The following is a 62,605-nucleotide window of genomic DNA, read 5'->3' on the forward strand; positions in this document are numbered from 1 at the left end:
TTCTGCCTCCATCTCAAACTGTGCCTTCCACCAGAGCATCCCCGGCGAACATCCCAGCGCCTCCGGAGCATCAGTCCGTGTGGGAGCCATGGACAGCGGCACCTCTGCTTCAGGAGGGGCCCTCACACACCTCAGGCTGTTCTTTGCTAAACCACAGGGCAGAGCGATGCAGAAAGCTTTAGAGCCCCGTGGAGCACCTGAGCCACAGCTTCTCCACCTCTACTTCTTACCCTGGCCTGGCCCAGGACATCTCCCAGGGGATTTGGGAGACTGGATTTGGGATTTTGTCTGACCCGGGGAAGCAGCAACGAGCCTGCTGTGGGTGTATTGTGCCTTGCCTTTCTGTAGGCTGTTATGACTGGGCTCTTTCCCTAAAAAAAGCTATTTCTGTAAATATATTTCAGGATAAGTCTGGCACGATCCCTTTTTTTTTGGGAATGTGCAGCTATGAGCAGAGTTCAACTGCAGGCAGCAAAGGGAATCTGCAGGAAGTTTCTCCCCCTCCTACAACAACTTCCTCTGATAGCCCTGCTCTGGTTCTCTGGCAGAAACACCTGCTATTTTTAGATGTAATATTTGCTGATAAAAACACTCCACTGTGAGGGTACAGTCCCATAACAGGCTTGAGCTGAACAACTTAGCTGCTACAGAAAGGGAGAAGTTTTCCTTTCTTTCTTTCTTTCTTTCTTTCTTTCTTTCTTTCTTTCTTTCTTTCTTTCTTTCTTTCTTTCTTTCTTTCTTTCTTTCTTTCTTTCTTTCTTTCTTTCTTTCTTTCTTTCTTTCTTTCTTTCTTTCTTTCTTTCTTTCTTTCTTTCTTTCTTTCTTTCTTTCTTTCTTTCTTTCTTTCTTTCTTTCTTTCTTTCTTTCTTTCTTTCTTTCTTTCTTTCTTTCTTTCTTTCTTTCTTTCTTTCTTTCTTTCTTTCTTTCTTTCTTTCTTTCTTTCTTTCTTTCTCTCTCTCTCTCTTTCTCTCTTTCTCTCTTTCTCTCTTTCTCTCTTTCTCTCTTTCTCTCTTTCTTTCTCTCTTTCTCTCTCTCTTTCTCTCTTTCTTTCTTTCTCTTTCTCTCTTTCTGTCTTTCTTTCTATTTTTCTTTCTTTCCTTTCTTTTCTTTCCCCTCCCTCCCTCCCTTCCTCCCTGACTCCTTCTACCCCATCCCTCCTGATTTCCCTCCCTCCTCCTGCCGTGTGCTCCCATCTGTGCAGTGCAGCTCCATTTCCCCACCCTGATTCCAAGATAAAATGATTCAGTTCATTAACTTGGCCATTTGAGCCAGTTCAAGGCGCTCACGATGCAGCCAGGCCAGTGTGGGAGATGGAACAAAATAAGCTCTGGGAGGGGTGGAGGGAACCCTGCCCCTTGCACCCAGGCTGAGCTCCTGTCAGCCAAAGCCCTGCTGTACCAGGAAACCACAACCAAATGGAGACAGGATGGAAACAAACAGAATTATGGCATGGGCACAGCAGATCTGCCAGCTGCTTTCCTGTGTGTAGTGGGTTGATGTTGGCCAAGTGCCAATGCACTCATGAAAATCGTCTCCTCTGACCCTTTGTCCTCCTCACCAAAAAAACAAGATATTTCAAACTACCAGACTATGCAAAGAGCTTGTATGGGCTCAGGGGCACTGGACAAGTCATTGGAGGAGAGATGTAACAAGAAAATTTCACCAAACTCTCTCCTTTCACTGCCTTTGTGTTGTCTTGGTCCTCAAAGTACCTGAGGGCAGCAAGCAAATAATACCTGGAGAATTCTTCAGAGTACTGAGAAAGGTCAAAAGACATTGGCTGCTACCACAAAATGCTTCCTCCAAACTGCCCAGGTACGCCCAGAGAGGAATTTCCTTCAAAGAAGCAGCTGGGTTTGCTGGTGAGATGGACTTGATTATTTTCCAGCAAATCCTTTTGGCCCTTGGAGTGTGGAGGTGGATCAGGGAGAGCCCTGATCCACTGGGATAAGATCCACTGATCAGGCTGGGAGAGGAGGTGTGAGACAGGAGAGCCAGGATTACACTCACAGGGGCAGACACTGAAAGCAGAAGAAAAGAGGTTTTTCTTCTTTTCATGGTGAATAGGGATGCCACGTCCCCATGGCCACAGCACAGTGACACTGCCCAATTGCCCACATTTGGGAAAAGCACAGGGATCAGCACAGAGAGAGGGCAAGGGATGGGGTTCACCTTGAAAAAACACCTACATGGTTTTACAGCTCTCCTGCCAGGCTGATATTGCTACAGTCTCTGCTGGCATCTTCTCTTCTAGGCCAGGTTAGCACATATCCTGAACAAAACTTGGAATTCCTGCCTAGCAAGGGGGGCTGGAGGGCTGTGGGGAAGCAGAACAGGGAGAAAACGAGTGATTTGCACCGAGATAAGGAGAGTGTTAACAATGGGGAAAAAAAAAAAAAAAAAAAAAAAAAAAGAAAAAAAAAAGTCAAGAGGTTGTTCTGGAGGAGGCAGAAGTGAAGTTGCAGCTGTGGGCACCAGATGTTACTTGTGCACTGAGGCATGAAGGAGAGGAGGCCACAAACACACCAGTGCTCACCACTGAGTGCAGAATATTCCTCTTTCTGTCCCCTGCCAGGGCACTCCACCCTCACTGCCAGCTAAGAGGTCTTTCTGCCTCATGTGTGAGCGAGGAGATGGAGCAAGTGCAGCCTGGTGAACCCTTCATCTGAACCAACAAGGCTATCCCTAAATTCTTACCCTGATTCTGCTCAGCTCCAGTCCACCTTGATGTTTGGAAATTCCCTGCTCTCTGTGTCTCCCGTGTAAAGAGGGGAGGATGGCATTTTTGTCTAGTGGGCAAGGAGAGAGGGCTTTTTACAAACAGGAACTGCCATAATGATGGCCTTGAGCCCAGACTGCACAGCAGCTTGCTGGATGAAAGTTCTAATCACATCAAATATTGTGTTGAACTTAAAAGCCCTGCAACTTTATTAATTTTCCTGGTTTACAATTGTAAAGCTCTCTCAGACAGCAACAGATAATAAATGGGCAGTGTTCCTAATCAGGGGTTGGATCTCAAAGCCTGTCCAAGGAGAAGCTTCCCTAAGACACACACATCCCTCAGCCACGCTCTGCAGTGTCTGCACTGCTGCTTCTCCAAGCTCTGACTCAGCATCTCCTCTCCTCTTCCCTGCCACAGCTCCAACCCCAGGGGCTGGCCCTGGTGCCAGACTGCTCCAGTGCACCTCCAGCCTGCCCTCACAGCACTGGCAGGGCCAGGGCTCAGCTGAGGGTGGCCTGGGGGACACAGAGAGGGTCTGTCCCCATGTGCTTGGTGGCAGAGTCCTTCACAGCAGGGCACGCTGTCCCAAGAGATGAAACAAAGCCAGTCCTCCCCCAGACCCATATGGAAGATACAGCTCCAAAGACCTCACCATTCTCTCTGCTGTGCTGTGCTGCCTTTCCTGGGGTTGCTATAATTAAGGATCTTATCAAAGACCTGCTTATATAACCATGGTGATTAGAGAAGTACAGGCATGCAAGTAGATTAGATGAGGTTACCAGCTACAGATCTGTTCTAATGTACACAGGCTGCCTTCTCAGATCAATTTTTTGACATTACATCTTAAATTGGTTCTCTCTCCTCACAGTTATGCCTTGCTCAGAGAGGTGTCAAGCAGAGAACTGGTAAAATTGTTCAAAGGGCTTGCTGGCTGTGGGTCAGTAATTATCCCTCCATATGCACTGTTAGCAAAATCCCTTTAACCTGAAAAACCAAGTCCTGTGCACTGGTGTGGAACCCCAGGAACCTCTTTAGCACATAGTTCTAGGCACTGGCAAAAAGAAAGTGCCATTTTCCAGTGAATGCTTTAAGTACTTCATGTACTGACCCCTCCTAGATGTGTTTCTGTGTTTGTTTTAATCTTTTTTTTTCCCTGTATCCAAGCACTGCTTTCTTTTGCTTCACAATTATTTTTTTTTCTGCCTTTCCTCCTAGCTCTGCCTCTCTTAAAGCTGCTTCCCACCTCATTTTTTCCTCTCAGCCCTTTTATCTCCAAACCAGATCTGGGTGTTTGTCACCATTTTGTCCTGGGTTGAGAGTTGTCCCAGTGATGACAATGAGCCGTAAGGAGGCAGAGCAAAACAGAGGACAGGCTGGGCTGTGGCAGCATTTAACCCAAAAGATCTCAGCAGTTTGGGGCAGGGAGTAACCTGCAGTAAATCACCACCCTGAGATTTATAGATAAGTATATAAAAAAAAAAAAACCGTGAAAAAAGACTGGCTGCTGTTACCACGCCAGGCAGAGATCCCTTCCCCTGACTCACACCACCACACAACCCAGCATGTTTCAAATATTGAAAATGTGTTTTGATTCCCCAGGAAAAATGTATTTTGACATATTTCAGCTGAAGGCTGGACCAAAACATTGCAGCAAGGATCAGTGCAAGTTTGTTGGAAGGAGGAGGTAACAGCAGGCAGCGGATGAGCTTTACATCCCTAAAGAGCACAGACACAACACGGCAGGACATGGAGCAGTGCCAGGAGGATTGTCCCTGTCCCGAGACAGGTCACAGCTCAAGCCAAATCAGGAACTGCAGGAGGTGTCGGGCTGGACGGGGCTTGGAGTGGAACCTGGTCTGGTGGAAGGTGTCCCTGCCCATGGCAGGGGCTTGGAACGAGGTGGTTTCTGAAGTCCCTTCCACCCCAAACCATTCCATGATTCTGTGAACGGTCCAACTGGAGCTGTGAGCTCTATAGAGTGTATTTGTTACTGCTTCAGGGAATTCTAAAATATCAGAGATGATTTTTTTTTCCTTGTCTCACACTGAGTGCCCACTCTTGTTTTCTTGAATCAGCAGAGTAAGTTTATTTCCTGTTGTGGTTTTCAGCGATGTACAGTACTGGAATCTTCCACATGCATTGCCACTCCATTGCAAAAATTCCAGTTCTCTGGGTTCAGATGTACAGCTTTTGGCCCGTAATTCCAAGAAACCTCCCCAAACAACGACCAGAAAGAATTGGGATCTACTCTCCACTCTGCTTTAAACTCAAAAGCATGTTTCACCTTTTTTATGTATGTATTTATTTATTTATTTAAGCCCCTTCAGAACGTGCACCGCCCTTCCCACCTCCTTTGACCGAATCCCTTCATTCCAGCACTTGGAAGCCTCACCGCCCGGACAGCTCCGTCCCCTCAGCCCCTGCCGGGGGCGGGACTCGAACCCGCGGCCTTGCGGTCCCGCTCCCGTCCCGCAGCGCGACGCGCCCGGCCCCGCCCCGCCGCCCCTGCGCGCGCGCCGCGGCGACCCCGCGTGGTGCTCCCGCCCCGCCTCCCCCGCCCCCTCTCCCTTCCCTCAGCGCTTCCGGCGCGGTCGCTGTGACGCGGCGGCAGCGCCGGGGCGGTCCGGCGGGCGGGCGGGCGGTGGGAGATGGCGGAGTACCTGGCCTCCATCTTCGGCACCGAGAAGGACAAGTGAGTGGCCCCATTCCCCCGCTTCCCGTGCCGCTCCCGCGGCTCCGGTATCCCCGGGAGGGAGGAGGGAAGCTCGAGGGGAGGCCGGAGGCCCGTAGCGGGTTGCGCGGGGACGCGGCCTGTTCCGATCGCGGCGGTCAGCCCTGCCTCCCTTCTCCCTGCCCCTCCTTCCCTGCGGGGGGACCCCCGGCCCGTTTCGCCCATTTCTTCCACTCCCGCCTCGGGGGCGCCGCCCGGGACCACGTCCCCCGCCTTTCCCATCCCGCTGGAATGCGGCGGGAAGAGGGAAGCGAGAGGCGGCCGCGCGCCCCGTTCCCCTCCCCCTCCCCCCCGCCTCAGGCCCTTCCCCTCCCCCCCCTCCCGGGAGCGCGCGCGCCCGGCGGCGCGTGGGTCTCGCGCGTTCCCGCGCGCGCGCCCGGCGGCCCCGCCCACGCGCTTCCCCTTCCCCCCCTCCCCCCCCCCCTCCCGGGCTGGGGCCGTTCTCGGGCACTCCCTCCCCTCCCCCCTTCTTCCTCTTCCTTCTCTTCCTCCTCTCCCACCCCTTCCCTGCCTTCCCCTCCCTCGGCCGCCATGAGGGTGTGCCCGCGCCTCGTGGCGCCCTGCCGCCCTCCCCCGCCCTCCCCCCTTCCCCCCGCGGCTGCGCCTTCCTGTCGGGGCCGCTGGGTGCCGGAGCTTCCCGCCGCCTCTTGCCAGAAAGCGCCTCCTCCTCCTCCTGTTCCCCTTTTGTTCGTGTCCCTGAGCCTCGCAGCAGCCTGAGAGCTCCCGCTCTGCTGCAAGGACAGCGACTGGTTATTTCTCCCCCCTCCCCAGGGTGCGGAGGATTTCCCCGACTGCTGCATCCTGATCCTACAGGCTTCTGCCTGCAGCCTTCCACGCGTCCGGGAACGCCTCTAGTTTCTCTGGTTGTTGGAAGCACACACACAAAACCCTCCTAACGAAAATTTGGTCACCATCGGCCTGACCAAACCGGCGTGTTTTTCCACTCGTAAAAATGAAAAGGGGGCATCGATGTGCTGCTGGACTAAATTACTCTTGTCAGCCCCTGGCCGTGGGGCTTCTGCTCTGCTCTGTAGCGCTGCCATTCCAGGAAAGCAGTGTCGGCAGCCTCTCTTTTGAGCTCTGTTACTGTAGCATCCTTTCACACAAAGGAGATACATAGGAATTTAATGCACTACGGTTTCAGAGTTTTAATCAGGCATGAAATTCCTGTGCAGCTCTTGTTTTCTGTTAGAAAAAGCAAATGGAACCTTCCAGAAGGTGCTGAAGTTGGAGGCACTATTGGAAATTTTGTAGTTAGGTATTTCTTTTTGTTTCAGGTTAGAGTTCAGAAAAGACAGTAAGTATTTTATAATGCTAAGTGTTTGTTTTCAAAAACATAATGAAGAGTGAGCATGTTGCAATTTTACAGTAGAATGCTTTGCTAGAGATCAGATGTGCTTTAGTACTTTAATAATTCTCCCCTCCATGAGTTGATGTTGATTACACAGGATTGTGGAAAAGAATTGGTGTTAATTATGGGAATAATAATTTTTCTTCCAGGAGAATTCTGATATTTCACTTACCCATATATATAGCCCATAATAGTTTTCTTGCCCTTCAGAATTTTGCATTTCCCTGTCAAGGTAACTAAATTCCTTGTGGTTTTCTTTCATCATTCTGTGTGAATTACACCTTTTTGTGGTAGTTCTAGTAGCATTTCTAAACCTGGATCATTATCAAGGTGTCATGAGATGGATCATTCAAGAAAAAGCCTGTGGTTTAAAACAAGCAGCTTGCTCTTAAAATCATTAATTATATTCATGGAAATGCCTTAACTAAATGAATTTATTTTGCTTATGTGTATTCTTTCTGTAACGTGGTTTTCTCTTCCCTGAGTTATTTCGAGTGCTGTGTTGGTAGCAGCCTGAGTTACCTTTAGAGTATAATTTTAAAAAGTGCTTTATAAAAGATGAGAGAGGTGCAACTGTGTCAGTTTTACAGCAGATTTTATTGCCTGGACCCAGGGCTGCATCAACTCAGCCACAGAGCTCCCAGTACATTTTCAGACTTTTTTCCTCATTATTTTCCATCCCATCACTGAAACTGATGTAAAGACAAGACTGAAGAAGCAGAAGAGTAAAACAGAGATCACTTCTGTGTGGTGGATGATGAAACCACTTTGGGGGAAGCTGGTCAGATACTGGCTGTAAATTAGGGGTCAAAGGAAGGAATACGGACAGGTTTGTTGGAATGCTTTCCTGTACAGTTTTGATGTGGAGCTTTTCTCTGTGTTACTTCTCCACATCAAGATAAAGACATTTAGGGCATATGCCTTTTTTTTTGGCAAATTATTGTTTTCTGTGCCAGTGTGTAACTACCTTATTAATTTTTTTCTTGCAGAGTCAACTGCTCATTTTATTTCAAAATTGGAGCTTGTCGCCATGGAGACAGATGTTCTCGGTTGCACAATAAACCAACATTTAGCCAGGTTTGTTTCCCCTTTTTTCTCTTTCTTGTGGAAGTATATTCTGACTTCTTTAAAACATAGATTCTCAGATACAAGTGAATAATTACCAAACTCCAGATTAATTAGTTCAGTTTTAGCCCCAGTTTATCTGGGTCTTTGCTTTTTTGGGGGTATTCCATTTACTTCTCCCAGCATTTCTAATTATCTCCTGTCACCCTTAATGGCTGCAGGAAGCGATGCTGTTGTAAGCTTGCCTGTAGTAGAGACCAACCAGTGCTAACCTTCAGGTGAGTGTGCCTTCTCAGTGGTGTTCAGGCACTTAAACCAGCCCAGAGTTTTTAAATCCCAGACAATGGCAGCGCATCCCACCTGTCCCAAAGGTGGGAACTTCAATCTTTTATGATTATGGCAGAAGAAAACTAATTAATGAGTAAAAGAGACTCATCTGTCATTATATTTGCTCTCTGAGCCAGGCTCTTAAATTTCCAGAGTGACTTGCATACTTCCTTTGAAAAGGAGTGGTTTATTGAGAACAACTTGCCTGGTTGCTGAGGGTGAATTGTCAATTGGCATGACAGATTATTTAGCCTTTGGCTCAGTGAATATTGTTAAGAGACATGATGTGTGACTGCATATCTGCCAGAAATAAAAATAAATTGGAAAAGGTGCAGGGAGTGACAGGGTTTTCATGAGAAATCTGTTTTCCCTCTTTCTATCAATGCTGATTGTCAAGGCACACAGATGAATTTCTTTGGGAATTTTGTACATGGGCAGTAGTGCCTTTGAGAGTTACTGGATTTTTAACTACAGCAGTTTCACCTGCAGTGGTTTTAACTGCACAGAAAAAGTTCACATAACAGCAGAGTCTTCTGCAAGTTCATTTGATCTGCTTAGGAGCAGAGTTGATGGGAAATGTGGGCTGATGTTGGTTTGGGGAGGGGAGTACTGTCCATGTGACAGGTTCAGAGCTATGATCATCAGGTTAAACTGAGTGGGCAGGGGGACTTCTAGGGGAGAGTATCAGAGTTACTGGTGGATAGGGACTTCTGGTACTTGAGCAACAAAAACACCTCTTTACTTCTGGGTTTTAAAAATTTTTAATGCAGATAGTGTATTTCAAAAGAGTTTTGTCCATTTTCAAAACAATCCCAAGTTCCCGACCTACATGGAGCACAAGCTGATGTGCAGGTGGTTATTTAAAGACCTAAATTTGGGTCATTTGCTACGAAAAAATGTTTCTAAAGCAGACAGCTTCCACAGTCGTTGTCTTTTAAGTTAAAAAAACCCCAAAAACCTAACACAAAAACCCCCATGACCCTTATTTTGCCATGAAAAGTCTGTGTGCAGCTACAGCTCTGTGTGGGAGCAGCCTTTAGCTCTGCTTTGGGCTCTGGGTAGCAGTGCCAGCTGAAGTGGGTCAGCAGGGCACGTCCCATTCCTGCAGGGCTGTGTGGGATGCACAGCCCCGTGCCTGGCAGCTGTGCTGTGACACCTCCAGGTCCCCAGCAGTGTGGGCTCTGCTGAAACCTTCTGTTCGTGTGCAGGTTGACAATCAGCTGTGATAGAAAACAGAGCAGACATCTTGCTAATGGGAAGGTACCAGCACAGTGTTTTAACCTTGTGCAGCTCTGGCTGGTGCAGCTACTTTACAGAAGAGCTGTGTTAGGAAAGGTCACACAATCCAGGGTGATCAAATTACCCCCCAATCAGCAGAAACACCCTAACGAGGTGCCTGTTTCTGGCACTCTCCAGTTGTAGGCTAAAGCATAGGTAGTTTAAACCTGGGCCACGGAAGCACAAAGCTTTGGTTGGTATGGCTGGACCCCTAATGAAACAAGTGTGTGATTTTAAATGTGATGTTACAGTTGTATTTTTTTTACATGTTAAATGGGTAGTGTATGTAGGTGTGACGTTGCTGGTCCTGTGACTTCATTAAGCTCTGAATTCTTACTGTGACTAATAATAATAATGTCTAAGCTAAAGTTACTTGGGGATTGCCATTCATACTGACTAACATTGAGCTTGTATTTTAAGTAATCAAATCTCAATTTTTGAGCTGCTTACAGTGATATGGACATTTGGAATTTTTTTGTAATATTAGTTTACTAACTTAAACATGGTTTGTTTTTTCAGACAACTTGATTTTAAGAAGAACGGTACAAATGTAAGGTTTCAAGTCTGCCTGGGCTAATTCTTCAAGTAAAAAGCAGAAGGGCTAAAAGGATATTGTCCTTATTTGAAGGATCGGAAACATGTGAACCTATGATGCTATTATATTATTTAAACAGAAATTCCACCAAGAAAATCCTGATGCACAAAACAAGACGTAGCAGTTGCCTAAAGGCCGTATGGTCTGGTGTAGCACTTTGGACACTGTGGCATTATGTTTTACATGCTGTGCACATAACACTTATTTTTTTTCCCCCCTAGAGTTGCAGTAGTGAATCTGGTCTTGAAAGTTTAGGCATCTCCAGAATACCTCATGTGACATTTTAGGTTACTGGGCCTCACACCTCCCATTTTGAGGATAGCTGTTGAGACAAACGCAGCTCTTTCTTGGTGGTTAATTAAAACTGTTTTCATAATATGATGGTCTGTATGCAATTTTGGAAGATACTCTACAAATACAAAAGGAAATCTTAAGGATAAAATATTACTTTTAGCTGTTTGCAAACAAGTTGTCTCTTTGCAATTGTCTATTATATGCACAGCAGCCAGTAGAATTCCCCTTTTTATTTTTTTTCCCCGCAGACCATCTTGATTCAAAACATCTATCGTAACCCCCAAAACAGTGCACAGACGGCTGACGGCTCACACTGTAAGTCCCACAGTTGGAGAAATTTTTTTAAAGAATGGTGTTAAAGAGCCCACTCCTAATTATGAGAAAATAATGTTGGCTTCTGAGCTGCTGACATAAAGCTGTTGCAAACAGGACAAGTGACGGAACTCCTCTTGCGCACAGATCGAGAATTTGTGGAACGTGTGCAGTTCTGAATGCAGAAAGGACTGCACAAATTGGACTTGGTGCAGATTCCCCTTTGTGTTGCAAAGTGAAACTTGGTTACTTAGTGACACTGCATTCTTTTGAAAGGGTGAACTGCAGACGTTTCTCAAATTCTTGATTTAACACCAAAAAAAAAAAAACCCCAACCAAAATAGGTTTATATGTGATGTACGGTAAGTCCCAAAACTGGGTTTTCTTCATCTTAACTTTTTTAGGAAAATGGAGATTTCATGTTATGCTCTAATTATTGTATTACTTCCTTTCCTGGGATTTTGCTGCTAAGAAGCCATTCAGTAATACCAAATTGAAATTATTGTGCTTGTAATGTGAGTGCTGCATTTGGATACCAAGTATTTTCAGAGGTGTCTGAAATGATGCAAAGCCCCTCTATAGCAATATAGATGAATGGAGTGAAATTAAGAATACAATAATGGAGTATCATGAGATCTCTATTACTTTCCAGTGTTAGGTTAATATAGAAAGGTCACCAGCTAAGTGCAAGTTCTCCTGCTTGGGAGAGAATAACCACCTCTCTTTCAGCACAGACTCGGCTAAAGCGACCCTAAAGGAAACCAGTTTCTTGTTAAAATTATTTTCCATAATATAAAGTTGTTGCGTTTTGTATTTCAGACCATTGCCCTCTTGAACATTTACCGTAACCCTCAAAACTCTTCCCAGTCTGCTGACGGTTTGCGCTGTAAGTTCATACAAGTTCCTTCACTGGTTCCCTGGGCTTGATTGTCAGAGCTCAGTGTCGACTTAAGCTGGTCTGCCATTTTAGTTTAACAGATCAAACTGACCACGTTTTGTTACATGTGTTCAAAACACAAAAAAAAAAAAAAAAAACCAAAAAACTTTTTTTGTCCCACTACCTTCCTCCCTATTCCCAAAGCTATGAGGGGAATCTGAATACCAACTATTAAATCAAAAAGAGTTGAAATTGTACTTCCCCTGTGAAGCAGTGTTGGTTGCACTGCTTTCTTCCTGTCACCTCTCTCCCTGCCAGTTGCCTGCATCCTAGGAATGGTTTTCTGTATGTTTTGTGCTATCCATTAGGTTCCACTTGAAAAGAGCAGGACAGTGGCACATTGACTTCATCCAGAACAAATGTCCTGCTCTGTAAATGTTGAGAGAACTTGAACTGCAACTTTTCAGACTGCATGCATAAATTTGTCCTAGGTTAATGCAGCTTCCATTTAGGGAGTGCACTTTGGAAGAACACACCATGACTGACTAACCCCTTCTAGCAGCTGTCCTTTTTGGATGGGTGCATGCTTAAAATTCTTTCCATGCTTTGAAAATTCAAATTCCAATGCCATTTGGCGTATTTACCTAAAACAAGTATTTTTTTAAGTACTTTTGAGGAGGGGAAGGCATTTGGGTATGGTCATGAAGTAATTTAATGACTCCTCCTGAGATACAAATGGGCATAAGCAAACACACCTCCTCTGAGACTGGCAGCAGTTAATGCCCAGGATTGTTGATCGGCCATCAACTGATTTATCATTGTAATTGAACCATCAATATTAGAATAAGATTTAAAAAAAAGTTTTAGAACTAAATAAGGGTCGGTGTTCTTTTCTAACTAATATTTCTTGTTGAAGTGAGTATTGACTGTGTGGTAATAAAGCTTTGTTTGGCTATCTTTTTTTTTTTCTTTTTTTTTTTGACTGTTGTTTTATAGATTAGTTCAGATTAGTTACCAGCATTTGATTAGAAGTGCTTTGTGAATCAGCCACTAACTTGAAAGTCAACATTGTCTCTGTTGCTTCTAAAAGCAATAATGGCTCGATTATGTACTTTGTGTTTTAGTCACACAATCAAGCTGGAGATGTAAATGGGCTGTGTCATTTTGTCCAGATGCTTGACCAGTTCCAGTGGTTTGGAGGCTCTCTCCTTGCAGATGCTTAGTAGTTAATGCTGTTTCAGTAGGCCAAAACTTTTCCAGCTGGGTGTTCCCACTCTGTCCCTGAACTCTCAATGCGCTGGTAACTAATTTGCACAGAGTTACAGCAGTTTGGTCTGTGGAGCTGGTTAGATTTACAGCTGCAAGAGTCCTGCACAGATCCTCCAGTGTTGTAAATGCTGGTATCCAACTCCAGCTTGTTGTGACAAGCAAGTAGCTGTGTGCCAGAGCCTGACTGTACCTGTGGGGTAGAGCTGGAGCTCTGCAAGCAGTAGGTTTGCTGAAACTCCTGGCTCCTTGGTTTTTGATACTTCTCCCTACTTCAGGATTGCATGCGTTTTCAATGGATAACTTGGGTAGCTATTTAATGCCTTGTCGTTGTTGCTTAACTGTCTTCCTTTCTATTGCCGTCGTAGAGGATTAACCTTAGTTTGGAACAGCAGTAGCTTTCCTGAGTATTTTAATTAGTAATTAATTGGGCTTCTCATGGTTCAGATACCAGTAGCCCTGGAATATGGATGTTTGTAAAGCCTGTGCCTATGTATGCTTCCCACTTAAGAAGGTCATTGAAGTAGTCATTAACTAACTGTTGCCTGTGATCTCCTAATTCGACAAAAAAAAAGCTTTTAGCACTTGTACAACTGATTAAAAAGTAGTTATTCCCACTGAGGCTCAGAGAGCCCCTGTCTGATACCTTTAAAAACAAAACAAAAAAATCCTTAGGTGTTAGTAAGCTGTTATCAGTGGTGTTGGCAGAACCTTGGGAATATAGTTAAGTATTAAACTGCTTAGAATTACTGGTTTAATGTTTGATATTCCTTAATTTGCTATAACCATGGGGAGAAGAAATTTCTTCAAAGCAAACATGTCTATAATGCAGAAACATTGTTAGCCAAAACTATAAACCAAATGCCCCTTAGCCTCTAATGGAGGTGAGCTGGGTGGAAGAACAGGAACTGCAGTTCCAGAGAGTGTGGCTGGTTAATATTAGAGCCTTTGAAGAAAAACATAAAGTTTGTCCAAGTGGTAATACTAGCCAAAATTTTTTTCATAGCCTGAAAATGAATAAACTGAGCTTTATTGGCTCAGTTTCTTGTCTGTCACATTCTGTAAACCAAACCAGTCTGGTTTGTAATTTTAAACACCAGCATATTTTTCCAGCATAAAATGCAGGGTTTGTTGTAAAACTGCTCCGCTTGATCCTAATAAACCACTTAACTGCTGAAGAGCTAATCTAATGGCTTTAATGTATACAGCTTGTTTAAAGTGCTGTAGACCAGAAGAAATAAATGAAACTCATTTTTGTACTTTTAATGCTTTGAAAAATAAGCCACACGTATGTTGGGTTTTGTAGCAGCAGGCAAGCAGCACTTGTTCTTGAAGTCCAGCTTGTAGTATGAAAATAATCTGAATTTTAATATAAGGCTGGCTTGTCTTGCACTGAAAGGTATTCTGCAGGACTACAGAAAAATGAAGTGACACTCAAACTAGAAAACAGCTCTCTGTTGTAAAGCATTGAGGGCACTGAGAAGAGTGTCATTTCAATGACTATTTTCAGCAAATTGAAAAACAAATTCTGGGCTGTTTTACATTGTGAGCTCTCAAATTCTAGTGGATATGCTGTAGAAGTGGGCATAAATTTCTGCCTTTAGGAAGAGTAATACTAAACTAATAATATTTTAAGATATGGAAATATAACAAAGCACTTGCCTTCTGTTTAGGTAAAATTATTGGTAGTTAGAGAAGTGAGACTGTACATTAAATTTTAAGTGATACTTCAGAGTAATTCTTTTCCCCTTTAAATTTGTGGCATACAAGTTTGGCTCATATTAAAACTTGCTTTGATTTGATCATATCAATGTAATGTTTTGACAGATACTTTGGGGACTCAAAGCTCTTCACACATCCTTATTTTGCAATATTCCTGTTAGTTAGCTCCATGCTTTATGGTGTCTCTTATGCTCCAGACGGCCTCTCTAGATTGTTTTGTAGTTTGATCAAAATGCTCTTGCTCAGTGGCAGGCTCTAATCGATCTGACTCTTTGACTTTTGCAGGTGCTGTGAGCGATGTCGAGATGCAGGAACATTATGATGAGTTCTTTGAGGTATGTAAAGGTGCATTGAGTGTCACTGGATTTGTCACCACAAAGAAGTTAAATGGATGTAGTGGATAGCACAATTGGATGAATTCAGAAAAAAACCCCACTTACTTCCTCAAGTGTTCATATAAAGCATACAGCTTTGTATTAAATATTTCCTGGTGTAGCCAGTGGTTAGTTTGGCCTCAGTTTGACTGCTTGAAATAGACTTGCTTTAACATCAGCAGCTTAAGTGATGTCACATTTTGATTGTGTAATCTCCTTTTTTATAAATTCAAGGTATTCTTAATTATTTGTTTAGAAACGAAGTACCTGAAGCTAGCATCAAGGTTTCTAGAAATGTTGTGTTCTCAGTGCCTGCTGTGTATTCTGTAAATGCTGTGCGTGTTTTCCATAGGTTTTTATTGTATCTTGGTAGTGCTGTGCTTACAGATTGCCAAGCAATTTTTAAACCCGAAAATATAAAAAAAACCAAGTGATCTTGCTTTTTTCCAAGGAAAGTCTTTTTTATACTTACTTAGAGCTAGATGCAGTATTTCTGTACTTAGAAATAATGTGCTGCAAACTTCTGCTGGGTTGCTTTGTGCTTAGGAGGTGTTCACAGAAATGGAGGAGAAGTACGGCGAAGTGGAGGAGATGAACGTTTGTGATAACCTTGGAGATCACCTAGTTGGAAATGTATACGTAAAGGTAGGATGAAGAGATGTTCATGAAAGCAGGAGGGGTGGTATTTATTGATTGAGAATTTTAAAAGCTACTGTGTGATTGTAGATTTTATTTTTCAAGCGAAGCTCTTCAGTATATAAGCTACTCTCCAACTTCACAATTTAAAGTACAGTAAAAATGTTAAAGGAACCAAAAGAAATTTTAATAAATTTTGAGCTTTCTTGATAGATAAAATCTATGTAATTTTCAGAAACATTAACACTTTTTTTTCTTCTATATGAACAGTCACCACTGCTGGACTGTTGAGTTTGGTAGGATTAATTTGGGATCTGTCTTAGCATCGTGCTGCCCTTTAAAGCACATCAGTATGAGGGAGGTTTATATGCCACAGGTGCTTTAATTTTCTAACTTCCCAGTTAAACACAGTATCTGTGACCAAGTTGGATTTGGCAGTAGCTGAGTGGTTCAAGGTGCAAACTGGAACACTTAGGTTTAACTTTTAAAAGTCGTTGGTATCTCTTGAATAACAAGGACAAAGTTGTCACCTGCAGAAATTTTGCTATGTGTTCACAGTGGGAGGGAGGTGTGAAAGAGTTCCTTTGAATATTTTGGCTGTACATTTCCTCAGCTGGGAAGTATTTTCACACCTGAAATTCTTGACTGTGTAGGTCATAATCAGAAAAAAAAACTGTTTTAAAAAAATTAGCTGTGAAAAGGCATTTCAAATTTAAATTTTACAGTCATCATAAAACAGGATCTTAGTTTTGTAAATGCTCATTTAAATGAATGCAAGTTTTTATATAAATTTTTCTTAGATGTTTGAAAGAATGCACTACATCAGGACTGTTGGTGTTCCAGAAAGTATTTATAAGCATTCTCTTGGTTTAAGGCTGTACCAAGAAAACACAGTATCTTCTATTGACTATCTTTCCCACTTAAAAGACCAAACAGAGCCTAATGAAAAGGAAAATCAATGTTTTGATTAGCCCTTGAGTCCCAGCTAATGAAAAGCTGGCGTATTTACCCTTGATCTGATGGACTGTCCAAGAAATCTGAAATAGATTCTGCTTTCATTACTAACCTTGAGCCTCAGATACCACACAACTGATTTGACAAGAATCTTTCATCTGCTCTATTTCTTTATATTGTAAGGAAAATGTTGATTTCCCTTCTAGTTCCGCCGTGAAGAGGATGCAGAAAAGGCCGTGATCGACCTGAACAATCGCTGGTTCAACGGGCAGCCCATCCACGCCGAGCTCTCGCCCGTGACTGACTTCAGAGAGGCCTGCTGCCGTCAGTACGAGATGGGGTAAGCACGCCCTGCTTCCCTCACAGCCTGGGAGGGGTTGGCACAGCAGGGAGGGTGCTGGGCTGTGGGGTTTGTGTAGGAATAAACCCGCTTCAGGTACCAGCAGTGCAGGGGACCTGCAGGGAACCTCTTGACTTCTGCCCTCTTTTGGGGATTTTCTCCTAGAAGCGAGGCAGTGTCAGTAAACGATGCTTGTGATTCACTGTGTTTAATATTAGAGGTGTTGGGGTCTTAGCAGACAGTGTAGAGCTGGGAATTCTAACGGTGCCTCTTGGACTCTGTTTCAGCGAGTGTACACGAGGAGGTTTCTGCAACTTCATGCATTTGAAGCCCATTTCTCGGGAGTTAAGGCGCGAGTTGTATGGGCGGCGTCGTAAAAAGTGAGTTTGTTTTGAAACACTACTAAAACAAGTCATTTAAGGATCAGTTGCTGGAAAATCTGAAAGCAAATCTTTAACCTGTGCCAAGTCCTCTTGTTTTTTCTGATGCATTTCTGGCACATGCCAAAGAGCATCAGGCTGGCAACTGGCCAGTTTAGAGCAAAGGAATGAGGCCTAAAAATGTGATGCCTCTTGCTCTGCAATACTGTGGGTTCTGAAGGTTGGAGGGGAAGGCAGGGTTCAAGGAGAAAAAGACTCACTGATTTACTGAGTACAGAGGCCAGACCTGTTCAGATCCCCAAACTGTAAAGTGTACAGATGGACATTATTTGGGAGAAGTTGCTTTATGCTTCTTCTGTTTTATTCTCTTCTAAATGTGTTTGCTCATGGCTTCTGTTAAATGCAGGCTACCTGGCCAATGGGGCATTTTGGCAGCATCAGATTGGCAGTTTTCAGCATAATGTGCAGTCAAGCACATCTATAGATTATATACTCCTTTCTTGCTTTTAACTGTTAATGGTGAAATGTTGTATCCTGTATTCATTTCTTACTGTTAATACCACCCAGTCACCATATGGAGCTCACTTTTAGCTTCACAGTGTGTCCCTTCTTGATAGGAATTCCCAGTAGGAGAAAGAAGTAATTTTGCTTAATGGTTAAAAAAAAATCGATAAATACATTTCATTATATATTAAATTATTCACTTAGTGAGGTACCTTGCAGAAAGGCTTTTACACTGCTGTTACTGTGATGGTTCACTTGGAACTGGATTCAATCTGCTTGCATTTAAGACTTTGCTATTTGGGATGGGCATATAAAATTTTTGATTTTGCTTTTAAATAGAGTGTGATTTTTGTAGATTTCTGTCAATCACAGAAGGAGCCTAGGATTGTGAATATGTTTTTCCTATAAACATCTTTAATTGGCAGTGTTTCAGAATCTGATGAATTTAACTTTGAAAAACAGATGGTGTTGCTTAGCCACATGTATTTATGGCTAAGTAAATTTTTCAGATCCTTGAATGCTTTCTGAAAAAGACCAAGTGTGCTTTTTTTATTAACCTTTTGGTCAGTGTTACAAATCTGAACTCTCAGATTCAGTAACGCTGAGCAGTAGCTGTGATAGCAGTATGTTCTGGGTGGGTTTAGCTCCCTTCCTGCATTTGTAAACCTCAGAGGCAGGGAAGATGATTTGCCAGCACTGATGTCCTGGGGATAGAAATCATGTAGAGGAAACAACAACAACAGAGAATTGGATTGTAATTGCTAATTATGCAATTGGTTTAATATGAGTGGACTTGAAAGCAGCTGTAGGTTTTTGGTGTGTGTTGCTAAGAGCTATTCCTGTCTGCCAAAGCAGGTGTCCCCTCCTCCTGCTTTAGTAACAGCAGTGTACCCATGCCTTTCCTGGGGTTTGCACATCCATTGGAACAGGTGACTGCAGGCAGCAGCCAATTCTTGGACCTGTTTGTGCTGAGTCCCCAGTGTGAAATTTGGGCAGATTGTAAACACATTGGGGATTGCAGCCCAAGTGCCAATTAACCAATCCTCCTAATGACACGCTGCCTTCCTTCTCCCTCACCACTGCCACCGTTAATTACGCGTTCCTCTGTGCGGTACTGCAAGTCAGTCCCTGCCTGCATGAAACAATAACGTGTCCAAACTCTCTTTGAAGGCATCGATCCAGGTCGAGGTCCCGCGAGCGCCGCTCGAGATCCAGAGACCGCGGCCGCGGCGGCGGCGGAGGCGGCGGCCGCGAGCGGGACAGGAGGCGGTCAAGAGACCGCGAACGGTCCGGTCGATTCTGAGCCATGCCATTTTTACTGTATGTCTGCTAGAAAGTGTTGTAGTTTGACCAAACAAGTTCATAATGACATTTTTTTTAAAGATGGGCTTCTGAATAAAAAATTTGTAGTGATACAGTATTCTTTGTGTAACTTGTTTCTTGTGGGGGGAGTCTTTTTAACTGTCATTCCTCTATCTTGACAAATACCTGGATTAAGTCTGCCTGAGGGAAGGAAAGGTGGTAAATGTATTGGAGGAGCGCCAGTTTTGGTTTGGGTTTTTTTTTTTATTTTATTCGGGTATAATTTGAACTGTTGATGAAAATGTGTGTGTATATAATATAAAATATTATATACATAGTAAAAATAATATACTGCTTAAGAAACAGTTACTCACATAAGTTTCCCTTTTCTGCTATGCTGTCTGCTTATTTAGGTTAGTTTAGGCACATTTAAGAGGAAGGCTGTGCGAAATGCATTTATTTACTGAGTAGTTACAAAAATGTATGTTTGTTTGTTACCAGAAGTCTGTGCTCTGTCTATCAATGTGACTGTGGCATTTACAATAAATCCAATTTCTTGGTGTAAAATCTAAAGCCTATTTTCTAAGCATTCCAGGGTAGCTGAGTTGCTACTCCTGGCTGCCTATTTTCTAAGCACTCTGGCATGGTTGTGTGGCTGCTCCTAGCTGTGCCAGAGTTGGTAGTTCAGGTTTTTATAATTTTTGACTAAATTCCTTTCTTTAGCTGGAAAGAAATTTGCCTAGTGCAGTGTGGAAAAAAAATATTTTTATTGCAATGATTCGTACTAGGCAGGTGAGGGTTTTGTGGAAAAAAAACCCACCAAAATTATGCTCCATTCAGCATCATAGAGAAGTGTTGTTGAAGGAAATGCAAGGTCCTGAATGTAAGGATCAAAGTTCTTAACAGATTTTGTTTTCTAATCTATGCTCTCTCACCTGTCATTTAACGAGAAGCCTTTTGTTAGTGTTCAAGGTCATAGAAAACTAATTGGATGCTAGTGGAAATCTTTTTTCCACCTTTCTCATGGTCTGGAGTGTGATGAAAGCTAATGGACAGATGGCAGTTCCTTCACAAATACCTTTTTTTTTTAATTTTTTTTGAGCTTGATTTGCGCAATTGCTGAACATCATAGGTTGTGTCCCAAAGTGTTAAAGCTTCAGTGGAAATGTTGGCATTCTGAAAGTTTGTACAATGGTTGACTTGCAGTTTCACCTCATTCATGTCTGCTTTTATTCAAAGTTTAACGCAGCAAGAGATTTTGGTCATTGATCCTATATCTGCAAAATAGAACTTTATGTACACAAATGTACGCAATAAAACACAGCTTTCCAGTTGGGGAGAGAATTTGCTGGAGCTTCCTTAGTTCTGGGCCAGATAACTTGCTAAGTGATAAATCTGCTCCTTGGTGATTCTTCTAAAAAAAATGGAAATAGGATATGGATGCATCACATAGTCAGATGATTAACAAACCAGCTTCTCTCTGCCTCTTAAGTATAAAACTATTTTTCTCACTGGAACTTGGAAAACAAAACAATATTGAAAAATTAGCTTTTCTAAATTAATCTGCTTTGCTTCTTAAACTCAATTCTTGCACCACTTTAGTTTGAATTTTTTCTGTTCCCACTGGATGGTTTGGCCAACCAGACTTTGGAACTTGGTGTGTGCCAGGACCCTTTTTGAAGAAATATCACTCAAGCAGTGAAGCCCATCTCCACATGATGTTTTGTTGTAAGTACATAAATTATGCTTTACTGGAAGAAACTGAGCAGTGCCTGGCATTAAATGAGCTGAAATGTATTTCTTCTGGGCATTAGGAATTTCACATTGATAATTTAGTTCGTAGAGTTTACAGGATATTAATCTAGTTCCATGTTTCTCTTAAGTGAGATTCAGGATTGTTGGTGAGCTAATTAAAATCTCAAGCTACAAAAGGTGAGGATAGTTTTTGTTTTTTAAACAGTATCTAATACAATGTGGATACTATTTGAAAGGTTTAAGATTTGCTCTGTAAAGCTAGTTTAAAAGTTAGCTGTTCTATAAAGTTAGTTTAAAACAAGTACAAATGTGTCCCTGTAATGGCTTTAATCTGTTTATCTAAGTCCTGTTTCACTGCAGGTATATTTTTGCATGAACAGATAGTGGAAGGCTGATTTTTCTCTCTCTCTCAATACAATTTTATGTGAGAAAGCATTCTAGAACTCTACCAAATGTATAATTTTATCATCTGATTGCACAGCTGCCCAAAAATTCCCCATGTAACTGGAATGTGTTGGAATGGGCACTGAAAGCAGCAGATTTTACTGGATACTCTAATGGGTGCCTAGTGACAGCATTCAGCTTATAAACTAAGTGCATGACATATCTTGTTAGGTTCACCTTCTGAGACACTGCTACCAGTAAAATTCATCAAATTTGAAATTTAAACTGCACCAATTTGATTAAACATTTACACCAGATAGACCCAAGTGTTGGTTCACCAACACAAACCAAGTGGAAATCCTACCTCCCCCTTCTCTTGTTGCCCACAATGTCTTTAAGATTTGTTTTTTTCCCCCCCTCCTCCCCAGGGTTCCTACTTCTCAAATATTTCATTGTTGACTCTTCTGTTGAACAGTGGATCTTAATTTATGGAATTCCTTTACCTCAAATAAGTGACAGCATACAGGATTTTCTGAAGTCTGAGTCAATTAGGTTGAAACTGTTAATCCCAAGTGGCTTTCTCTTCTTTGTATTTGGCTCTTATTCTGTGAAAATGCTGCTTGTCCATGAATATGATGTATGTTGAGACTGTAAAACCAAATGGAGAAAACTTGTTCAAAATAAAGCCTTTTTTATAAGAATCTGATAAAATTATCCCTTTCCTTTAGATTGGATGCCGCTCTCTAAATATCTAATGAAGACATAAAGTTTCAAATTCCCAGATCCTGAGCTATTTTTTGAGCAATTCTTTGCCTTCTGTTTTTCAGAGCTGGTGAAGCATGTTTTCAGCTAAAATAACCCCAGCCTCTCCGTATTTACATGATCAAGTTGAATTGTAAGAGTGCAACTTGGGGTTAGGAGTTGGGGGGGTTGGTTTGGGCTCTTTTGCTTGATAAGGCTTTTGGTTAGGTTGTCAAGGTTAGGAAGAACCTGCATATTTCTGTTGTGGTGGTCTGCAGAGGACAAGAAAGCTCATTTTTACAGAAGGAATGTGTTTAATTGAAAAAAAAGGTAATCAGAGGGGGTCATGACTTTTTGAAGATGATTTTTCCTGGTGTTGCATCATCCAGGCTGCAAAATTTTGGGTGTTAACAATTGTGCATCAGCACCTTCAACTGCATCTGTTGTCCTTAATGCATTAGAAGTGAAACTGCTTTCACAGCAGCTGGGGAGGGTAAATCACTTCATTCTCCAGACACTGCTGCAATGAAGATTCCCTAAAAACAGTCCTGGTTGGACTGAAAACCAGAACTGAGCTGGTGTTTCTTTTTAGCTGGTAAGGAACTAATGGCAAGGCTGTCACAGGAGAGAATATTTGTAGCTGCATCTATCATTTACTGCAAGGCTGAAGCTGAGCTGTGTTACTGTACAGTCTTGCCCTGGAGCAAATGGATTTCAATTTTAAAAAATTACAACATGACTTCCAGTTGTCTGTGGAGTAAATTAATGTATTTTCATGTTGAATCAATACATGGTGCTTTCTAGAGCCATCCACAAGTATTTCTGAATTCATCCAGTGAGCTGGTTTTTTATGAATCATAGAATAATTTGTGTTGGAAGGGACCTAAATGACCATCATGTCCCCCCTGCCATGGGCAGGGACACTCTCCACTAGACCAGGTTGCTCAGAGCCCCTTCCAGCCTGGTCTTGAACACTTCCAGGGGTGGGGAGTGCACAACTTTTCTGGGCAGCCCGTGTTGCACTGTCCGTGGTGAGAGAGTCTCCAAATCGTTTTTATTTTTTTGTGATTTTCACTGTGTTAAATGCACAGGTATGAAAAATTCAGCATCTCTCCTCAGCTATGTAGGCAGCCCTCCTTGTCAGCAATGTACTCATCAGTCAAAAACCTCTCATGTCATTAAACTTTCATGTTTTATTTTTTACAAAATTATAACCTTAGCAAGAAGCACCACGAGGAGAGGACAGCAGAGCAGTCCCCCTCTGCAGTCCTGTGGCTCTTCAGCAGCAGAACTTCGGAATGTCTCTGTTTCCCTGCTGGTGGCTTGTGCCAGGAGCGGCGTTTATTCAATTGATCTCAAGTTTCAGCTGTGAATTGGATGTGTGGGATCGGGTGGAAGGGCGGTAGCCAAGACCTCGGCTCAGCTGCCAGAGCGGCTCCTTTGAGGGGGCAGGGCGTGCTTATCTCCCACTGTTCAGATGCAAGTGCCACCTTCTTGGTGCTCTGATAAGCATCGGGTCCGGTACTTTTGCATAATTTGTGCTGTTTGGGTGTTTGCTTTCCAACAGGATTGTTTTTCAGGACAACTGAAGAAGTGGTGGGATGTGAGTGAGAGGTGGGCAGCAGCTTGTGTGTGTGGCTGCCCCTTTCATCCAAGTGCCTCAACAGCATTTTTCGAGCTGTTCTCACAAGGAAGAGACAATTCCTGTGATCCAGGTGCTCCTCTGGGACAAACCCGTGTGTTAATGTTAGAAATGAGACATTAATGACAAAGGCCTGCAGAACACTGTTTTCCCAAGTACTGTAGGCCTCTTCCAGCTCTGCACTTCCATGGCTGCACGAGTAGTTAAGTCTGGAGCAAAAAAAAAATAGTTTCTGCTCTGGTTGAGCAGTGAGACAAAGTGGGGAGAAAGGCAGCAGGGAGCGGTGGAGTTTCCCTGCCTCCTTGTTTTCAGGGAAAAGCCTTTAGTCTGCCAGGCTGAGGCCTGCTGTGCTTTTGCCAGCATGTGGCTTCATTTCAAGTCTCGCTACCTATTCAGCTGAATATTGGATGTGTTTCAGATCCTTCTCACTGTCTTCCTGGAGCTGTCTGGGATTCTGGCCAGGCAGAGGGAGGCAGGGAGCTGCTCCCACTGCAGGCTCTGCACCAGCAGGCTCCTGGGGCTGGGAGCTGTGGGAAAAGCCAAGGGGAGCAACTGCTCCTCCCTTCTCTACCCCCCATTTTCCTTGAGAGCTAATACTGCTCCTGTCCCAGAGAGAAGTGAGAGAGAACCTCATGGATCAAAACAGTCCTGCATCTTCCACCATCCTTTTTCCTTCCTCTTCAGTGAACACACAAAATGTTTGCTCTTGTAGGAAGAAAGTCCTGGCGAGAGGAGCTGATAAAGGGACTCTAGGCAGGACATGAAGAACTGATTTCTGGACAAAGCACCAGTGGAGAGTGAGCAGCCAGCCCTCACTGCTTTGGGGATTGCATGCAACATTAATTATTGCAGTGCTGGACTGGAGATGGGCGAGGGAAATTCCAAAGTCTGACAGACCAAAATCTGACCGAGTAACAGTCTCGTTAATGTCTGGGCCATTTTTTCATTCTGCAAGGGTTTGACTCGTTATATTTTACCCTTTCATGTGACCACAACAGAGACATTTGATTTAATTGCCTTCCTTGCTCAGTCTCCAAGGAGGCCAGCCTTTGGTCTTTTGGACAGCCCTGGGATTCTCAAGCACACGTGTGGTGGCAGCTGCTACACCTCACCCAAAAAGCATCTTCAGCAAAGGGAACAGACCTGCAGTGCAGAGCAAGCAGCAAATTATTTCTCCTTGCAGTACTTGTAGCTGATTTGAGCAAGGTTTCTGACTCTGTTTTCTCTGAGAACTCCACTTCTCTCAGTCTTTGCTCCTGGCCTGTATTTCCCTCTACACCTTCTTGTGTTGCCAGGCCACGTCGCACATGGGCCACGTCATTCCCGGTGGGACAAGGCACCTCCCCACAGCACGTGTGTCCTGCAGGCTGGATCTGTTTGCTTAACCCTGCATGATGTTTGCTTTTTACACAACAGCAGGGCCTTGTTGACTCACACTGGGCCTGCCTGGCATGCACTCATCCCTTCCACTGCAATTACTGCCCAGGCATTGGCCACTCAAGCAGATTATTCCTCCTGCCTGCCTGCAAATTTAGCACTTGTCCTTATCAGCCACCTTCCTAGTTTACTTTCTCTTCTGATTTCTCCAGTCTGCCAAAGATCATTTTGAAATATGATTCTGTCCAAATTGTGGCTTATCCCATGCAGTTAAAATAAGGAGGTTTTTGGGCTGTGTTTTCCTCCCTTTGCATAAAAACATTGCCATGAACTTGTGCAATAGGCTTATTTATGCTGTACATTCCCTGGGAAGGGAAGAAGTGCTCTGGGTACCACCACAGCTCCATTGGTTCCTTTGGTCACTTTTGTGAGTTGCTGCTCACAAAGAGCCTCTCTTCCACTTGATCTCCTCCTTCAGTGATCTTACCACAACAGCATTTACCTTTTTCTCCCCCTCCTTTTAATCACTTTTAATCTCCAAGGGGTTCCTCTCCTTACCCTTTCAGTCTTCAGCATGTCTACTCATCACTGACACAAGGAACATCATTCTCTGCTTGCCATTCCTAGACAAGCTGTTTATTTCCAACTTAATATCCCAGCTGGTGTCACTTCCCTGCTAGGCTGATCAGATCATAATTCTGCTTCTATACCAGCCCTCACTGCAGCTCCTCTTGTCCTTTGCAAGAGAAAGAAACCAAATTATTGCCATATCTCAGGAAATGGGTTAAGTGGCTCTCATAAAATTGGTGCTGATATATGGGAATTATTCTCAAGATGGGATGAGGAGTAATCTGTGTCCCACTGATTGGGCTAAGCCCTAATGGAGCTAATTAGCAGTGTGTATTCATTCCCAGCCACTGTGATTGATTTTAATGGCTTCAATGCCAATGGCACAGTGTGGGTTGGTGTTGCTGTAGAGATATTTTAAATCAGTTTATTATGTATCCCAAAACTCCCTTGTAGTGAAGAGAGACTTTCCAGAAGAGCATGTAGTGACAGGACAATGGGGATGCCCTTAAGCTGGAAGGGGGCAGGGTTAGATTGGCTATTAGGAAGAAATTGTTCCCTGTGAGGGTGGTGAGGCCCTGGCACAGGTTCCCAGAGAAGCTGTGGCTGCCCCATCCCTGGAAATGTCCAAGGTCAGGCTGTCTGGGGCTCTGAGCAACCCGGGATAGTGAAGGTGTCCCTGCATGTGGAAAGGAGGTTGGAACTAAGACATTAAGGTCCCTTCCAACCCAAACCATTCTTCACCCAGCTGCTGCCTTAGTGAAGGAAATTGAATCTTGAGTGCAGAGCTGTGCTGCAATTCCAGATCCCTCTGATTTGCCTCACACATTATGTTCAGACACTTTCCAACACACTTGGCGCTGTCACTTGGTCTTACAAGTTTCCTCCGAGGTGTCTGTCTCACATCTCTCAGGATCTGGCGCATCCATCTGTGCTGACTCCACACCTCGACACCCATCTCCCTGAAGCTGCAGTGGTTGCTGCAAGGCTGGCACTCCTTCAGACAGAGCAGCTGACTCAGGGCCTCTTCCCCAGCCCCTCCTGAAAGGCACGAAGGGTATGGATATCCCTCCTTGCTACCACTGCAGTTTGTCACTGCTGGCACTCCTTGGGTTCCAAATATTCATGGATTTTTGCACAGCTTTACCTCGCCTGTGCATCTCGAGGTTCTCTGAGACCCAAATCAAGGGCCAGGCCTTCTTCACATCACCATTTTCACACTCTGCATCGCTCTTGTGCCATCCCATAATTCAGCTGCACCAGATGCAAGCCACAATCTCATTCCACATGCTTTTCCAACTCATGTTTTTACCACTGGGGCTAATGGTTACTTCTGCAAATATCACCTTATAGCATATCTCAGCTATAATTAACTAAGCAAACTATGATTTAGAGTAAGCAGTTGTTCTGTTTAAGAACACTATTTTCTAGTAAACTCTTCTGTAGTAAAATTAGAATATGGAGGGTAGGGAAAAAAGGGAGGGTAGTGTCATTACAATCAGAAATTGTATTTTGATGGTGCTTGTGGGTCCCTTCCAACTCAGAATTTTCTGTGACTCTGTGATTCTGTAATTTGTCATTGATGTGGATGTTTCTCTGCAAGTTGTGAATTTTTAACAATGTAATGAGACAGCTGCTTCAGTGTCTCCAGGCAAATATAAAATATCTGGCTCTTCTCTTGATTTGTTTTTAGTTGCTCAGTGTTTTTCCTGCATTTTTTTCATAAATTTCACCCCACATTCTAGTCATGGTCCCTTTTTTAACCAGAGAGACAGATTCTTGACTTTTTAATGCTGAAACTGGTCCCTCAGCTTTAGACCAGCCACATCCAGCTGGAAAGTCTTTTCTGTCACTTTTACCACTTGATTAAAACATCCTATTTCTTATGTTTCCTATTTCTACAGCATGCAATGCTCTCCAAATAGCTCTATAAATTATATAGTATATGTGCAGATGGAGACATACAGCTGTCTCAGCTCCTTCAATGGCCTGAAACACATGGAACACTCCAGGGTGAATCTCATACCCTAAAATAAACTACCTTGAACTGCTTTTCTCTGTATTGGTACTTTTTATAGATACAGAAGAAATTGATGCTTGGACTTTTCATAGCCACAGGCTGTGTTCTTGAGGAATTTCACTCTGGTAAGGCCTTTCAGGAACTTCTGCTTTCATGGAAGGATTTCTGTGGGTTTTTTTTTTTTTTTTTTTTTTTTTTTTTTTGGTTGGTTTTTGGGTTTTTTTGTTTGTTTGGGGGTTTTTTTGTGTGGTTTTTTTTGTGTGTGTGATTTTTTGTTGGTGGTGGTTTTTTGTTTTGTTTTGTTTTGGGTTTGTTTTTGTGTGTGTGTGTTTTTTGGGTTTGTTTTTTTTTTTTTTTTACTTTCTGTGTAATCTAGAGCAACTTTTTAAGAATTACTGTGAGATGATTTGTATGGAGTGCATTAAATTCACCTGCACCCTGTGTTTTACATCATCAAGCTGTGTTCACAACACTGAGGAGCCCTTTCTCCAGGATCAATTAGGTTGGAAAACACCTCTGAGATTGTCAAGTCCAATCTTTGACTGATCTCCACATCAGCTGGCCCATGGCACTGAGTTTCCCATCCAGTCTCTTCTGGGACAGTGGCTCCACCACGGCCCAAGGCAGCCCTTTCCAATGTCTACTCACCTGTTCTGTGAAGAACTTCTACTTAAAGTCCAACCTCAACCTCCCCTGGTGCAGCTTGAGGCCATTTCCTCTTGGCCTGTTGCTGTCAGCCTGGGAGGAGAGCCTGGCTCCCAGCTGGCCACAGCCTGTCAGGAGCTGTAGGGAGCGATAAGGTCATCCCCAGCCTCCTCTTCTCCAGGCTGAACATCCCCAGCTCCCTCAGCCGCTCTGTACAGTGCTCCAGACTCTCCTCCAGCCCCACTGCCCTTCCTGGACATGCTCCATCACCTGAGTGTCCTCCCCGAACTGCGGCCACCAGAACTGGACACAGCCTTTGGAGCCCTGTGGGTAAACCCGGGGTGTTTCCCCCGGGTTTGCCTCAGTAATCCGGCCGGACATCCCCGGACATCTCCGGACATCGCCAGACATCCCTGGGCACCGCCGGACATCGCCGGACACCGCCGGACATCGCCGGACATCCCCGGACACCGCCGGACATCCCCGGACACCGCCGGACACCGCCGGACGTCCCCGGACATCGCCGGGCATCGCCGGACACCGCCGGACATCGCCGGACACCGCCGGACATCGCCGGACATCCCCGGACACCGCCGGGCACCGCCGGACACCGCCGGACATCGCCGGGCATCGCCGGACGTCGCCGAATATCGCCGGACATCCCCGAACATCCCCGGGCGCTCTGGCGCCGCGGCCGCGCACCGCGCTCCTATTGGCTGGCTCGGAGAGGCCAACGCCCCCGCCCTGACCAATCAGCGCTCGCCGCGCCGCTCCCGCCCCTCCGCGGGTGGCGGGGGCGGGGCCGGGGCGGGGCGCGCGGGGGGCGGGGCCGGCGGCTCGCGGGCTCCTCTTAAACCCCGCGCATCCTCCGCACCTTCATCCTCCTCCTCATCCTCCTCATCCTCATTATCCTCACCATCCTCACAGCCACCATCCCCACAGCGGCCGTGTCCTGGGCAGCGTCCGGATCGCGCAGGTGAGGTGGCGGCCGCAGCGGAGGGTCGGGCATCCCGATGGCCGCAGGTTGCATCATCCGCGGGAGCGGGATGTGGGGGGGAGCGCTGGGGCCGGCCGTGCCCCACATCCCACAGGGGATGGGGATGGAGGGCTGCGGAGCGGGGCGGATTGCCCGCAGAGGCTGTGGAGTGTCCCTGGGTGAGGATATTCCAGAAGCGTCTGGACGCGCTCCCGGGCCATGTGCTCCGGGATGGCTGTGCCTGCGCGGGGAGCTGGACCAGGTGCCGCACTGTGGTCCCTTAGCCCGACCCGTCCTGTGGCTCTGTGCCGCACAGCTGGCCTTCTGCCTTGGTTCTGTGATGCCGGGAAGAGGCGGCTGCGGTAAGGGGGTCCCGGAGCCGCCCCCGGGCGCTGCTGCCTCTGCCGCGGATGGCCAGGACGGGCATCCATGCATGGGAGCGCCTCCTCCGAGCCCGGGGCAGAGATGGGCTCTCTGCTTTTCGCACAGGTTCTCAAGATGACTTTGTGCCGTTTGGGTTTCCCTCGGGGCTTGGCGCCGCCTCTCCAGCTGGTCCTGGCTGGTTGCCCATTGTTCCCGTGGGTGCCGTGAGGTTCTTCTGCAAGGCTTTTTTGGCAACTCCGGCTGATGCTCTGCATCACAAAGCTGATTTTTTTATATTTGATTCCATATATTACCCCTCCCCAACTGGGAGGAACCTGAACTTGGCTAGGACCTGAGGGAGCTGTTTAATAGCAGAATAGCAGTGTTAATAACGCTCCCGGGCGTCTTGTACCAACCACAACTTGCAAGACGAGTGATTCCTCTGCTCCTGGCCGAGTATCTCGCCTGCCGTGTGTCTCTGCAATCCTGAAGCCTTTGGCCACGGAGGTTTTGGAGCGCTGGGCCCCGTTCCAGCAGAGTTGCTCACTCTGTTTGCCCTTGCCAGGTCTGTGTTTGCAGATTCGTGTCCTGCAACACTTGCGCTGTGGGGAGGCGGAAAAACACCGAGCGTGGGGCAGGTGGAACGGGGATCCTCTGTGAGGGACAGAAGGTGTTTCCTGGCACACTGGGACCTGCTCAGAGCTTGTGTTTCCCTTCTGTAGTTAGATCACCCCTGATGAAGGGTGGTTCAGGTGCCAGTGCAGGCCCAGCGCTGGGGCATTTGCACTCAGCATCCTTTCCCGTGCTGGCTGCAGGCTCTGGGTGTGCAGCCATCCCCTCTGTGTGTGTTACCCAGCTCTCCTGAAGGCACAGCGTGCTTTAACGAGGCTGTTTGCAGCCAGAGCCGTGAGGGACCCGTGTCCTGGAGCGTGCAGGCTCAGGGACATCGCTGGGCTGGCTCTGGCAGCCTGCCGGGGTGGCTGGCATGGGCTGGCCACTGGCCTGTGCCTGCATGTGAGCACAGGAACCAGCACACAGCAGTGCCGTGCTCGTGGCTGCCCTGGGCATCCTGCTGGAAGCTCCACGGCTGCAGCCACGGTGGTGGCAGCTGCTCTTTCCCATAAAACATGGTCAGCCAGGAGCTGCCTTCCTGCCCAGCCCTCTGCCAGCCTTTATCAGAGGTCCCCAGGCTAACAAAAGTTGTGAAGCCTTGCAGGACGCACCCAAATGCTGGGGAAGGGCTGCTGTGCTTCTGCCTGTCTTGCAGACCTGGTCAAAAACTGAGGGCAGCTCCCTCTTTTTGTCATGCTGGGCACCTTGTTGAATGTCTGAGCCTCTGCCACCCTACCTGGAATCCCCCTCTCCCTGTGCCTGGTGAGCTGGGCAGATCCAGAGCACTGCTGCAGTGTTGGTCCATCTCTGGACCACTAAGGAGGGGAAAGAGAAGCAGGGAGGGAAATACTGAAAGCTTCTGACTGCAGCAGGTAAAAACGCAGATAAAGCATTCTCCAGTCTTTTCTCTGATGCTGCTGTGCTCCTGAAGACATCAGTCTTCACCCAGAAGCCTTATCACACGAGTGAGTGCAGGCAGGGCTGGAGTGAACTCAGGAAATGGAGCTGTCAGACACCTGTGTGAGGGCTGCAGCTTCCCTTCTGTGGGGGCACAGCAAACTGAACACTGCTCTGTTCTCCCTGGCTGATTTCTAGAAAAACTATTGCCACAGCAGTGGAAGTTGCTTTGCTGCCAGGGTTTGGTCTTTGCAATGGTACAGGGGTGAGGGCATTAAAGAACTGCCCCTTTCCTTTTAGAAAATTGTGACTGTGCCAGTCTGACTTTTAAAGAGTGATCATTGAGAGGATGTGCATGTGCTCACCTGCTCTGTAGGAGAAAATGGAAACAAGACTTTGGATTCTGGAAGGATCTCTTCCTAGATCCAGGTGTTAATTCATTCTCCTGTTACTTCAGGTCACTTGATATCTGGGAGGGATGGCTGCTCCTGAGGAGGTAGCAAGGACACACATACACACTCTCACAGAAAAACCGCAGCAGCAGAACAACCCAAAAGTTTGACTTCTCCTTAATCTGTTCCAGCTGTGGAGTTTCCAGAGGCTGGATGGGTGCTGCTGCATCTGATTATCTACAAAGATCCTACAACCCTGTGCTAGTCAGGCTGTTTTGCAGTGATTTATTTGTACCTGACTAACATCATCAAGTTTCCCTTTCTCAGGCTGCAGCATAGGGGAATTCTGCAATTCCTCCTCCCTGAGCAGTCACCCCTGGGGCCATCTCCTCTGATTCAGCTCTTACACCTGCCTTTCAGACAGCTTCACCAGGCCAGACTCCAGTTAATTTGGTTGTTGCACACGGGATGTTTGAATAGTTCAGTGCATTAGTGCTGATATCACACACTGTGCACAGAAACTGCAGCTCCTGACTCATCTGTGCACTGAGTTCAGCTCAGGCTGCTCAGGGATTCATTTCCCTCACTGGCCTTCAGTCCTGTTCTCCAGGAGCTCAGGAATAGTTTAGAGCTCGTGGAAATGGATCCAGGGGTGTGAGACTTCTAGATCTCGTATCTCTGAGTCCCACTCCCCTTTGTGACTTAGCTTTAAGTGGCTTTGTAAATTGTCTTTCTAATTATTTTTCTACATGTAATCTACAGATATAATGGCAGGAGCTAGTCAGGCTTTTCTAGTTAGACTCTACCCACACCCCCAACTAGTTCTGGGAGTGTTCCCCTTTACAGGAAAATTAAATTCAGGCTGACAGAATTTTCTTTCCTGAAGATGGGCAGCTCTTCCTGCAGCTTACCTCACTTGGCCTCTGCTGTATTCAGCTGCAGCTACAGAAGCAGAGTTGCTATCCTCCTGCCCTGCCTCCCCAGAAAAAATGGCAATTTTGGGCCTGCAGAGAGGATCAGGGTAGGGATTTTCACCCAGGGCTGTAAGCAATTAATTATGTTGCTTAAGGCCAGTATTTGACAGGATTTTTGTTGGCATTGCTTGTGTTTAGCTTTTTGTCCTTCTCCTAATTTTTGTTCAGAGTTGAAGCCCCATTATTGAAGCTTTGATGGAACATCAAGTATTTCCATTATAAAAATGTGAGAGAATCTCACAGCTTATTTGAGGGCATCAAATACAGCTTTTTCTCAGTTTCTGCTGTTCAAGAAGTAATGGGAGTTGCTGTTAGTAATTTTTTTTGCCTTACAATAAAGGAAATGAGTGTTATTGCCTTGCCCACTCCAGAGGGAATCCTCCAAAAGGCATCTTTTTAAGAGCCACATTAATTTCTTTCCTGCCATCAGTACAAAGAACAAATAGTGTAAATGTCTTAATTATTTTTTTACTGTAATGCATTTCTCTCTTTGATCTCAGTTTTTGGATACTCTTGAAAGACACTGAGAGCTGGTGTTTTAAAGCTTTTAAAGGATTTGTGCTCCTATTTTATGATAATGTGGAAGCAAAACAAAATTTGCAGTTTCCTGTCTCTAAACCCTTGCTGCTTTTCTCCTGCATTTTGAAATGATTTGATCCTTTGGCAGCAAGGCCCCCTTTTTAGCTGAACTTTGTCAATATTGTCAGTGTTGCCTGTGGCAGAGGCAGGTGCCCAGTGTTTCATGCCAGCTGTGCCTCACAGGAAACCTTGAAACTCCTCCAGTATTTTTCCTTTACCAAAAAAAAAAAAAAAAACAACAAAACAAAACAAAACAAAACAAAACAAAAAAAAAAAAAAAAAAAAAACCACCAACAAAAAATCACTGATACTCTGGGCTGTGGACCAGAGTATCCTAGAAAAAGAAATGAGGGCTGGGTTTCACTCTGGAACTGGAAACAAGCTGATTTCTGGTAGCAAAGACAGGTTGGTGTTAGATTTTGTGTATTTAGGGGATCTTTGCTTTTTTAGAGTGGTATCTCTCATTCTAACCCTGGTCTTGACAGTAGCCTATGACAGGTTATAATCCATCTTGGCTCTTGGGGATGTGTTAACCTGATTAAATTGAATTGTATCATTTTGGCAACATGGAAATCCTTTTATCTTGAAGGAAAATGATTTCAAGTCTTAGTCTGGAAAGTTGATCTTTTCAGAGGGTTTTTTTGTTTATTTATTTTTTTCTTTTTTTCCTAGAGGAGAGCAGTTTAAATGCTTCAGGCATTTTCTTCAAACCAGGCAGCAGGAAGGGCATTGCTGTGCCTGAGGCATCTGTGGTTAGTGGCCCGTGTTAACCTGCAGAATCAAATATTGAAGGTCACTGATGCTGTGATCCAGATTTTTTTCCTAGTTTTCTCACCAGACCATCAACTCTGTGAGATCTTAGAGATGTGTTTTGTGTGCATCTGTCAGAAGATCTGTCATTACAATTCAGTAATGGAAAAAGCTGAACCTTCCTGCAAAACAGTGATCAAGCAAACAAATATTAGGGGGCAAAACCCCCTCATGCTTTCCAAGATTTCACTCAGATTTTTGTCTTTAATTGATAGGAAATAGCCAGGCTCTGTGAACAACTGGTAGGAGAAATTAATTTCCTGGTTTGTATTTACTAATTTCTGCAGCAAAAAGTTGTCAGAAGCATGAACTGTTTTCTATGTGTGTTATATGCAGCATCACTGTAGCTGTGCAAGCAACCCTAATTAATTTTGGGTAGGAACTTGTGAGATTTTGCCCTCCTCGAAGGTGGAAAGGCCTCTGTTCCTGGATAAAGCCTTTTCCAAAGTTGTGTGCAGGGTCTTTTGGGGACAGCACCATGAAGCCCTACCACCCTTTGTGTCTCTAGGACTGTATTTCCTGTGAACTGAAGTATTTCCTATTACTTTTTGTGGCTTTCAAGCTCCTGGGTTGCAGAAGGTCTGATAACAGATGTTTTGTGCTTAATTTCTGGCTCTGAGCTGTGGAGGATGGGGCAGAGGGAAGATGAGGTAATGCAGGAGGGACAGGGTCAGGGGACCCTCCATCAGTCTTGCACCTCTGCTGCATGATTTGGTTTTAATCCTGTTAATAGAAGTCATCTTCACTTTGTTTCACAGCTTTTTTTGTTCCCTGTGAAAAAGATGCGTGTGTTTTGCCCCTGTGAGAGTTTCCTGATAGTTTGTTGGTTTTTTTCCTTCTAACTTGTATGATCTGCAGCTTTGAAGAGGATTCCAGTCTCGTGACCCACAGCAGTCGTTCTCCTGAAGAAAATCCAGTTTCCTGTGCCACCAGCCCCACCAAGAACCATGGAGAAGATTGTATCAGAGAGGCCTGTTCCTGTGTCTAAGGTACTCACAGGGGAATACTGTTTGCCCTTCTTTCCATCACCAGGATTTGGGAGAGCCCTGTCTCTTTCCAGGGAGATTCCTTGGCTGTTTTGCTGAAATTCTGTAGAGGCAAGGGATTAGTAAATAAAAATAAATAAAAGAAACTGAAGGGATTAATGCTGGGAGTACTGAAGTGAAAGTGCAGGCTGAACAAGGGGAAAAAGCTTCCAGTTTTATCAGAAACCCTTTGGCTGGAGAACTTTTCAGGGAAGGGCCAAAACCAAGAGGTTTCAAGGGCAGCTTGGATGGGGCTCTGAGCTGCTGTGGAGGAAGGAGGTGTTGAAACCTTTCTGGAAGAGTTCTCTGACCGCCAGCAGCTCTGCAGAGTCTTCTGGCACAGTTTTCTAATTAGTCACCAAGCAGTCTTACTGTATTCCAGTCTGCTTGGAATGGGGAGGTTTTATTTCAGAGAGCTTTTGGTGTGGGAGGGGAGAGAATAGTCCTGGGTATTTTGGTATCTGTGGAGGCTTGTTACAGTGAGCACATGTGTGTTTAAATTATCTTGGTGTAGAGCACTGTGGTGAGCTTTTGCTCCCAAACTTGCAGTGCAAGATTCTCGTGTTGGTGATCAGGATTTGGCAAATCAAGATGATCCTGAAACACTTCCCCATCCTCACACTACTAAGGAAACATCAACTCCTTTTTTTTCTTTTTTCTTGCTTTTTTTTCCTTTCTTTTCTCTTCCTTCTCTCTCCCCCAAGAATGAGATCCCTATTCTTCCTTCCCAGAAGAAGCCAGACACAAACTCCTGCCCTCATGCCCCTGCCAAACATCTTGTCTCTGGTGGGGTGGACACTGAGAACTGCAAGGCCAGTGAGAAGGAGAGGCAGTGGATCCGCCCTGATACACCCAGCAAATGCACCTGGAAGCTGGGGAAACCCCTCTCTGCCTCCCCCCACCACCACGCCACCCTGTAAGTGTTACCTTATTTGCTGATTTTCAGCACAAATCCATGTGATTAATCCATGTTTTGGATCGAGGACTTGATGTTGTGAGTTTGTATCCCATGGATATTCCCCTGAACTGAAGTAGCTAAAATAACCAGCCTGATAAAGGAAAAAGCTGGTTGAAATAAAAAGCAATAAATGCTGTGTGGTTGTTGTGTGACCCTCCTGTGAACACACTGACTTTGTTTGTGTTTGTTCCAGGCCAGAGCCTCCGAAGATCCTGCCAAACATCCTGAATAAAGTTGGCAACACACCTTTGGTGCGGATCAACAAGATTGGGAAGCACTTTGGGCTCAAGTGTGAACTCTGTGAGTTGCTGCAGGCACAGAACAAACTAACAAACACTGTTTCAGAAACTTGGGTAGTTCGGGTTAGCTGTGTCAGATAACCTGGCCACAGGAGTGCAGGTAATTGGCAGGAAATGCTGAGGAAAATTTCCTGGTTTTCCTTGGCAGATTTTCTGGGTTTTAGGATTTGATCATCTAAAACATCTTTCATTTTTCATCTCATTTCATGAAAACATTTCCTGCAGCTTTTCCATTTCTGTAGAAAATGCAAAAAGCTTTTCGTAGACAATAATTTTTTAAACTTAAAGAAGTTGTGTGAAGTTTTTCACTGCTTCTCCTACTCAGAGTGTTCATCACTGTGTGCAAAATGCAGCTCTGCAGTTATCACTAAAGATCGCTGAAAAATGATTAGAGGGGTAAACTGTCAGTGAATGTATTTTTTTGTTTGATTGGGTTTTTAAACTTGGCCATACTGTAGATATTAGGATCAGAGTCCTGAATGGTGGTGGGAGGATTAATGTTGGAAGTATTGGAGTGAAAGTGCAGGCAGAGCATGAGGAGAACCTTCAGCTTGATCAGAACTTTCTTGGCTGGAGAACTCACCAGGAAAGGGGCAAGAGCAGGTTTTAAGGCCAGGTTGGACGTGGCTTGGAGCAGCCTGTTCTGGTGGAAGGTGTCCCTGCCCAGGACAGAGGGTGGAGCTGGATGAGCTTTGAAATTCCCCCAGCCCTGCTGGTTGTGTGTTTGCACAAAATCCCAGCCCTGCTGTGGTTGTGTGTTTGTACACAATCCCTCCAGCCCTGCTGGTTGTGTGTTTGGACACAATCCCTCCAGCCCTGCTTTGGTTGTGTGTTTGCACACAATCCCAGCCCTGCTTTGGTTGTGTGTTTGCACACAATCCCCCCAGCCCTGCTGGTTGTGTGTTTGCACACAATCCCTCCAGCCCTGCTGGTTGTGTGTTTGCACACAATCCCCCCAGCCCTGCTGGTTGTGTGTTTGCACACAATCCCTCCAGCCCTGCTGTGGTTGTGTGTTTGCACACAATCCCAGCCCTGCTGGCTGTGTGTTTGCACACAATCCCTCCAGCCCTGCTGTGGTTGTGTGTTTGCACACAATTCCTTTCCAGCCCTGCTTTGGTTGTGTGTTTGCACACAATCCCTTTCCAGCCCTGCTGGTTGTGTGTTTGCACACAATCCCCCCAGCCCTGCTGGTTGTGTGTTTGCACACAATCCCCCCAGCCCTGCTGGTTGTGTGTTTGCACACAATCCCAGCCCTGCTAGTTGTGTGTTTGCAGTGGCCAAGTGTGAGTTCTTCAACGCCGGCGGCAGCGTCAAGGACCGCATCAGCCTCAGGATGGTGGAGGATGCTGAGAAGGCTGGGATCCTCAAGCCTGGGGACACCATCATAGAGCCAACCTCTGGGAACACAGGTAGGGCCTGGAGAGGCTGAGGGAAGCCTGGGGGAAGTGCTGGGGGGGTTTTCCTGGAAAAGGCAGGTTTGAGATGGGCGGCCTGTGCAAGGAAGGAAGGGAATCTCTTCCTGCCTGCGTGGTGCAGGGAGCAGTGCCTCTTCCATCTCACACTAGGAACCTTTCTGCAGTGTCCTGGGCTGACCAGAGCAGATGGGAAGGAGTTCTGCTCAATTGCAGAGCCTCTTTGCTTTAAAAGAAATGAAGTGCTAGGCCAGACTCACAAGAGTCTTTAGGAATTCAAATCTGACTGAAATTATTGAGGAAAAAAGCACCCATGAGACTGGTGTGAATCTGGATCTTCCCTTCTTTCTGTTGGGGCAGTCCCGTGGTCCCTGTGTCAGGTTTGAGGAACAGCCCTTTCCCTGCTGATGCAGTTGAGATGGGAGATGAGCTGCATCCTTACAGCACTGCCTGGCAGAGCCCCTGCATGCCTGGATTGCCAGCAGATCCTGCCTGGGTCCACATTTCCTCCTTGGAGGGCTGGAGGAAGGAGCAGACCCCTTAGTCAGGGGCCAGGGCAGAGCATCTGATGATCTGAGCAGTTTGGAGTTAACTCTGGGCTGCTGTGTCAAAGCTGTAATTGTGTTCAGCTGCTCTACTCTTGGGGAGTCAAACATGCCTGGAATATCCCCCCTTGAGTCAAATATGAAATTCCTGATGTAGTTAAATAGAACTAGTTGAAGATCTCATACACTGCCTTCCCTGAGGAGGTTCATGTGGTGAGCTACAGGCTGCCCTCCTGCCTGATGTGTTCAGGAGAGGTGTCTGGTCCTGTTCCTAAACTATTCTTAGGATTTCCACCCACTGCTGCCTCCTGACAGACACAGAGCAGGCAGATCTTTATTCTGATGTTACTGGGGGGATGAACTGGTCTGTGACCAGTTCCCAGCCTGCAGCTGACAACTGGGAATTCACATCTCTTGCTGTTTGCTCAGCAGCTGCTCTGAGGGCATCAGGGCCATTCGGGGCAGCTGAAGCCTTTGTGAGTGTGGCTGAACCTCCTGCCTGAACAGTGGCATGGAGTGGAAAATATCCTTGTGTGTTGCATTCCTGCAAGGTCTTACCTTGACATCCCTCTCTGTGGGTCAGTACCTGATAAATGATTCTCCTTGCCACAGAATCCAAAAAGGCAGAACTGAAGGAGATACAGGACAATTACTTCAGAAAGCTGATTTTTTTTTTTTGTCACATAAGAGCAAAGACCAGGGCACACAGTAACCTGAGAGAATTGGTTTTTGCTCTCTCCTGCTCAGAGCTACTGGGTATGTTGAATGTCAGAGCTAATGTGTTATATTTTTATCCTCTCTGTATCCCAGTTTTCCCTCAGCCAAAGTCCTGTTTTGATGTTTGCTGCATTTCCAGGTCAGTAGCAGAAAGTACAAAGTATTAGAGTTCAAGTCTCAAAATCCTTTCTTCATCACAGGCCATAAGGAAAATCTGGGTGACTTATCTTCATCCCTTGGCCCTCATGAGGCTGCTGGTGTCTTATTTATTTGTGTATTTGGGCATCCATATTTGTCTATAATACACTTAGAAAACTTTGTCTTCCCAATATATTAAACACCACTTGAGTTGTTTGGGGTGTGAGTTATGCTTCCCTAACAGGAACAGTTAAAGATTATGAGAGTGGGATTTTTCTCTCCCCTGTGCAATCCCCACAAAAGCAGAGCCAGCTTGGAACAAGCCTGTGTAGGGTGAGCTGCATGTGCTGGTGCTGTGCTGGTGCCCAGAGGAGCAGGGGAGCTGCAGCCTGACCTCTCACACCTCTCAGCCAACCTGATCAGCTCAGCCTGTCCAGCAGAGAGATGAAGATGATCTGATGGCAGGTGTCAGCTTCTCTTCCACAGGGACAGTGTTTCTGAGCTCAGCTCTTCAGGTGCAGGCAGTGACCAGGCAGGAGTCAGGTGGAGGCAGAGATTTTCAGAGTAGAAATGAGATGTCTGTCTCCAGCAGCCAGGGTGCTTCACTGTGGTAGCAAGCTGACACAGTGTGTTAGAACCTCAATCACCAACAGCATCTAAATAATTTAGTTTTAGACAGGACTTAGATTCAGCACATTGCAAATAGGGGTTTATGCAGAAGTGAGTCAATAGAGGCTCTGCAGACCTTTTGGAAGAATCAAACTGACTCCTCCAGCTTAAAGCACATTCCTTTCCCAAATTACTGCTGGAAAAATGAAGTGGGTGAGAGAGGAGGAAGGTGATGTGCATGTGGTAAAGCTAGCAGTTTGCACATGTCAAGTTTCCCCACCCTTGGCTAAACTTTCTCTGTGAACCTCAGACACGCATCAGCACCTGTAAACCAAACAGGCAGAAACCTTCCCTTTGGCACCCCTCTGGAGACTCCCCACTCAAGCCTGTGGTGAGAATCTGATGAAGGGCAGGGCGTGCCAAAGCTGGCACTGTGTGTTTTGTGCTTTGCTGCTGCTCACTGAGGCTCTGCGTGCCTTTGCTTGCCTGCAGGGATCGGGCTGGCGCTGGCGGCGGCAGTGAAGGGTTACCGCTGCATCATCGTCATGCCAGAGAAAATGAGCATGGAGAAGGTCAGAGCTGCCTCTGTTCTCAAGAGTTTGAAGATAAAAACATGTTTGTACTCGCAGAGTTCCTGGTGCAGATGGGTGCTGGGGCTTCAGCAACAAAGGTGCAGGCTCTTGGCCAGGGAAAACTCAGCTGGGGCGCTGTTGCCAGTGCCCAGAGAAATCCAGGCTGGCTTGAGCCATGGATAGAAAATGTCTTTAAATGTCTAATCCTCACAGCACTGCCACTTTGAAAACTCCCACAATTGTTTTAAATGCAGATGTCAGGACAACCTGAGGTTTGCCTGGCACGTTGAAGTGGTTACCTGTGCCCCAGGTTAGCTGTCCCTCGCTGAGCAGAGGGTGAAGGGAGACAGTGCTGAAGCTTTGAATATCCTGCAAATATTCTGGCCTTGGGGCTGAGTGTGAAGGGAGGGAGCCTGCTGAGGGTGTTTTGGGGTTTTGTGCCCACCTTTATTTGCTGCAGGTGGATGTGCTGAGAGCTCTGGGTGCTGAGATTGTGAGGACCCCTACTACAGCCAGATTTGATTCTCCTGAATCTCACGTGGGAGTGGCCTGGAGATTGAAGAACGAAATCCCCAATGCACACATCCTGGATCAGGTGAGCCAAGGTGTCAGAGGTGCAGGTGTAGCACAGAGGAGGCTCTGTGGTGTTCTGGGTTGTCTGTTCAACACTCTCCGTGTGTCTCTGGAGGGGAAGATGCCCCAAATCTGGAGCTGGAGCTGAGCAGTCACCTCATTGTAGGAAAGGAAGTTTTTTACAGTCACTAGAGAGCAGCAATGAGCTGGTGTTTGCCAGAACTACAGCCCTTAAGGAGTCTATTTCCACAGAGTTGGCAATCCTGTGAGGAAGAATGGACACAGGGGTCATGTTGCTCAGGGTGCTGTCCCACAGACAGGACTGATTTTGGCGTGGGAGGGTGCTGGCACCTTATGACTGTGCTTAAATTAGGTCACTTAGGAGGCCTAATTCCAGATAACACACAATGAAACATTCTGCAGAGAGTATGTTTAGGTGTTGTGGGGCTTGGGGATTGTTTGAAATGTTTTTGAACTCCCTCAGAATGTGATTTTTGTATTTCTGATCTATTTTATGGCTGATCTTTCAATTCAGTACCGCAATGCCAGCAACCCCCTGACACACTATGACACCACGGCTGAGGAGATCCTGCAGCAGTGTGATGGTAGGTCTGCTCTCCAGAGAGCCCCTGGCAGGGCCCTGCTGTGATGTCCTTGGAGAATGAGACCTCAGATGAGAAAAGCATGAATTTTCATAAAGTAAACCCCATACATGTGCTGTGTTACCTTATTTCAGTAGTCACAGCAATGATTTTTTTTTCCATTAAGGAAGAATTCTTTGTTTTTTAGACTTCTCTACCTATGAGCAGGTGGAGAAAGCAGTGGTGTTTAAGTTACCTTTAAAAAACCCCCATAGGTAGACTGGTGTGGAATAGGGTCACAAACACAGATCACAAATACACAATACACAAATACACAGTTTGATCACAAATACAGAAATGGGTGTTTTAACATTCCCAGAGCAAATACTCCAGTACACTGGAAGCATCTTCACTTAGGAGCCCTCAGGAGCACAGACTGCTCTGTGTCACAGCTGTCACCAGCAGGACCCTGTGGCTCTGCAGGGCTCTCTTCAGCATTGGCTCTGGGCAGCTGAGCACCAGAAGGGGCTGAGCTGTGGCAGCAGAGCTTCAGCTGGGCTCATTCCTCAGCTCAGGGGTTGGTTTGAGAGCTGTTGGAGACATTCCCTGTGATGCTGCAGGCACGTGGGCATTTCCAGACCTGCCTTCTTAAACAGTGCAGCTTCTGATTGGACCTTCTGATAAGAAAATCAGCAATTAAATCCATTCACATTAAGGTGAAGACCACGTGAAAGGTCCTCCTCCTTCCTAAAACTCTAGCTGTTTTGGCTTGTCTTTCTGTGACAAACTTTGAGTTAAAGTAAGTACACTTTTACAAGCTGCCATCCCACAAACTGAGAGTACAGATGTGTTCCAGATTTAGGATTCTTGTTTCTATTTACTTCCCCTTACAGCTCAGGCTGTGTTCAGTTACACCTGCTTGGTGGGGTGTTATTATTTGGCTGGTAAGCAATTGATCAATTGATTCTGTGTGTGAATTGGTGACCTTTTAAAAATCTTTTTTAGTTTAAGAAAGCTGTCATGTGGATGCACCAGAGAAGCTGTAGGTGGTGACACAGGGATGAACTATCATATCCACACTCCCTCGGAGTGCTAGTGACCAAAACAGTCCTTTTCACATGAAAATGAGGGAGTAGTGTTAACATTTCTCTCCAGAGATGCCTATCCCATGCTCTTGGCACTCACTTAGTTAATTAACAAACACAGTGGGCTGCTCAGTTTAACTTAGGGAATGAATTATCTGTCTCAGCAAATACAGTAAGAGGAAAACTGCAGCTGTCAGCTCTGTGGGCCACCTCCAGCTGTGTCCAAAGTGCCACAGATTGGTGCCTTGCCAGGCCTCTGGGTGCACATTTCAAAACCTGTGTTGGAGAAAATGATGATTGAGCAATGCAGTTTCAAGGCAGGTCTCAGAACAGCTCCTGGGAAGCAAAGAGCCCTACCCTGCTCTTTTCAGCCACTTTGTGCATTTTTGTTGAAGAAAGTCCATCCTTAGGTGTAAGTGAGCTTTCAGTCCATCATTCTGTTGGAGATTTCACACTTCTCTCCCACACCCTCAAACAGGAAAGGTGGACATGGTGGTGGCCACGGCTGGCACAGGAGGTACCATCACTGGCATCTCCAGGAAGCTGAAGGAGAAGTGTCCAGGGTGCAAAGTAAGTGACAAGCCCACTGCTCTTCTCTTTAGTGTCTCCTCAAGCTGCTCCCCTTCCCACTCCTTGTAAGCCTGCCCTGGGTCTCTCTGGGAATCTGTTGTGTGTTCTCAGTTAAAAGGTCTCTGGCTGCAGAGAGGGTTTCAGAAACCCTCTGTTTCATGTTTTGATGTCTGAAATCATCGTGCTCTGATCCCACTGGTGACCAGAGTTCAGGTTTGGCTCAGCAGATGAACACTGACTCTCAGATCCCTCCATGGGGTGCCTGGGAAGCTTCCTTCTCTGGTGGGTGCTCTGGAGTTTCCTCCCTGGCTCTGCCTTCCCCAGCTGCTCTGGAGCTACTGAGGTTTTTCCCAGTGGAATTGTCTCTGCACACCAGCCTGTGTGTTTTCCTGTGTGATGTGTTAGATTTCCTCACAGAACTTGAGATCCTCCTTCAATCATGAGAATTTTCTTACACAGGCAGGGAGCATTAAAGAAAATAAAACTGATCTGCTTGCACTTGGCACAAAGTGAGTTGTCTGTAATGATGCCTGGCATGTGAATGAGGACAACTTTGTCTCAGAAATTCCTCTTTCCTGTTCAAACCAAGCAAAGCCTGTGTGGAACAAATGTGTTTCCATCAGTGTCCACAGCCTGAGGAGGTGGGATGGGTTTCCAAGGGGGCCAGAAGCAGCAGAGAGAGCATTTTGCTCCCAGGGGAGGTGAATGTTGGCAGGAGGAATGAACAGCAGAGCAGGTTGGCTGTGTGACACCAGCAGCTGTGACAAGGGCAGTGCCCACGGGGGCTGTGCTCCCCAAAGCTGTGTGTCTCTGACCTGAGAGGAAACTGCTTCTCCAGATTATAGGTGTGGATCCTGAAGGCTCCATCCTTGCTGAACCAGAAGAACTGAACAAGACTGACAAGACAATGTATGAAGTGGAAGGAATTGGATATGATTTTGTCCCCACGGTGTTGGATAGATCTGTAAGTCACACTGCTTGGTTTACTGCCCTTTGCCCTCTGCTGGGATGCAGGACTGAGGTTAAAGACAGAGGAAAACTTGGGAAGTATTTATTTGAGCTGAAATGGAAGGGCTGGCAGACAGAACAATTCCTGTTCTTTCCATCAGCATAAACAGCCCTTGAAAGGCTTCTGAACTGGCCACATTAGTTTTACAATGCCAGGTCAAAACACTGTGAGTAGATAACGTTTTCCTACAACACACACTTACTTTTGTGCTTAAAAAATCCCCAAAACACACCTAAAAAAATCATGAAACACACACAATGAAAATAAAACAGACTTACAACAAAGAACACCAACTTACCAATCACAAAAAAATCACAAAACAACAAAACCAAACCTTCCAGCAGAGCATCCCAGCCCCTCCTGGACAGAGTGGTGTGCCTGTGTCCCTGGGAAGCCCTCCAGGAGGGGAGGAAGCTGAGGCTGACTCACAGCAGCCTGCTCTCACAGAAGGGTTGCAATAAGGAGCCTTTTGTGCTGATGTGGTCATCTTACCTTGCAAAAAAAACCCTGCTTGGCATTTGGAGGAGGATGGAAACCCCGGGCTCAGTGGGGCAGCTGTGTTGAATTCCCTCTGGTTGTGCAGCTCCCCTGTCCCTCCTCACTTAAACAGAGCCTTGTTTCTGTCTCCTGCCCCTCCCCAGACAGTGGACCAGTGGTACAAGAGCAATGATGAGGAGTCGTTCGCCTTGGCACGGATGATGATCCGCGAGGAGGGGCTGCTGTGCGGTAAGAGCTGCCGGGAACCCCCTGCCTTTCTCTGAGCAGTCTGTGGGAGGCTGAAGCCTTGTGCAGATCACAGAGACCTCCTTTCACTTCAGAAGTTGTCTTCCTTGCTCTGGGCTCCTCTCCTCTCTCTCCTCCTCTTTTTTGGTGGCCCTCCTTCCATGGTTTGACGGTTTTGCCCCTGCTGTGTGTTGTGCAGGTGGCAGCTCGGGCAGTGCCATGTCTGTGGCTGTGAAGGCAGCCAAGGAGCTGAAGGAGGGTCAGCGCTGTGTTGTCATCTGCCCTGACTCCATCAGGAACTACATGTAAGGACCTGCTGGTTTTCTCTCTGGGAGAGGGGTGAGGGAGCCCCTCAGACCTTGTAACACCCAGTTATCCCAGCAGGGAATGGCTTTGGGGCACAGGTTCTGAGCTGTCTAAAAGGGGTTTGACATGGAGCAGGGAGGATCTTTCTCCTCTTTAAAGCTGAGCTCTGATTCCAGTAGATAATCATCACTGGTTAGCATTTTTCGCAACACAGACCTTGCATTCACTGTATTATTTGTGTGGGATCACTGGTTATCCCATTTCTGGGAGGGTTCCTGTGCCCACAGCAGGAGCCACACTCAGGATGGGTTTGCAGGTGGAAGTGTCAGAGCCTGGACTGTGCTGACAAGTTTTTCTGCAATCACATTGAAACATACCCCAAAACATGGTATTACTTCATTTTGCTGACCCATGTTGCATCCAGCTCAATATTAGACAAACAGAAGCTGCAGACAAGAGATGTCTCCATTCCAGGCTGTGTCTCCATGATATTGCAAGGGGTTGATGCAGCTGGAGCTTTGTTTCCTGTGAGATTCCTTTTCTCCCCATGAGTATTTCTTCTCCATGTCCCTGGCTGCTAAGCTTGGATGGCAGATGATGATCTATTTCCATTTACACTGTAGCTGTTGGTGACAGCGAGCTGTGAACAGTGGCCTCGGTTTGCTGTCAGATGTTCAACCCCTGCTAATGAGCTTTTCACTTCCTGGTGCTCTGCAGGTCCAAGTTCTTGAGTGACAAATGGATGATTCAAAAAGGGTTCATGAAAGAAGAAGACCTTGGCAACAAACCTTGGTAAGCCTGTCAGATCCATTTGGATTTCCATCAGTCTATTCAATCGAGTTTATGGTAGTTGCTAATTTAAAGCTCATTTCAATTTACACCTCTCCTTTGATTTAGCTGATCTTCCATGCTATTGTCTTGATGTATAATTGCAGCTATTAATCAAATCTGCTTTAATTAGTTGACATCTTTCCTTGACTTGTATGGCAGCAGAAGAAAATTTGGTACTTAATGATTGTTTTTTTCATGACAAGCGTTGTACCTGGAATTAAAAAAAAAGGGAATATGCAATGAATCCTTCCAAAATCAGAGTTCTTGAGTGCAAAGCACTGGAAGTCTCCATAGGCAGAAGGGAATCTTCCCTAAATTATTGCCTATAATGACTGTAAATACAGATAGGTCTTTGAATAGGAGTTCAAAATTTTCTGTGTGAGAGACAAACAATGAAATTGGGGAGATTACCACTCTCCACTGACTATCTGCAACCATGGAAAGCAGATGAAATGAGGAAAAGGGGTTTGATTTTGAAGCCTTCTCACACTTCAGTGACTTTCTGATATTGGGAACAACACCTGAGAGCCCCGAAGCTTTGCTGACTCTGGCTGCATCCTGACTCTTCCTTGCAGCCTTTTGTCGTTCCAGTGGTGCTGGAGGCCACTGTGCACAAAGGACTGGTTCTGTGTTCCCCATAGGACTTGCATGGGTTTGTTTTTCCTTCCATCCCCAGGTGGTGGAACATCAGCATTCAGGAACTGAGCCTCTCTGCCCCCCTGACTGTGCTTCCAACTGTTACCTGTGCAAAGACTGTGGAAATTCTCCGGGAGAAGGGATTCGACCAGGTACCAGTTGTTGATGACTCTGGGTATGTCCACATATATCACTCTTCATCCATATTTATCACTTCTCTCCCTCAGGGATGTCTTTTAAATGCTTGCTGGAAATACAATGTCTCCTCACTCATCCTTTTTCATTTATTAACGCAGTTCAGGAATGTTGCCTTGAGCACACCAATGCTGGACTTTGTGTTTTCGTGCCAGGATTGTCCTTCACGTGATTCTAATGATTCTTATAATATACTTACTCACTGTGTCTCTGCAGGATAATTTAATTTCTTGTCATAATACCAGTTTAACTTAAAAAAAAAGGCAAAATTTCCTATTTAAAACAACCAACCCCAAGCTCTCTATCAGAGCTTTCACAGAGTTTCTCCAGCACACTGTGTTATAGTGCAGTGACCCCTATAAACCAGGGTGTCCCCACAAGCTGGAATGTGCCTCATCACCCTGCAGATCTCCTGCAGACAGGCTGGATGTTGAAGAGCTGCTCAGTTGTGCTGATCTAAGGGATGAATTGTTGTAGATCCTCTCAGGGAGAAGGGAAATGAGCCAAACTTGAGTGAGCTTGTCTCTGGCTGTCACACCTTTCAAAAGGACAGATGAGACTGTGGAAAAATGAAGTAGTTTGTGCTTTCCAGAAGCTCTCTGAGATTGCAGGTAGCTCTCTCCAGTTGCAAGGAGCAGAGATGAAGAGGTCCTGGTGCTCAGAAGGACCTGCAGCACCTGCTGCCTTGTGTGAGAGCCTCCAGAACCTCTGAGAACTGTACTCTGTCTCCTGCAGACACACAGAATCCAAGTGTACCATCCATAACACTGCATTATTACCATGAAATAGCTGAACTGACTCCTCCAGGCTGGCTGAGAGTGGATGCTTTTTTCTACAGGAGCACCTGAGGCTTTTGTATTGTTTACCCCTATCTTGTCTCTCCTTCCCCAGGGTGATTCTGGGCATGGTTACCCTGGGTAACATGCTTTCCTCACTGCTTGCTGGAAAAGTTAAGCCTTCTGATGAAGTCAGAAAAGTAATCTACAAGCAATTCCAACAGGTAGGCAGGTATATTCTGCAGCTCCTGGTTGCAAGTACTAGAGTAGGTGTGCTAACATTACACAGGCTGGGTGAGGTTTTACCTGGGACCATGCCAGCAGCTGTCATTAAGCACAGAATTCTCTTTTAAAAACATGGAAAGTTTGACTTAGTTATCACCAGGATTTAGGTTCCAACACTGTCCCAAAGCGGATTAAGTGCTGTGTTCTGGAAGTGTGTTTAATGCTTCTGTTCAACCTGTGAGCCACCCAGTGGTGCTGGTTCTTTATGGACAAATGTAAATTTATTTTTTCTTCCCCAGACAGATAATCCAGCATCATGGGGAAATGTGGTGCGTAACACAACTGCTTAGTTCATATTCTCCCTCACCTGGACACCTCGAGAGGTTCTGGGGCTGGTGGTGTGTGATGGTTTCTGTGGCTGCTCTGGTGCTGGCTGCATCAGCCAATTCTCTGCACTTCTGAGGTTGTGACTCTTTCCATGGGCAGCTTAAAGGCTTCTTCAGTAAAGAACAGCTTAACCATTTATTTTCCCTTTATTTCTGATGTTTTCTTGGTGGAGGCTGGAAGGGGAGTGACACAAGCTGTGGTACTGCTGACGTGTTAACTAAAAATGGTTGTTTTCCATTTGAATTGATGGGTTAATGGAGAAACTGGTGGAATGCACATAACCTCAGAAGTATTGTGGATTTTGCTTCTCTTACCACTTTAGTCAAGCTGATTTGGCTTGTTTATGAGTGAAATCGCTAAAAATGAATCATCTGTGTCACCAAAATGACTTCTGATATCCTGTATGGAATACCACAGCCTGCATCAAGTAAGAGGCTTAGCCTGTAAACCAGGACAAAGGTACATTTTGGACAGATGGATCTTCTGGCTTTTTTAGAGTGCTCAGAGAGGCTGTGGATTTCCCATCCCTGGAAGTGTTCAAGGCCAGGTCAGATGAGCTCTGAGCAACCTGGGATAGTGGAAAGTGCCCATGGCAGGGGGTTGGAACTGGATGATCCTTAAGGTCCCTTCCACCCCAAACCATCCTGTGATTTTAGAACATGGGCAGCCTGCTTTGGTAGGATCACCACAATTATTTTACGATAATCTCTTAAAATGGAAGGAGAAGGGTTAGAGCTTTTTTTTTGAAAGTCCGTGGTGCAATTGTGCTCTGGGGATTTGAAACACTAGTCACAGGATAATTTGCCAACCCAAACAAGTGCTAGTGCAGAGGGGAGCAATCCTTGTGGAGTCAGATGTTAGTTCCAGTGATTTGGGTTCCCAGTCAGGTGTAGTGCAGTACTCACTGCCTAGAGACCTAGTAAGCTTAAAAACAAAGCCTAAATGTGGGAAAACTCGTGGGCAAAAAATTTAGGAAGCTTGAAGGAGCAATAGTGAGACAGGTGAAAACTCTGGGGGGGCTCTGTTAAATTTCCCCTGAGTATCTCTAGGCATGTTTATGCCTTCATGGTTGTCCCAGTGCTGCCAAGGGGCTGCTTGTCCTGGTTGTCTGTAGCCTGCCCAGTCCCTGAAGACACATTTGGGGGACTGATGGGTGACTCCATGTGGCAGCAGGTCCAGATTTCCCACCTCCTTCCTTTCCTGGCCCCAAGTTTAAGGATTGGTTCCTTAGTCTGGACTATAGCTGGTCCCTTAAACACAGGCTGCTGGGAATCCTCTGACTCCCAGTATGGACACAGAGCTCCCCATCCCAATGCAGCCCAGCTGTTCATGCTGTGGCATTTATTTCTCACAGAGAGGCCTTTGGAATCTGCAGTGCAAGACACTGCTTTGCTGTGAATTCCTCTAATAAAAGTATGTCAGATGGTGGGTGCTGGGAGGAGTCACCTGCTTAATGGAGCTGGGGTTGCTGCCTCATCTGTTAACTCATGTTTGAACAGTTTTAGGCATTTTTTTAAATGATTGCAGCAGGTGATTGCTGAAGTGTTTTGGAAATACCTGTATTTTTTCAGAGTTGACACAGGGTGCTTTCTTGTCCAATCTTAGCAAAGTTGAACTTCACAAAAAAAAAAAATTATTAAATCTCAATTCCTTGATTTGTACCCAAATCTAGTGTTAGCTGAGCAATCTTTCACCCTTGGTTTTATTTTTGGCTTGTTGGGCTTTTCTGCCTTTCCAGATCATATTCACTTGCACAGTGATTTGCAGCCTGATCTGTTCACTTTTTCAGTCTTTTTGGAATAAAATCACCAAATATAAAGACTTTTATGGTAATTTCTTTTATTGAGACACATGGAACACTTGACCGCCTTTGATTACTAGCATTTTTCAAATCTTCATTATATTCATTATGTTTACAGAACCAGAAGGAACAACTTCATGTGTTGCTTCAGTTTTTTGGAAATTAGAAACAAAGAAAAATGGTCTTTTAAATTTACCTTGATTTGTTGATGTTTTTAGTGCTTCAGGTGGGAGCAGTACACAAATGCTGATCTATTGATTTTAGTTCTGTACAAAGTATTGGGGGATTATTGACTCCTAAACATAGAAAGGACTGTTTTACTCAGGTTTTGTACCTCTCTCCTCAGATAAACCTGAAAGACAACTTGGGGAAACTCTCTCATATCCTGGAAATAGATCACTTTGCTCTGGTGGTTCATGAACAAATTCAATGTGAGTACAAAATGCTGCACCTTGTGAGAGCAAATCTTTTGAGTGGTAACAAGAAGCAAGTGTGAATATGTAAAGTGAGATCTGAAGAAGCAAAATCCTCATTCTGTGCCTAACTTTGTCCTACTAAGCCTAATTTCCATCCCTGGAAGTGTTCAAAGCCAGGCTGGACAGGGCTTGGAGCAGCCTGGTTTAGTGGAAGGTGTTCCTGCCTGTGGCAGGGGTGAAACAAGATGGTTTTAAGGTCCCTTCCAACCCAAACCATTCTATAATTAGTAAGACTAAATAAATCTTCAAATATGGGCTGTGTCGCTCTTACATGTGAATAATATTTTGTCCAGTTTAATCTTTCTAATAGCAGACAACTTTGCAAAGTTACAAACACTGAGAGAGTCAAAACAATATTAAGTCATGCCAGATAAAATTATCTTTAGCTTCTCAATTATCACTGGAAGAAGAAGAGGCATCAATTTTGGGGTTGTTCCTGATAACCTCCATAAGGATGTGCTCTTGGCTCTGAGTTGTCTGTTTATAAACCTGGAATCTCACTAGAAGTTTGCAGTGAAACAGAGATTGAGTAGACAAAAAGCCCAGGGCAGTCCAGCTCACTGAAAAAAACCTGAGTATAGAAGTAGACTAAACATCTCAGTACAGGCAGGCTTTAGGAACTGGAATTTAGAAAATTGATGAAGGGCCATGAGAGGTCATGTGGCTCCTTGGTTCCCAGGTCAAGGCTTAGGCTCACAATGAGAAAATCACTTGAACCTGTGCTCTCAATGCAGCAAAAATTAAATGCTTTGTACGTGTTTTGGATATAAATGGGGTATTGTGGTTTTTACACTGATTCTGTATTTGACAGGGATGCAGGAAGATGGTTGTGTCACATTTCCTCCTCAAAATGTGGTTCCATTGGGCCATTCAAGTGGCCCCTGGTTCCAGTGGGGCAATTCCACTTGCAGCTGTTTCAAATAATTAATGTTTGAGGAAAATGCACTTTATAACAAGAGGGCCTGGTTTAAATTTTTGTGTCAAGAGAAACAAATCCAGTGGATCCTTATCCTCTGTTCCATAAAGTTTCAGTGTCCCTTTTGATGAGGAGCTTTTCTGAGCTGAAAATCCTTGTCACCTGCTCCGTGACTCTTGGCCAAGGTGCCTTTTGTGTTCCCCCTCTGTGTGCCAGGATCACCAAGGAGCTCCTGGAGCTGGGATGGCTCAGCCCCTAATTTTACAATCACTGCCACTAAAATCAATCCTGCCAAGCAGGAGGGGGTGTGTCTGTGCCTCCTGGAGCCAGAACTCCCTGTCTTGGTTTGGAAAGACAGATGTTTGTAAGGGAAGGCTGGAGCTTCTCTTGGAACAGAAAATGTAAACCCCCTCTTTCCTAATTATTGTAATTTTGCAATTAAGGGCTTTTAGGTAAAGATTTGGGAGAAGGAATAACAGTTCTTTACTAAGAATATTAAAAATACAAATTTAGTAAAGCAAACAGACAAAGGAAAAACCAAATCCTAGAAACACTGACAGAGTCAGAATATGACCTGACACCCTGGTCAGGGTGTTGGAGTAGTCCAAATCAGTCCTCTTGGAGTAACAGATGTGGTTCTGTGTCACTGTTTTCCATGCTGAAGCGACCACATGGACACTTGGAACTTGGGAGAAAGACGAACAGGGGCAAAAAAGCCCTGATTTGTTTATTTCATCCTATTATATACTTTTAGAAAGGTGACCATGGATTGGAGGGTGGATTTCCCACCTCTCAACCACATTGGTCAAACAGACTGTCAACCAACACTCTCCTCTCATCAAGAAGAATGCAAAAACAATGACAGTATTTACAAAAACAATGTCTTATTTACATGAAGAAAGCAAGCTTGAGAAGTGAAAATTTTTACTTTAATATGAACGCTCAGAAAACTAGAAAAACTCATGGTGACAGTTCTGTTGGAGTAGAGATGATCTTGTAGAAGAGTTTAGTGGTGGTGAGATGGGTCTGGTCTTTCTTCTGGGAATTTAGTGGAAAATAGGCTGCTTTGGTGTTTCTGATTTTCAGTTTTTATTTAGGTAGGAATGGTTGGCTCTTCCCCCTGGGTGGAGCGTTTTACAATGGGATGATGTAATTGTATCAGTTATGGGGTGAGCCTTAATGGCCCATTAACAGCAGATATCCCATGGAGGGAGGATGGATTGTGGAAGAGATAAGAAACATTGCTCTGCCTGGTTTTAAGAGCTGGCCCAGTAGCAGAAGGTCCTGCCCCCTCCTTCTTGGACTTACACAAAAAGAAAAAAATGCCTTCCTAACCCGTTTTAATTGATGGAAAATAGAATACACATATTTGGTTAGGTATTGCAACTTAAGACCCTCCCTTTTTTTTCTTTTCTGTGCAGATCACACGGATGGCTCCTCCAGCAAGAGGCAGATGGTGTTTGGCATCGTGACAGCCATCGACCTCCTGAACTTCGTGACCGCACGGGAGCGGGAGAGGAGATCCAACTAAAGCCAGGCAGCAACGTGGAGCCTCTTCAACATTTTGCAATCTCAAGCAAAGAATCAGGTTTATATCTTCAGTAGAATTTTTTTTCTTTTTTTTTTTTTGGTTGGTTTTGGTTGGGTTTTTTTTCTTTTTTAATTCTGAAAATAAGCAGTTCGCTATCTCAGTGTCAGGTATCCAGCCAATGTGTCTTGCTGTATTGCCCAGCTTCTGGGACTTGTTTCTTAATCAGGTTAAGCAATATTTCTTATCAAGACAATTTATTTTTTTACCTATATATATATATGTATGTGTAAAAAATATTGCCTAAATTAACTGGTTTGTTCCTTACTTGTTATGTCTAAAGGCTGTCTTTCCAAAATGTTGTTTCAGAATCATAAAATGTGTTGAAATAAGGAGTTACTGAAGCAGAGGCCCAAGAGAGCTCTGGAAAGTTCTGAATTTTTTTTTTTTACCCCCATTCGAGGGTGTTAAGTTAGATATTACCTTTGTGGAGGGAAAATTGGGACTGGGGCATGGGGAGAGGAAAGGAGGGTTTCTCTTTTGGTGGCATCATTAAAATGAGAAAATCTTCAGGGCTGAAGCTGAGGCTTGCTCCAACCACCTGCTCTGAGGAAAAGCTGGTTGGAGTAGAAGCATGGCAGTGAAGTGACAAACATAAACCAGTGACACTGTTTTACACAGTGCACCAGCCTTCCCTGCCATGGCAGATGTACTTTTTTCCAATGGTATCCTGATAAGTAAGCACAAGTGGAAAGATTTAAAAGGTAACATCAAGCTCTTGCCCAAAGGTTTTGTAAAATCATGCTGTTACCTCTCTCTTCCCTCCCCACGCTCTTAATTATCTCAGAGTGCCTTTTTTGTGCCTGTGTCAGAAGAGCCAAAGATAATCTGTCAAGAGCTGTGAACTCTTCTTTTTCAGGTACTCCTATCCTGCAGTGCCTTATTCCAGGAAAAAAGCATTGGGTAACCCTTAAGATTAGGGCTATTGCCCTAGGAAAGTGACCCATCCTTACCTTAAACTGTGGTTTGCCATTAAATTCATACACTTCTTTAAGATTTAAGCAAACTTTTCCCAATGCTCTGGAAAAAAATAAACTAGTATAAATCTAAAAATGTACAACTTCAATAGTAATTGAAAGGTTCTAAAGGGTAATTAATTTCTGCCATTGTAGATGTTACTGTTGTTAGATTTTGAAATTAGTTTGAATATTTACTTTACTGGCTTTTATCTGATGTTTTTTCCCCATTTTCCATCTGACCTTTGCTGACAGCAGCAGGGAGGGAGGTGCTTGAGTAGATGACATTTGTCCTTTTTCCCTTTTAAAAGCTCTGTGTCCTGACCTTACTGAATTCAGCAAGGAATATTAAAATGGTAGAAAGAGGTTCCCAAAGCTGCTTTTCAGAGCAGCCCAAGAGAGGAGTCAAAGGTGGGACAGCAAATTAGTCAGTTACAAAGAAGTATAAAGATTTAAATCTGTTTTTCTAGTTCACTGTTCATACATTAATCCCTGTAGTGCCATGAAAACTGGCAGTATTGTGGACTGAGACATAGGGGGTGGTTAGAAATGGTGGGGAACAGGGGATGGGAGTCTAAAGCATTCCTAGTAAGCCAAAGAATCCAAAGAAATTCACCTGCTCCCCTGGGGTTTGCTGAGAACAGGAGCTGTCTCCTGCACTGGCACAGGGAGGAAAAAGCCTTTCTCATTCACAGCAGCAACTTGGTGAGACCAGAGGAGCTGGGTAAATAAAGGGAATTGCTGCACAACTGAAAAACTTTCCAGAGCTCTTTCTCATGGTAGGGATGAAGGCAGCAAAGAGAAGGGGACAGGGAATCCAGCAGGGCTGAAGTTCCTCTGCAAAAGCTTGTAAATGTGATGCTTTTTTGTACATCTGAGAACCTCATTGCTGGCCTGGTCCTGGCTAGCTGTGGTAGAGCTGATTAAAACTGGGCTGATTTTTGCTTCAAATGCTCTGAAGACCAAGAAAGACACTGCAGTTTCTTCAGTCTTTTAGCTGAAGTTGAAGGCCAGAGCCTGAACAGAACTATATATATTTTTTTTCTGAAGTGAGTGCCTGCATCTTCTGTTTACCTGTGCTGCTTATGCAAGCGCTGACTAAACCCGAAAACTATTTTGCACATGGATATTTTTATCAACAATTTATGCTGTATTTGTTTGTCACTGTGAGAGATTATAAGTTCTGATGTTGGCTCTGCAAAAATACTTCTTATTTTCTCACCTGAAGACAGCTATTTAGTAAAATCTGTACTATATTTTGCAAGCAGTTACCAGGCAATGACTTAAGGTTCATTTTCACGTTGTCATGTCCAATGTTATTTCCCATTTCTTGCACAAGCTGTGGCTGACTCCAGAGCTGTGTCTACCAGGGGCTCCTCTAAGCAGCCAGACCAGTCTCATCTGCCCACCAAGCTCATTTCTGAAAACTTCTGCTTGCTGTTATAAATCTCACACAAGGCTCACTGTCAGAAGTTTCCTGACATTGCTCCCATCATCCAACAGCTTTTCTTACTGTGCAGTGTCAACTAAGGCAAAGGGAAGATTTCTTAAGCTTCAAGGAGCTGGGAAAAAATCAACACTACAAGCAGTATTTATTGCACAGATGTTCACAAATGTACAATACAGAGTTCAATAAAAGCTGTTTGATTGCAGAATGGCTCTGGGTTGTTGTTATTTTATGCCAGTTCAAGCTTCTAAGTGTGTTAGACTGTAAGAAATTTGTGCAGAAGACCCCTGGTGTAGCAGTGTATTTCCACACCCAAACAAATGTTTCCAGATAAGGAAAAGGGGGTTCAGCTACACCCCTGACTTTTAAGGAGAAGCACCAGAACTTTGTGTTTCTCACTCTGGTTGGCTCAGTGCTAGGATAGGAGCACCTTTTGGATTTTGGAAATGTTTCTCAAGGCCTGTGCCTGTTTCTATTGGGCAGCAAACCAAATTATCCCTCCTTAATTGTTGTATACTTAAGAAGGAGCACAGAGGTGCTCAAGTGCATATTGGGGTGTCTTAGCTAGATGTAAGGGCTTCCCTGCGCCTGAGCACAGCTGCTGTTTTGTTTCTGTATAGTTTGTTATTCTCTGCTTTTATTAACACCTTTGCTTTTACAAAACACTCGTGCTGAACCCTCTCACAAATATTATTAAGCCACTCTGGGAGGTTGGAGGCCGACCCTCAGAGTGTACTGAACCCTGGCAGAGCTAAAAACACATGGAGAATTTCATACCCTGGCTGTGAGTGTGAGGCCTGTGAGACTCTGCAGTTCTTTCCACGTCTGCAGAGTGAGGCCAGCCCTGCCAGCACAAACTCCTTACCCTCACACTGGGTGTTCATCTGCCTCCCCACACACACAGTGCTGTCCTCAGCTTCATCCTCTCACCAGATCCAGCAGCACGGGGCGACTTCATTGTGCACATCTTTCTCTGTGCTGCCTGAACGCTGCTGTTGTGGCAGCAGGTGCAGATCCCCACCTTCCCCTTTCTCCTCAGAGGGGAGGAGGGCATCCCCTCCTTTCCCCTTCCCCTCAGAGGGGAGGAGGGCATCCCCTCCTTTCCCCTTCCCCTCAGAGGGGAGGAGGGCATCCCCTCCTTCCCCTTTCCCCTCAGAGGGGAGGAGGGCATCCCCTCCTTTCCCTTTCCCCTCAGAGGGGAGGAGGGCATCCCCTCCTTTCCCTTTCCCCTCAGAGGGGAGGAGGGCATCCCCTCCTTTCCCTTTCCCCTCAGAGGGGAGGAGGGCATCCCCTCCTTTCCCTTTCCCCTCAGAGGGGAGGAGGGCATCCCCTCCTTTCCCTTTCCCCTCAGAGGGGAGGAGGGCATCCCCTCCTTTCCCTTTCCCCTCAGAGGGGAGGAGGGCTCCTGCTGAGGGGCAGCAGGCCCAGCAGTGCTCGGAGGGACCATTTCCCATTTCAGCAGGAGGCCAAAGGCTGCCCGAGCACGGAGAGCTGCAGGAAGCACGAGGGATCAAGTTCCACCTTCCAGTAGGCTGAGCACGGAGCTGGATGGGTTAAGAAATACCCTGGTGAGGTACATCAGGCTCTGAAGCAGGCCTCTGCTTTCAGCCAGCCCCTGAGGGACCGGGGCTCCTCAGCACCCTGCTGGCAGCAGCCCCACGCTGGAGCTGGGAGCAGGGCACTGCCCAAACCCCGTTTCTGCAGCTCCTGACAGCTGAGTCAGCGCTGGGACCCAGCTGTCCCCAGCTGAGGAGCTGCCCCTCCTCATCACCAGCAGGAAAATTACTGGGTACAATCAGCTGTGCTGGCTCTGCAGATAACGGGAGGACTTCAGTCCAGGAAGCTGCCTTGTGAAAGCAATAAATTCCCTTTGGGGGAGGAAAGAAACAACAAACCACAACCACCAAGCCGCTCTCGTGTTGCTGGTGGAAGTGCTGGTACCTTTTGTCACGTGCTGGAGGACGGTGGGTGAGGGCAGAGCCCACAGCACCTGACTCGTGGAAGGCACCAGGAGCAGCCAACTCACCTGCCACCACCCTGTCCCGTGGAAAAATCCACCTCTAGCCAGAGGAAAAGCCAAGTGCTGTTCACCCTGCAGCTTTCACTGCTCTTCCAGGAGCTGGAGACCCAAATCCCAGGCTTGGAGGGGTCACTGCCTCCTCCAGTGGCAGCCAGCTGGGTTTGTGTGCCCAAACCAACAGGGCAAGGGGGCTGTGTGGGCACCTGCTGGCCCTGTACTCCCTGTCACAGGCACTGCATGTCCCTGGAGAGCAGGCAGTGTCCTGATTGACAGCCTGAGCCTTTTGGATGCAGCAGGACACAGGGGTATGGATATTTTGATCAACAATTTGTGCTGTATTTGTCACTGTGAGAGATTATCAGTCCTGATGTTGGCTCTGCAAAAATACTTATTTTCTCAAATGAAGACAGCTATTTAGTAAAATCTGTACTATATTTTGCAAGCAGTTACCAGGCAATGACTTAAGGTTCATTTTCATGTTGTCATGTCCAATGTTATTTCCCATTTCTTGCACAAGCTGTGGCTGACTCCAGAGCTGTGGCTAGCAAGGGCTCCTCAAAGCAGCCAGACCAGTCTCATCTGCCCACCAAGCTCATTTCTGAGCTGATCTGCCCCATGGGACAAGCAGAGCAGGTGTGACCTGAGAAGGGTGGGAAACACAGTGTGTCTGGAGCTGCTCATGCCTTTTGTTCCTTCCAGGAAAAGCCTGCAGGTCTGCTCTTCCCTGGATGTCTCTGGAGCATCGCTCTCCTCACCACCTCCAGCAGCAGATGTAGCATCAAAGGAAGCTCCTCAGATGTACTGAACACTCCATGAGTTGTGCTGATGCCTTTTTGGGGCTACCTAAAAACAGAGGCCAGACAAAATTAAGGTACAAAGCAGTTATATTTATTGAAGGGTCTTCTGGTACACTTGAGACAGACAAAGCCCCCCAGGGGCTACACCCAAAAATGAACAACAGGTCACAGATTTTCACACTTTTATAAGTTTGGTCCATTTGCACCTTGGGGTTAATCTTCCAATTACAGCTTCAGGTAATGAAGTGATTTACCCCAAGTTTGCTCCTCCCCAACTCAGTTTTGTTTACATCTCTCAGGGTCTGAGGCAGTGAGATGTCCTTGATTCCCAGGCCTGGAGAGAAATTGTGTTGTCTGACCAAAATGGGAAAGCTGCAGCTAACACTGTATGGAGTTTAGAGCTATACACTGAAGAATTACAGGATTACAAATATATGAAAAATGTAAAAGCTAGAATCCTCAGGCATCAGTACAAGCAAACTGTGACCTCTCCTGAAACAGGTGGGTATGGAGAGAAGTAACAAAAATGTAACTTTTCTAACCTATTCCTGCCTTGGCCTGTGGCAGCTGGAGTTGTGTTTCAGCTGGCATAATTTTGCATTGCTGTAAGACTTCTACACCAAGTGCATTGAACAGGTAAAAAAAATATTTTTAGCAGCAAGTGACAGCCTCTCTTTTTCCCAGTTTACCCACATTATTCAGATAGCAGGTACTGTTTGCAGTACTCCAGCTCACGGGCCTATTCAGCTCAACCTGAAGCAGTTTTAACCTCATGCCCCTGCTGGCCAAAAATAAGCCAAGAAAGCCTGTTCTGCCTTGAATTGTTTGCCTCCCAAAATATTGCCAACCCTTCTCCTGACATCTTTTCAAGCTCTGATGTGCAGCTTCAACTGCTTTGAAAAAGCCATTTTGAATATTAAATTACATGGGAGGGAAAACATGGATTCCCTCTCACTTGCTACAGGAGAATCAGGAACATTTTAAAACCAGGTTGCCTCTTCTAGGAAAAAAAAAACCACTGGTGGGGGGGTGGCTGTGGTCATGAGAGGTCTTTCCTCCCAAGTGCCCAAAAGTAAAACCTGAGTGCTGCATCCCCACAGGGGTCACAGAATTACAGGATGGTTTGGGTTGGAAGGGATCTTAAGGACCATCTAATTCCAACCCCCTGCCCTGTGCCAGGACCTGCCCACCCTCACAGTAAAGATGAGGTGAGAACTACAAAACTCCCTCTGCAAGGAGTCTTTTTGATGGTGTTTTAAAAGCAGAGTCCCTCTCCCTTGGCATGGATTTTTGTGTCACACCTTCTCGTGAAAGCCCGGAGCCATCCCTGAGTGCTCTCAGCTGCCTCCCCCCATTTTTTTGGCTGGCTAATTGCTCTCTCTGGTTGTTGCTTCCCAGTCTGGGGATGCTGATGTTTAGCCAGTGGAATTGTGCAGGTTGAACTCTGCAAGGCAACTGTTTGTGTGATAGAAGGTAGAGGTTGGGGCAGTGCAACCTGCTGGGGAATGAGCACCCGTGCCCTGTGCTGTTTTGTGTTTTGTGGTTTTTAAACTTAGTAACACCAGCACTGCAGAACAGCAAGGTAAAATTAGATTTTATGACATGTATAGGCTGTGAAATACCTGGTGTTCCTGTGTGGGTGGAAGCATGGCAAAGATTCCTGTGCAGACCCCAGCCCAGCTGCTTCTCTGCTCTTAACCCAGGCACAGACAAAGCAGGAAAAACCCACATCAGAATTCCTGCTGTCCTCAAAAAACCCAACTGTGTGCGTGTGTGACCATAGGACTGGTGATGCTGAAGAGCCCGAGTGCACAGCAGCTCTGGGGATGGTGGTAGTAGGAAAATACTGGGGTTTAAACCCAGCCAGCAACTAAGCCTAAGCATTCTGGTCAGATACAATGAACAGCTTTAACTCTGCCCCCCCAAAAAGGGCTTTTTCTTTCAAAGTCCCCAAACTTGCCATTTAGACCTTTCTTTTTTAAAGAAAGTATTTAATTACAAAGTTTATTTTTCTAAAGAAAATTTTATTTCTCTAAATTCTAAAGACTTTTATTTCAAAATTGTCTCCTGTCCCTCCAATACCCATCTGAATCTTGTTTCCTTTCAGGTTGAAAAGATCCCCATTTCTTGCAGTTTGATCACTGAAGGGAAAAATCTTATTTTTGAGCACATGTTGCTGCAGGAGACAACCAGGAAAGGGTGGCTGGATTATTCTGTAACTGCAGTACCCAGAAAACACAATTCTTGCTGGGGTTGGGTTTATTTGCAGCCTCTTCACAGGAGAGCTGCATGTTCTCTGTCACATCAGATAGCCCACAAGAGTTTTCTGTGGTGGATTACCTCTGGCAATGTTTTCCAGAGAGTCCATTTATTGCAAAAAGACCAAAGGTAAAGTCATCCCTGTGCTAACACCTACACCAGTCTTGTCTTCAAAAGCTTAGTTCCAAAATAAGCATTCTGACAAGCCTTTTTGTTGCCTGATTGTGTCAGCAGTGCTGAAGTTTCCTTCACCACTGTGTTTTGGAGGAGCACGGCCCCAGCACAGACCAGGCAGCTCTGTGTGCTACCTTGGCTCTGGGGAGGAGTGAGGAAAAGAGGGACTCAAATTCTCATAGGCTCTTCCTCTTCAAGCAGAAGTTGCATCCATGTAATTTCCTGATCCTGGGCTGGTGTTTGGGAACCACCGTGGAGAAGAAGCTGTTCAGTGCTCTCAGCTGATTTAACAGTAAAGCAGGAGAAGCAGGAGACAGAGGTTTAGGGCTGGAGGTGGTGCAGAGATTAACCCTAGGATCCCAGAGGACACAGAGAGTCCCCACCAGGCAGCACCCAACACCAGATGTCATTTCTTATGCCTGATTCAGCAAGGCTGACACGGGTGAGCTGGGTTTAACTTCCAGCACAGGACACGAAACCAAAACAGCAGCGAAGTTCTACAGCCCGCACCAAATTGCTGGGGGAAGGGTTCAGAGCACTCGTGGAGATAAGTACATATTAAAACAAACAATAAATTGCTTATCTTTTATACCCCAGTCACCTCCCCTCGCAGAGCAATCAGGTGCTGGGCACAGTGAGGTGTGGGGCAGGACCCAATCGCGTCCCTCCCGGAGCTGGCCGTGTCCCCTGCCAGCAGCACATATTAACTGGGGCTGAGGCTCAGCTCAGACACTTGGCTGACGGGCTGCAGGGGTGAGTATTGCCTCATCTGCTACCTCCTGGCAGAATCCCTGGGAAATGGGGGCCCTCAGTGTCGTGGGGAGACTTGGAATTTGGCAGCACCTCCTCCCCATCCTGTGCAAAGGCTGACTCTCACCTGGGGAGTGGCTGCCCTATAAGTCCTGAATAAATCAGGCAAGCAGGGAGGATTTGGCTTCACACTATGAAGTCAGTGGGGTGGTGGAGAGGGTCTTCAGGTGAGTTTGTACAACTCCATCCTCAGAAGTTTTCAAGATCTAAGGAGGGAAAAGGCCTGAGCAGCCTGGGCTGAATTTAGGGGTGCCCCAGCTTTGAGCAGGAGGCTGGACTGGGACCTCCCGAGGTCCCTTCCAGCCTGGATCACTCCATCATTCTGCTAAACTGACGTTACATTTGTCTTGCTCAATGGCAGCAATGCTATTTCTTTGGAATAGGGCAAGAAAAAGGCATTTTGCTTTTAATGGAGCGAGCTTGCATGTACCTCTTTCTGCCTTGCTGAGTTCATCTAAATTTACCCTCACTTTACTTAATGAGCATCTGATTTTCGTCCCCTTGAAGTTATCAGAGCAGTCTGATAACCTGATAACTGCAATCTCCTATCTGCAGAGTGCTCTGTAAACATTAGCCTGTGCTCCTTGTCATATATTTTCATTAAGTGGCAGCAGCTGGATGTTAGCATTCCTGGTCTCTTGGCCTGCTTCCCAGTTCCAGTGGAGATTTCCATTTATCCTTTGCCCAGCCCTGTGCCCTTTGGAGATCCTTCATTCACCAAGTAACGGGGCTGTGGCAGGACACCTGCAGTGGCTCAGGTGTATTTGGTGGCTGACCAGATCATACCTGAGGCTTCAGCCAGGGATTGGGAGCAGTATTGGGACACAGGTGAGAGTTTTGGTAATCCAGAGAGGATGTATCTTCATTTTGTGATCCAAAACTGCGCTGGAGGCAGTGTGGGGCACTGTTTGCACTGCACATTGCTTCTCTCAGCCACACTTGGCTGCAGCCAGGCTGGCTGTCCGTGGCTTTCCTTTCTCCTCACACCCCACCCAGCCCCTGCTGGCAGCAAGGGAGCAGTTTGTGTTGTTTTAAGGCTTCCAAAAGTCCCGGATTCTTTCCATCCTTTGGTGCCATTTCAGGCCATCTGCCCTCTCGTTTTGGGGATTCTACACTTCAGGCAGTTTTTAAAGTTACCTTCAGAGCCACGGTGGGGTTTCTGAGATAAATTAATATAAATATGAATCCAGACTCTGGGCACAGAAATGCAGTGATTTCAGAGCGTTTTTTTAAGTGGAAGGAGGACATCCATGGCATTCCTGCAGCACCAGCCCTTGAGGAGACACATGAGGAGTTCTCCAGCAGAGAGGAATGTAGATGTTGACCTAGTCAGGGACCAGATCTTGTTTCTTTGTTCCCTGGGTGTCTGGAAAATATGTCTGTATTTCCTTTGGGTGAGAGAACAAATGAAAACCCTGTTCTTGA

At 45.7% G+C, this 62,605-nt stretch overlaps 2 protein-coding genes across 13 annotated transcripts; both read left to right on the forward strand.

Annotated features, from left to right (window-relative positions):
• The first annotated feature begins 5,273 nt into the window (after window positions 1-5,273).
• U2AF1 (U2 small nuclear RNA auxiliary factor 1) lies at window positions 5,274-19,148 on the forward strand. Of its 8 annotated transcripts, none has more exons than XM_063393103.1 (9): window positions 5,274-5,414; window positions 6,225-6,750; window positions 7,794-7,881; window positions 10,612-10,678; window positions 14,826-14,875; window positions 15,461-15,559; window positions 16,711-16,844; window positions 17,132-17,224; window positions 18,899-19,148. In XM_063393103.1, the coding sequence occupies exons 2-9, from the start codon at window positions 6,581-6,583 to the stop codon at window positions 19,029-19,031; spliced, it is 834 nt and encodes a 277-aa protein (XP_063249173.1). In that variant the 5' UTR covers window positions 5,274-5,414; window positions 6,225-6,580; the 3' UTR covers window positions 19,032-19,148. The 8 variants fall into 8 exon arrangements, with proteins under 8 accessions (XP_063249173.1, XP_063249172.1, XP_063249175.1 ...); XM_063393102.1 differs by lacking the exon at window positions 10,612-10,678 and adding an exon at window positions 11,495-11,561 and having other exon boundaries at window positions 5,275-5,414; XM_063393105.1 differs by lacking the exon at window positions 6,225-6,750 and having other exon boundaries at window positions 5,278-5,414.
• A 9,846-nt stretch (window positions 19,149-28,994) lies between these two features.
• Window positions 28,995-55,328, forward strand: LOC134548376 (cystathionine beta-synthase-like protein). 5 transcript variants are annotated; one of them, XM_063393113.1, is made up of 18 exons: window positions 28,995-29,137; window positions 34,623-34,753; window positions 35,521-35,705; window positions 35,941-36,047; window positions 37,321-37,455; window positions 39,960-40,039; window positions 40,500-40,634; window positions 41,148-41,217; window positions 42,757-42,848; window positions 43,687-43,812; window positions 44,499-44,583; window positions 44,780-44,885; window positions 45,604-45,678; window positions 46,394-46,528; window positions 47,440-47,548; window positions 47,849-47,878; window positions 50,084-50,168; window positions 52,551-55,328. In XM_063393113.1, the coding sequence occupies exons 2-18, from the start codon at window positions 34,712-34,714 to the stop codon at window positions 52,658-52,660; spliced, it is 1,707 nt and encodes a 568-aa protein (XP_063249183.1). In that variant the 5' UTR covers window positions 28,995-29,137; window positions 34,623-34,711; the 3' UTR covers window positions 52,661-55,328. The 5 variants fall into 5 exon arrangements, with proteins under 5 accessions (XP_063249183.1, XP_063249185.1, XP_063249181.1 ...); XM_063393115.1 differs by having other exon boundaries at window positions 35,524-35,705; XM_063393111.1 differs by having other exon boundaries at window positions 28,996-29,137; window positions 35,494-35,705.
• Window positions 55,329-62,605: the final 7,277 nt, after the last annotated feature.

The sequence above is a fragment of the Prinia subflava genome, chromosome 3 (assembly GCF_021018805.1).
Source record: "Prinia subflava isolate CZ2003 ecotype Zambia chromosome 3, Cam_Psub_1.2, whole genome shotgun sequence".
Taxonomy (NCBI): domain Eukaryota; kingdom Metazoa; phylum Chordata; class Aves; order Passeriformes; family Cisticolidae; genus Prinia; species Prinia subflava.

What these genes read in the sequence shown, in the direction of transcription:
- U2AF1 (XM_063393103.1), top strand. Translation starts at nt 6,581, where the DNA reads ATGCACTACGGTTTCAGAGTTTTAATCAGGCATGAAATTCCTGTGCAG. An exon ending in ATAAACCAACATTTAGCCAG is followed by an intron (nt 7,882 to 10,611) that starts GTTTGTTTCCCC and finishes TTTTCCCCGCAG; the next exon opens with ACCATCTTGATTCAAAACAT. An exon ending in TGCCGTCAGTACGAGATGGG is followed by an intron (nt 16,845 to 17,131) that starts GTAAGCACGCCC and finishes ACTCTGTTTCAG; the next exon opens with CGAGTGTACACGAGGAGGTT.
- LOC134548376 (XM_063393111.1), top strand. Translation starts at nt 34,712, where the DNA reads ATGGAGAAGATTGTATCAGAGAGGCCTGTTCCTGTGTCTAAG. An exon ending in TGGGCTCAAGTGTGAACTCT is followed by an intron (nt 36,048 to 37,320) that starts GTGAGTTGCTGC and finishes GTGTGTTTGCAG; the next exon opens with TGGCCAAGTGTGAGTTCTTC. An exon ending in GGTTCATGAACAAATTCAAT is followed by an intron (nt 50,169 to 52,550) that starts GTGAGTACAAAA and finishes TTTTCTGTGCAG; the next exon opens with ATCACACGGATGGCTCCTCC.